The sequence below is a fragment of the Lacerta agilis genome, chromosome 17 (assembly GCF_009819535.1).
Source record: "Lacerta agilis isolate rLacAgi1 chromosome 17, rLacAgi1.pri, whole genome shotgun sequence".
Lineage (NCBI taxonomy): Eukaryota > Metazoa > Chordata > Lepidosauria > Squamata > Lacertidae > Lacerta > Lacerta agilis.
The window spans coordinates 33,824,186-33,895,395 of NC_046328.1; the positions used below are offsets into that span (position 1 = coordinate 33,824,186).

The 71,210-nt window shown below is 45.9% G+C and overlaps 5 protein-coding genes across 5 annotated transcripts; 3 read left to right on the forward strand and 2 right to left on the reverse strand.

Annotated features, from left to right (window-relative positions):
* Nucleotides 1-4,977: 4,977 nt before the first annotated feature.
* LOC117039037 (scale keratin-like) lies at nt 4,978-6,424 on the reverse strand. The gene is made up of 2 exons (XM_033136070.1): nt 6,318-6,424; nt 4,978-5,484 (listed from the first exon to the last, which is right to left on the reverse strand). Exon 2 carries the CDS (start codon nt 5,461-5,463, stop codon nt 4,978-4,980), a length of 486 nt encoding a protein of 161 aa, XP_032991961.1. The 5' UTR covers nt 5,464-5,484; nt 6,318-6,424.
* Nucleotides 6,425-13,202: 6,778 nt separating this feature from the next.
* LOC117039038 (scale keratin-like) lies at nt 13,203-14,270 on the forward strand. Its single transcript, XM_033136071.1, has 2 exons — nt 13,203-13,213; nt 13,767-14,270. Exon 2 carries the CDS (start codon nt 13,788-13,790, stop codon nt 14,268-14,270), a length of 483 nt encoding a protein of 160 aa, XP_032991962.1. The 5' UTR covers nt 13,203-13,213; nt 13,767-13,787.
* Nucleotides 14,271-20,698: 6,428 nt separating this feature from the next.
* Nucleotides 20,699-22,756, reverse strand: LOC117039041 (claw keratin-like). The gene is made up of 2 exons (XM_033136073.1): nt 22,705-22,756; nt 20,699-21,320 (listed from the first exon to the last, which is right to left on the reverse strand). Exon 2 carries the CDS (start codon nt 21,297-21,299, stop codon nt 20,823-20,825), a length of 477 nt encoding a protein of 158 aa, XP_032991964.1. The 5' UTR covers nt 21,300-21,320; nt 22,705-22,756; the 3' UTR covers nt 20,699-20,822.
* A 5,859-nt stretch (nt 22,757-28,615) lies between these two features.
* On the forward strand, nt 28,616-30,711 carry LOC117039039 (claw keratin-like). The gene is made up of 2 exons (XM_033136072.1): nt 28,616-28,681; nt 30,020-30,711. The coding sequence occupies exon 2, from the start codon at nt 30,041-30,043 to the stop codon at nt 30,515-30,517; it is 477 nt and encodes a 158-aa protein (XP_032991963.1). The 5' UTR covers nt 28,616-28,681; nt 30,020-30,040; the 3' UTR covers nt 30,518-30,711.
* Nucleotides 30,712-41,993: 11,282 nt separating this feature from the next.
* On the forward strand, nt 41,994-42,603 carry LOC117039036 (shematrin-like protein 2). The gene has a single exon (XM_033136069.1). It carries the CDS (start codon nt 41,994-41,996, stop codon nt 42,525-42,527), a length of 534 nt encoding a protein of 177 aa, XP_032991960.1. The 3' UTR covers nt 42,528-42,603.
* Nucleotides 42,604-71,210: the final 28,607 nt, after the last annotated feature.

A 71,210-nucleotide genomic window follows, 5' to 3' on the forward strand; every position in this document is an offset into this window, starting at 1 on the left:
GACCCCATGACAGGAAGTTGCAAGGTCAAATGCAGAGGCCAAAATAAAGGGAGGGAGGGTGGGTGATCCAAAGCACACAGCCAAGAGGAGGATCTCCCTGCATGTAGGGCAATATAAAGGACGCTGGGCTGTCCATCACAACATTGATACATTCAGTTCTACTCAGCAACTCGCAGGGACCTATAGGAGCTGTGGCCAGCTAGCCAGCCCGCCCAGCGACCAGGGAGGTGTCTTGCTAGCCCCCACCGCAACACGTGCTCTCACAAGTGAGAACCCGATCCCCCCCCCCCAAAAAATTGAAAACTGCATTATCAACATTTTCCTTTATCTGATCAAACAATTCTCCTTTAAATTCTAAAAACAAATCATATAATCCAAATCTTATGTTCTCTTGTGTTACACCCTTGCTGGTTTGTTTTAACATTGGCATTTTCTTCTTCTGCCATTTCTAATCTGGTATGAGGGGGGCCAATTCTCTCCCTGTTTCCCAGCTTCCTCTACATGGTTAAATTTCAAAATAAAGAGTCCTTTCCCACCAAGGAATGTGTTATTTTTAACTTTATCAGTACTCTGTCAATATCATTTCACTAGACTCAGTAGAGAAAACCAGTACTTCTTAACCTCTTCCCTCCCCTCCGCCCACATTGCTCACAGACACAAATTTTAACAATTATTTATTCATATCTTAACATCCATTCACACCAAAGAAATTTTTAGTATCCAATATAAATAAAACCATAATACTGATTTTCATTTTAAATCTGATTTAGTCCAATATTAGCTATGGATATTATAGTCCCCTTCTTTCAATCTTGATTTTTAACCAGCTGATGCCTTTTAATAAAATAAGCCAACAATTCTAACTCCATTAAGTTTGGTATCTTCAACACTCTGAAAAGTCCAGAAACACTTTCCCAAAGGTCAAAAGAAATTCAAAGAGCCAGTCCTGTCTTTCCTCCAGAGAAGAAAATTATAGTATTGTTCCATTAAATAACATTGTAATCCTTCTCTGGTTTAACCTCCATTTTCAGTCAAGTTCATTAGTGCCATAAGATAAGCTCAAGTTCAAACTGAATTCAAGACAAGTTTTTTTAAAATATATATATATATATATATATTGCGATTGGTATAAACGAAAGCTGTGTAAAACCTTTTAGTCGTTATTGTTCATTAGTTAACTTGTCTCCCAAAGTAAACTCCATCAGCACTTCACTTGTATGGATTTCGTGCTCAAAAACCCCCAAAGGGGAGGAGACTTCCTTTTCCCCCTCCAGCTTTGCTGAATTAAATTAGTCAAATTAAACTGATCCTCCTCCTCACCTTTCAATCTGCTCAATGTACTGGAAAGGTAACTGCTTGTGGCGGGATCAAAGGCTTTCCTCTATGGAGCTGTGCGACGAACCTCCCTGCCAACTTCCCCTATGTTACTAAGTGTATTATTTCTGAGGCGTTCCGGGTCACTTTTTCTATTCACCCCACCTCAATCCTTGAGGTCCGTCTGTGTGGACAATCCCCTTTTACAATAACTAGGGATAACTTAGTAACGGGGTTCCCTTGTCCAGCTTCCATGGCCTGTTATATATATATATATATATATATATATATATATATATATATATATATATATATATATATATATATATATATATATATATATATATATATATATATATATATTGATTGCTCTGGGCCCCTGGGTTAAGAATACTTCTCAGCTCTATCAGTTCCGGGTCTCTCTCTCATTAGATCCCCCATTGCGTCAGTTAGCTAAACCCTTTTAGCCACTGTGTAGCCTTACCAAGGTTTCTGCCCTTTTTCCCCTCCTGAGGGAAACTCCAAGACACAAACTATCACCCTGCATTTCAGTTTTGCCTTTTCCCTGAGTTCACCTCCTCATGAGCATCCATATATCGCTGGACCAAATAAATGCCTCTTTTCTCTTGGCTCAACAAAAACAAGTCTTTATTTATTTCAGAACATCATGTTTCAAGTACTTCAATAGTTCGTCAGCATCTAAAGTATAAACTCTTTCAGTATAACCGACTGATCTTCATCCTATCCTAGCCTAACCACCACTATCCTGGCCCCACACCCCTCTTCCTCCTTGTCTCCACACACACCCTCCCTCTTCTCAACTGTCAAAACGGCCGGCCGTTCCCTCCTTTTAAACCGGGGACCATCCCGCCCCCAAAGGATGAACTGTCTGTCAAGATGAAGGTGGATTAACTCCTTCTGAGCAGGGATGTAATAACTCATCCCCCCTAGGGCCAATCCATCACATGCTGCATTGGTGCCTAGCTCACCAGAGCGCTTGGCTCCCCCCCCCCCACTTTCTGCGCCTTTTGGTACAGAGGCAGGGACCGGCAATGCCAAGGTGCCGTCAGCGAGCAGCAGGACCCTGAGCGAGACATCGCAATGCTCCTCTTGGGGTTTTGGGGGGAGGCGCGTCGCTCTTGCTCTCTTCTACTCTTCTACAAATTAAGCAATAATTTAATATACAATGGTACCTTGTATATTGTCTCCCTGCTTATTTAACTTATATGCAGAATTCATCATGCAAAAGTCTGGACTGGATGAATCCCATGCCGGAATTAAGATTGCCTGAAGAAATATCAACAACCTCAGATATGCTGATGACACAACCTTGATGGCAGGAAGTGAGGAGGAAATAAAGAACCTTTTAATGAGGGTGAAAGAGGAGAGCGCAAAATATGGTCAGAAGCTCAACATCAAAAAAAACTAAGATCATGGCCACTGGTCCCATCACCTCCTGGCAAATAGAAGGGGAAGAAATGGAGGCAGTGAGAGATTTTACTTTCTTGGGTTCCAGGATCACTGCAGATGGGGACAGCAGTCACGAAATTAGAAGACGCCTGCTTCTTGAGAGGAAAGCAATGACAAACCTAGACAGCATCTTAAAAAGCGGAGACATCACCACCTTGCCGACAAAAGTCCGTATAGTTAAAGCTATGGTTTTCCCAGTAGTAATGTATGGAAATGAGAGCTGGACCATAAAGAAGGCTGATCGCCAAAGAATTGATGCTTTTGAATTACGGTGCTGGAGGAGACTCTTGAGAGTCCCATGGACTGCAAGAAGATCAAATTTATCCATCCTTAAAGAAATAAGCCCTGAGTGCTCACTGGAAGGGTAGATCCTGAAGTTGAGGCTCCAGTACTTTGGCCACCTCATGAGAAGAGAAGACTCCTTAGAAAAGACCCAGATGTTGGGAAAGATGGAGGGCACAAGGAGAAGGGGACGTCAGAGGATGAGATGGTTGGACAGTGTTCTCAAAGCGACTAGCATGAGTTTGGACAAACTGCGTACTGGGAACGGCGCGCTGCTGGTGGGCGAGCCCTGGATGGGCTTGCTTGGGGCTTGCCCGCCTGCATCGTGCCGCTATGGAGCGCTGTGTGCCACCGGCGGCCCCTGAGCAAGCCGCGGAGCGAGGCCACCCCAGCCAGGGCTCGCCCGCTGGCAGCGCACCACTCCCAGCACACATGCGCAGCGTGCATCCGACGCATGCATCGTACGCACACTGCGCAAGCATGCTGGAAGCGGAACCATGCCCCCGGGTGTTTCCGGGTTCCTCCACCCCTGAACCAAGGTACCACTTATCAGATAGGTTTGCAGATGTGCATAGCTCTGTAAGACAGCCTAGATGAGCCACTAGCGAGAACCAGTGGGGTTCTTCTCACATTAAGCAATAATTTAATATATCAGATAGATTTACAGATGTGCATAGCTCTAGCAAACTATGTGCAAAGCAGTTAAATGCTACAGACTCGCACTGATGTTCTATACGACTAAACACCATATTTTTGGTGGAAAGGTACAATAGGAGTTTAGGTGACTGATGCTGTGGAAAAGAGTGCTGGGGAGGACTAGTACAATGTTATGCCAATCTAGAAAGACAATTCCTAGGCTCCAAAAAGACTCATATATCGGCCCATATATTGTTGTGTATTTATTCACCATTGACTGTATTTGATTTCTGATACCTCATGTTGCATTTCATGCTCCCAAGCTACCCCAGGCAGCAGCTGGTGGTTCTACAGCAGCAGTCCAGCTGACCATTTGTGGGTCATACACCCAACTAATTTAAACTCAGAGTATACCCATTTAAAGCTCTGGCCACAAAACTGCCATACGCCATCATTCTCATGGGCTTGAATAATATTGGAGTCAACTCTAGGGGAGGTGTTCATGTATCATGTGTTTTTGACCATTCTTTGAGCAAAAACATTTCTACTTGCTCCCTGGAATGGTTCCGCACTCTCCACCAACCTCCACATGGTATTATGGGGGGTTCTCCTGACCCTCTAGAGAAGATATGAAGGATGTGCTCTTTATGAGTGGGCACAGGAGAGGGAGAAAGCCCTGTTGCATTAGTGGGAGTCCCAGTGCTGATTTCTGCTGTAATGCTGGGTAGTTTGAATCCAGTCCTATGATCTTAAAAGAAAACCAAAAAACCAGTGCTATGATGCAGTGTGAATTTTATTAAGAATGAAGAATACAGCATTTCAGTGAACAACAAGCAGGTTTGAACAGGGCAAAATGGAAAAAGCTCATGTGATTGAACAGCTTATTTTTTTTTCTGAGAGAGGCGATGTATTTAAAGAACAGTATTGCTCCTCTCCTTTACAGAAGGTCCACAGTTAAAGTGAGTATGCTAATTTAATCAACAGAGAGAATAACTCCTGTGCTCTTTACTCTGCCACAGGAACATATGCCTTGAAGAGCTCTAGGCATATAAATAAATAAACACCAGAGAGGAACAAAATAGTGGGACACAGTGGAGCAAGTTTAGATAGCAAAGAGATGCATGGAAAATTTAGCTGGGCCTGATTCCCAGGGATGCTGTACATTCCCCCAGCTCTCACTGGGACGGACTGGGATTGGGGTGCTCATCATAGCTACACTCAGGTGTAGCTATTTAAATGGGTCTGTCTTCTTGCTAGTTGATAGTCCATGTGAACTTAGCAGGGGGTGTAACAGATGCTTCCTCTCCTTCCAACATATCCATATCGACTCCCAAGGCCAAAACGAGATCCTCCAAGAGCACCAGCTCCGAGAGCACCGGCTCCAAGAGAACCGGCTCCAAGGAACCCACTGCCCAAACCACCAGGGGAGCATGGAGCGTTTCCTCCCACGGCCACGGGCTCACAGCTAGCAGAGAGGATGGGTCCTGGGATGGTCACGACGCAGGCAGGTGGCTGGATCACGACCTCTGCTGGTGGGATCTGGTTGATGCATGAAGGGGCGACACCAGAAAGAATTCCAAGACTAGCAGAAGGGATGCCGGATCCAACCAGGGCGCCAGAGCCATAGCCGTAGGTGTTGCCAAGGCCAAGGCCACCAAGGCCACCAAGGCCACCAAAGCCTCCAAGACCAGCCGATCCAAAACCGACAACTGGGGTGGAAGCGCAAGATGGGACAGCACAGGATGGTCCACAGTTTGCCATGGCTGAGTGATGGAGGTGAGTCTGCAAAGACACAGGAAGGAGCAGAAACATTATTATAGGTAAGAAGTGCTATAATGCATTAAAGCCTAAGTTAGTTTACCCAATAGCCCATCTAGTCCAGCATTATCTTCTCACTGGGGTCTTCCTGATGTGGCAATGGGAGCCTTGTAAGTAGAACACAAGCACAAGAGCACCCATCTCCCTCCATTATTCAGAAGCATTACTACATTTCGCCATGGAGGTGTCATGCCTGGTAGCTATTGAAGGTCTCCTGGAAGCAATGTCCACAGTCATGGAAACGATGTCCATACAACCCGTAGGAACAATTTAACATAAGCTATGCTGGATAAAACCAAATTCTCATTTGGTGCAGTTTCTTGCTTTCATGTTGGCCAAACAGATGCAAGGAATGCAAGGATTGGAGGAGTGGCAGGAATGGCAGGAATGGATGTGGGGAGAGACAGCCTGACCATGAGTGTCTGCCTGGTTACTGTATACCAGGGATAAGGAACTGCATCCATCTATTCTAGATGTTCCCGGACAACAGCTCCATCATCCGTGACCATCATGCCTGCTGAGTGGGGCTGACAGGAGTTGCCGCCTAATAATATATGGAGGGCCACAGCCTCAACCAAAGAGTAAGGCTGCAGCTGACAAATATCTTCATGTCTGAATTCAACTTCCATTTGGCAAGAAACACCCATTCTGTGGATTGAACTAGCTCCATTGAACTAGCTCCATGCCATGCATATTTTTTAAAAGCAAAACAGAGAGGAAGAGATGGATGGAGACAGATACATCTTATAAAAGTGACAAATGGTATTGCAAACCCTTTCCGGAGTCAGCCCTCTTACCTGCTTTTCCAAGCAACAGAAAGCTGAGAGATGTCGGAAGCTCTGGTGGAACTGATGGAAAAGCTCTCCAAGCCATGGGCTTATATACTCTCAGCCTCACAGGTCTGTGGTTTCAGGACACAGCGGGTTCCCCGCCCCCCTGCTGCCCAAAGTCCTAATTAGATGCTGACAAATTGCCTCATCAGCATGACACACAAGATTACTTTAATAATAGCCATGAAGAGTTGGAGCAATTTGTCTTTAATGAAGCTGTTGTTGGATTCTCACAGTCACTGCACCGCACATTCCAACATGTTGATCTTCATTCTCCCCTCACTGGGATAATGTTCCACAGCTTCATTTCAGATCAAATAAAGCAGGGAAGCTTTGCAAAGAGGCCATGTGGAGACATCACTGAACACAAGCCACTCATCATCCTTACCCAGGAAGAGCCTGGCTGGATTAGGCCATAAACCAAAGGCCCACCTAGCCCCACATCCAGCTCTCATCCCTGCCAGCCAGATGCTTTCAACTGGCACAATGGCTTTGTTATCCCTCTACTGTGGGAGGCACTATACACCTGAGTACCAGTTGCGTGTGGAGGTCCCCAACGCCACCCCCAAAATAACTCAGACATGTGACATAATTTTTGTTTGGGTTTTTGGCAGAATTTAGGCCACAACTTTATTAAAATACAAGTCAATGTGAGTGGTTGCGTAGGCATTGGTCCAGACTAGCTGTCCGACAGGACAGAGCTGACCGCATGTCAGCAGTGGGAAATCCCATCTGGGGAGAGATCTGGGGGTTGGTACGCAGAACCCTCCTTCTTCCCAGTGGTTCCCAGGGGCTCTCACGTGGCCCTGACCCCTACTAGGGTTTCGGACAAAAGCATATGAGCCCCTGGATTCCTTGAACGGAATTCCCAGCACACCACCACCATTTGGAGGGACTACTGCCCCTCCAATCACACATAATGACCAATGCCTAACCGCCAACCTTACAAGTTGTGACTAATTGCTACATAGTAGGCAAAAACCAGATGGCAACAGTCAATCAGCCAACTGGCAAAATTCCTACCAGGCCCCTGCCCCAAAAGCAGACGACCCCATGACAGGCATAGCAAAGTCAGCGCAGAGGCCTAAACACAGGGAGGGAGGGAGGGTGATCCGCAGTAAACAGCCAAGAGGGAGGTCACTCAATGAGCTGACCCATATATAGGCTGCTGGCTGTCCTTCACAAATTGATACATATGAATCTCCCTAACAACACTCCCAAGCCCAATTGGAGCTGTGGCCATCCATACCATTCTGCCCACACAATGGAGGTGGCTTGCTGGCCCCCACCGCAACACGTGCTCTCTATGAGGGAGAACCCTCTTTGTTGGTAATTACAAATGAGGAGAGTGCTGTTGCACTCAGGTCCTGCTCAAAAGGCATCTGGTTCAGCCACTGAGGTCCACCTTCGAGGGCCTTTTGTCGGTTCCCTCACAGCGAGAAGTGAGGTTACAGGGAACCAAGCAGAGGGCTTTCCCGGCAGTGGCCGCCGCCCTGTGGAATGCCCTCCCATCAGATGTCAAGGAAATAAACATCTATCTGACTCTTAGAAGACACCTGAAGGCAGTCCTGTTACTCCTTTGACTTCCCCTATTTCCCTAGGCTAGGAAAATAGGGGGAGTCAAAGGAGTGACAGAACAGGCAATAGAAAGAGATTGGGAAGCATTTAAAAACTATATAGGAAATATAGTAGAAAGAGCCAATCTTCTAACAACTGTATAAGTGGGCTCAAAACAAACTTTAATAAGGAGTAAAGACAAAATTAGGTATACAAAGAGATATAGTTACATTAACTTCAATAACTAAATGGCTGGAAGTGAACACGTACTGTATATATTTTTTTTCTGTTAGGTATGTTTGTGACATAATTTTCTTACTTCTTTTCTTTTTTCCTTGTTGTGTTGGATATGTATTCTGTTTTAAAAGAATTTAAATATTCTGTTTAAAAGAAGAAGAGGAGGAGGAGGAGGAGGAGGAGGAAGAAGAAGAAGAAGAAGAAGAAGAAGAAGAAGAAGAAGAAGAAGAAGAAGAAGAAGAAGAAGAAGAAGAAGAAGAGGAAGAAAAAGAAGGCAGTCCTGTTTAGGGAATCTTTTTAATGTTTGACCAGAGTGACTGGGGAAGCCCAGCCAGATGGGTGGGGTATAAATAATAAAAATCATTATCATTATCTGGAGGGCCAAGTTTGAGGAAGCCTGGACTAGATGGACCACTGGCCTGATCCAGCAGAGACCACTTACTAAATACTAATTCAAACAAGGGGTCCCCAAAGGGTGCCAGGGTGCCTCCCAGCAGGTCTGGAGAGTTCCTTATGGATCTGCTGCACCCTTATATCCCAGCTTGATCACTACAAGAGCATTGCTGGTGCTCCCCAACTCCTGAGTCAGCAAGGCTCATTTGAACAAGAAACCAAGCCTTTTTGTGTCATTGGCTCAGTTCTGTGGAATGCTCTGCCAAAAGAGATTCAACCAGTGCCTTCTCTTTCAATCTTTAAACATCTACTGAAAATCTTGCTATGCCAACCCAACTTAGGCTGCCCATCAAAAAAATGTCCTCCTGCAAAATTTACCGCATTTTATGCCCCATAAGACGCACGTTTTCCCTCCTAAAAAGGAAGGGAAAATCCCTGTGCGCCTTATGGAGTGAAGGCTTCGCTCCCGCGGCCTCCCCCCATCGTCCACCGCATTTGGCGGGAGGTGGGAGGAGGCAGCAACGATGTTGCTGGATCGTGCCAGTACCTCTGTTCGCTGAAATAAGCTTCTTTTGGCGAACGGAGGTGCTGGGCATGATCCAGCAACATCTCCGCTGCCTCCCCCCCACCTCCCGCTAAACGCAGTGGGGGATGGGGAAGGCAGCGGGAAGCGAAGGGGATGTTTCTGGGTCATGCCAGGTACTGGCATTATCCAGCAACATCCCCTTCGCTTCCCGCTGCCTCCCCCCATCCCCTGCCGCGTTCAGCGGGAGGTGGGGGGAGGGAGCTGCGATGCCTGCTTTTGGGATCGGTGGGCGGCAGGGAGGTTGGTGGAAGATTTCCTCCACCACCCCATGCACTGCGCGCCGTTCCCAAAAGCAGGCTATTGGGATTGGTGCAAGGCGTGGGGTGGTGGAGAAAACAGCGGGGATGCTGCTGCTTTCTCCACCACCCTGCACCCCGCGCTGCGATGCCGAAAGCAGGCTCACCCCCGCTTGCTTTAAAGGGACATGGGGATGAGGGGAGAAACGGAGCGTTCTCCCCTCGTCCCCATGTCCCTTTAAAGCAAGCGGGGATGAGCCGCTGTGAAGGGAGAAGGGGCTCCCCCTCCAGTGCCCCCTCCCTGCCTTTTAGAGGAGGAAAACGAGGAAAATATTTTTAGAGGAGGAAAACCAGGAAAATATTTTTTCCTGGTTTTCCCCCTTTGAAAAACAGGTGCGTCTTGTGGTCCAGAGCGCCTTATGGACCGAAAAATACGGTAGTTGATTTCTGATTTGAATTTTTGCGTGGTTCTTGTTGAATGGTGCCATGTGTGATTGTTGAAAAGTGTGCTGATATCTTTTTTTATGAATAACATATCCAAAAACATCCCTGCAAAGATCCCCAATGAACTGTTGTTCTTCATGCTAAGTTCCACATTGCACTGTATTGGGTCTCTTACACAGTCGTGCCTTGGTTTTCGAACACCTTGGTACTTGTACGTTTTGGCTCCCGGACGCCGCAAACCCAGAAGTGAATGCTCCAGTTTGCAAACATTTTTCAGAAGCTGAATGTCCGACGCATCTTCCACTTGACCACAGGAAGCTCCTGCAGCCAGTCGGAAGCCATGCCTTGGTTCTTGAACGGTTTCGGGAGTCAAACGGACTCCCGGAATTGATTAAGTTTGAGAACCAAGGTAGGACTGTACATTGAACAGCCCCCTTAAAGGTACTGTCAGTTCCATGGTTGCGTGTCGAGGTCCCCAAACCACCCCTCAAATGAAACACACTTCACACAGAAACTTAGTGTTTGCTGAACCCTGCTTTCAAGTTAAACACGGTTTTATTAATTCCCATATTTATAACTGACAGAGACTGAAACTGAGAATGATTCAACATGCCGCTGCATCTTGCATGGCTAAGCATCCCCTACCTTTCTTTGAGGTTTCCTAGAACAACAAATCAAACAAACAAACACAGGATATTTGCTTCCTCAGAAGCTTGGCATTTTCTCGGAGCCATTTTCCAAGATCAAAGTGCCCATCAAAGCAAGCTTCTCATAGGCTGTTGATGCCGAGAACTAAATGCCAGGCTGAGATTTAATAAGAACATGGCTGCAAGCCTAAGCTCCTGTTATGGAGTCCCAACACTCCACCATCTTTTCTAGTGATGGGTCGGATATTACATATTACACAATAAAGGCCTAATCTCTCAGAAGTGTCCATGTAGCAAATTAGTGGAGTTTAATGAATACTTCTGCCTAGCTTCCCATAACAATATGGCCCATTTAGTCCAGCAGCCTGTTCTCACAGATGTCCCTTTTGAGAAACTCTCCCTCTCCTTCTAAAGGAATAGATATATTCACAATTCTTTTTGAATATCACAAAAAGTATATTGTTGAGCTGGGGAAAAGGGGGCAAGCAAAATGATCGGGGGCTGGAACAACTTTCCTAATGCCGATAGTTACATTGCTTGCCACTTTTAAGTTTAAAACAGGCATAGGCAAACTTGGCCCTCCAGATGTTTTGGGACTACAACTCCCATCATCCCTAGCTAACAGGACCAGTGGTCAGGAATGGTGGGAGTTGTAGTCCCAAAACATCTGGAGGGCCAAGTCTGCCTATACCTGGTTTAGAACAAGTAACAGTGAATGAAATAATTTGGTGGAGTGATGACAGAGTGGACACACTCACAGCACTATGATACCACATAGTCATTGCTCCCCCCAAAGAATTCTGGGAGCTGTAGTTTCCCAGGGGTGCTGAGACTTGCTAGGAGATCCCCTATTCCACTTCCAGAGCTCAAATTACCAATGTTCCATGAGGAGAGGGATTTTTTTTAAAAAATCAATTTTGTTAAACATTTTCAACTTATATTACAAAAAGAACCAAACAAAGGTAATATCTAAAGAGAGCAAAAGAAGAAAAAGAAAAAGAAGGAGGAGGAGAGGGGGGAAAGAAACACACCTACACAAACACAAAATTTTATATTTTATCTGTCTTAATCTTCAATTCACAGAGATCCACGTCTCCCCAGCTCCCACATGGGACAGCTCCCCTCTTTCTCAGCCTCACACCCTGAGAAAAACCACTCCATTCTGTCTGTCCCACAGATCAGAAGAGGGATTGATTGTTACAACACCCTGAAAAGTGTAGCTTTGAATTAAGTAAAAGATGATTGAAATAGGAATATAGGAAGCTGCATTATGCTGAGTCAGACCTTTGGTCCATCCAGTTCAGTGTTGTTTACACTGACTGGCAATGCCTCTCCAGGTCTTCAGACAGGAAGTCTTTCCGAGCCCTACCTGGAGATGCCAAGAATTGGGACCTCATGAATGCAAGACAGATGCTCAACCATCCTTGAGACAGAGGGTGGTTGAGACAATGTGCCTTAAGGGACCTACAGGGCTCCAGTCCCAGATTACCAAACAGGTGGGCATTGGTTGATGGTCAAAGTTGCATGACATTCAACAAACTTGGGTCTGATCCGTCTAGTCTAAAAATGCCCTTAATCTCAAATGACAGTGCTAGCTTGAGGTCTCACATGCTAGTACATTACAATTCTCCAGAATAATTGATATGCTGTAGCTCCTCCATTTTCAAGAACAGTTTTACGAGCTATTCCTAGTACAGACTTCGTTGTTGCTGTTTTTTTTACTGGAACTAGCTAGTACACTGCTCTTGAAAATAGAGGAACTATATAGATTATTCTGGAGAATTATTGCTACCGTGCCCTACTCAGAAGATTCATAGAAGGATTTCAATGTCCAAAACTAGTCAGAGTTTATGTTTCATCAATAGGGCTCTTATTGTATTCTTATATGTGGTGCTACAGAAACTGCAGCCAGTAGGTTAATATTAGACCTGATCTATACAAAATGAGGCCCAAATGTGTGTGAGGGGGTGACCAGTGCCTCCCCCAAATGTCATTGGATGCTGAGTGTGGGTGGGTTAACTGTATATGTCGGTGGGTGGTCGACTGTGGGTGCTTGAGTGAAGGTTGACTGTGAGTTGACTGTGGAAGTGGACAGTAGGTGGACACTGAATCTTTTGGAGGGATGAAGGCCAAGGTGAGAAATAAGAACACATAGGGAACTGTTTCCGTTAAAACAGGGGCAAGGAATCTATGGGGCTCACCTGGTGTTGTTGCACTCTAACTCCTATCAGCCCTAGCCACCAATTATTGGGAATGATGGGAGTTTTAGTTTCAGTTCCTTTCTTTCTTTCATTTTATTTAGATTAGCTTGGTTTTTGTTGTATTATGTTGAAAAGTTTAAATAAAAATCCTTTAAAAAACACACACAAAATCAACAGCTCAAAATCCTATGCATGTTTTCTCACAAATAAGTCCCACTAAGACCAACAGTCGTAAATGTGGGGCATCAAGTCACTAGGCATGATGCTAAAATATTAATGAAAATTCCCAGAGGGAAGACGGAGAAAACATGAAAAGACAATCTGAGTAATTTATTGTAATAAGCTGAGGACAGCATAGTCCTTGGCCCTGACACCACTGGAATTATTAAAGTAATTTTGCACATGATGAAACCAGCAGATTTTGAGGGCGGATCTTGAGAGCAAAGAGATGTGATTGAGCAGGGATGCCACAGAAACAGTATAAAAAGCCCTCACCTGTCCAGAGTTCTCCAACAGCTTCACTGATCAGCTTCTCTTGCCTTCTCATTCCTCAAAGGAACAGGTAAGCTTCACTTGTCCAGGTCATCTTGGTAGCTTTGACCACCTTGAATTACAGGAGCTAAGATTTGGGTAGAATGTAAAGCAGCTCAGCAATGCAACCAATGAACCAGGTCATGTTGGCTGTGTTCTTTGGTTATGTTACATGTGGCCAAGGCAGTGGTGCTTGTGAATAATACAGGAGTGGCAGGAAACTTCAGGAAGAGAGCTTGCTGTTGCATTCAGGTCCTGCTTGAGAGTTTCCCAGAGTCATCTGGCTGGCCACCGTGATGACAGGGTGAAGGACTAGATGGGCCATCAATATCTGAAGGACCACATCTTCTCCATACATTATTTACAGGAACTCTCACCTCTCTACATGGAAGGGTTGCCATCTCTGCTTTTAAAAAAGTATTGATGTGTTTCTTCTTTTAGGATTATAAATACTCATTTTGATGACATTTAAACAAATTTTCTATATTGTGATGGTGGTGGAGCTACATATCTACCCAAACTCCTGAACTTTGTAGCACTTCTTACCAATAATAATGTTTCTGCTCCCTCCTGTGTCCTTGCAGACTCACCTCCATCACTCAGCCATGGCATTGTGTGGACCATCCTGTGCTGTCCCATCTTGCGCTTCCACCCCAGTCGTCGGTTTTGGATCGGCTGGTCTTGGAGGCTTTGGTGGCCTGGGTGGCCTTGGTGGCCTTGGCCTTGGCAACACCTATGGCTATGGCTCCGGTGCCCTGGTTGGATCCGGCATCCCTTCTGCTAGTCTTGGAATTCTTTCTGGTGTCGCCCCTTCATGCATCAACCAGATCCCACCAGCAGAGGTCTTGATCCAGCCACCTCCCGTTGCTGTGACCATCCCAGGACCCATCCTCTCTGCTAGCTGTGAGCCCGTGGCTGTGGGAGGACATGCTCCATGCTCCCCTGGTGGTTTGGGCAGTGGGTTCCTTGGAGCCGGTTCTCTTGGAGCTGGTGCTACCGGAGCTGGTCTTGGAGGATCTCGTTTTGGAGTTGGGAGGCGATATGGATACGTTGGAAGGAGAGGAAGCATCTGTTACACCCCCTGCTAAGTTCACATGGACTATCAACTAGCAAGAAGACAGACCCAGTTAAATAGCTACACCTGAGTGTAGCTATGATGAGCACCCCAATCCCAGTCTGTCCCAGTGGGAGCTGGGGGAATGTACAGCATCCCTGGGAATCAGGCCCAGCTACATTTTCCATGCATCTCTTTGCTATCTAAACTTGTTCCACTGTGTCCCACTATTTTGTTCCTCTCTAGTGTTTATTTATTTATACGCCTAGAGCTCTTCAAGGCATATGTTCCTGTGGCAGAGTAAAGAGCACAGGAATTATTCTCTCTGTCGATGAAATTAGCACACTCACTTGCACCAGAACCTCCGGGTAACTGGGGACCTTCTGTAAAGGAGAGGAGCAATACTGTTCTTTAAATACATCACCTCTCTCAGAAAAAGAAGCTGTTCAATCACATGAGCTTTTTCCATTTTGCCCTGTTCAAACCTGCTTGTTGTTCACCGAAATGCTGTCTTCTTCATTCTTAATAAAATTCACACTGCATCATAGCACTGGTTTTTGGGTTTTCTTTTAAGATCATAGGACTGGATTCAAACTACCCAGCATTACAGCAGAAATCAGCACTGGGACTCCCACTAGTGCAACAGGGCTTTCTCCCTCTCCTGTGCCCACTCATAAAGAGCACATCCTTCATATCGTCTCTGGAAGGTCAGGAGAATGCCCATAATACCATGTGGAGGTTGGTGGAGAGTGCGGAACCATTCCAGGGAGCAAGTAGAAATGTTTTTGCTCAAAGAATGGTCAAAAACACATGATACATGAACACCTCCCCTAGAGTTGACTCCAATATTATTCAAGCCCATGAGAATGATGGCGTATGGCAGTTTTATGGCCAGAGCTTTAAATGGGTATACTCTGCGTTTAAATCAGTTGGGTGTATGACCCACAAATTGTCAGCTGGACTGCTGCTGTAGAACTACCAGCTGCTGCCTGGGGTAGGTTGGGAGCATGAAATGCAACATGAGGTATCAGAAATCAAATACAGTCAATGGTAAATAAATACACAACGATATATGGGCCGATATATGAGTCTTTTTGGAGCCTAGGAATTGTCTTTCTAGATTGGCATAACATTGTACTAGTCCTCCCCAGCACTCTTTTCCACAGCATCAGTTACCTAAACTCCTATTGCACCTTTCCAGAAAACATATGGTATTTAGTCGTATAGAACATCAGTGCGAGTCTGTAGCTTTTAACTGCTTTGTTCATAGTTTGCTAGAGCTATGCACATCTGTAAATCTTTCTGATATATTAAATTATTGCTTAATGTGAGAAGAACCCCACTGGTTCTGGCTAGTGGCTCATCTAGGCTGTCCTACAGATATAACAGTTTCCGATCAGATGTTCCCCCAGAAGTTCACAGTTGGGGAAGGGACTCAGCTCAATGGTTGCTTTTGCTCCTAAGGTCTTTACATTTGTAGAGACATTAACAGAGAACCTTATGATGGGGGTGGAATACTCTACATTTTTAGCACCTTCTCTTAAAAATTATGCTTGAGAAAATAATACTGGGGGGAAATTATAAAACCAATCACGTTCGTTAAAAATCACTGTGTTTTGGATTTTGCCAAGTGTTTAAAAAACATAAACGGCAGATGGTAAAAAATACAGAAGTCTTATAAGTTTTTTCTTTGACTGCTTCCAAACTTTTCCATGCTCGTAAACAATTTCATTCTAAAATTATTTCAAGTCAGTCTTTACAGTGATTAATGTATGACTACAGGAATTGGCGGAGGAACCTTCTCTGGCACCCAGAGCGGGACGTCGAAGGGCGGGGCAAACCGCCCAGTGGCGAACGCGCGACGTCCGTATGGAGGGCACATGTGCGGCATCCTGTACAGAGTGTGCACATGTGGCAGCCTGTACGGTTGCCATGTGAGAGGCAGATCGTATGAATGCCCGTATGAATGGTGTGTGAGAGTGGCAGCCCGTATGGACGCCCGTATGAATGGTCTGTGTGAGCGGCAGCCTGTATGGACGTCCGTATGGACGGTGCACCAGAGCGGAAGCCCATATCGTCACCAGGCGAGAGGCAGCCCATACGGACGCCCGTATGGACGGTGCATGAGAGCGGCAGTAGTTCAAGTGGGAGATAACTAGAGCATGCACCACTCTGGCGAGACAGTCCGTGGTCAAATAGGGTCTCAGCCTGCATACCAGATGGAGCTGGTAGACAGCCGCCCTGGACACAGAATTGACCTGTGCCTCCATGGACAGCTGTGAGTCCAAAATGACTCCCAGGCTGTGCACCTGGTCCTTCAGGGGCACAGTTACCCCATTCAGGACCAGGGAGAGTCCTCCACACCTGCCCGCCTCCTGTCTCCCCAAAACTGTACTTCTATCTTGGCAGGATTCAACCTCAATCCGTTAGCCGCCACACATCCTCCAACCGCCTCCAGACACTCACACAGGACTTTCACTGCCTTCACTGGTTCTGATTTGAAAGAGAGGTAGGGGTGGTGCTCTTGCCCCCCCTTTCAAAATATAGTCCAGCCCCCAACAAGTGCTCTTGGCCCCCCCCCTTTCAAAATATAGTCCAGCCCCCAACAAGGTCTGAGGGACAGTGGACCGGCCCCCTGCTGAAAACGTTTGCTGACCCCTGCTCTAGTAAGACTGAAGCATGTGGCTGGTTTGTTTGCAGATTTTGTTTTGTTTCTAGGTGCTGAAAGCCTAAATCCCTGCAGGAAGTGATCTGACCATGAGAAATTACTGAGGTCAATAGCCCCTGCTTTCAGATCACCCTCTTTCAGATCTTACAGGTATTTACTTTTTGTTTTGTTTTGTTTTGTTCATATACTGCCCTATACCCAGAGATATCTTGGCAGTTCACAGAACAAAACTGAAATATAAAACCACAATGTATAGAATCAAAATAAAAACAACAACCCAATAACACCCCTCCCAAAAAGAGTCGTCAACAGGTTTTCCACACCTATCAGCTGATCACCCATTCCCACCCCCCTTCTGAGTAATACCCCTCCCCACTCCCTCACTATATTTAAGGATCTGGTGACTTCTGTTTCAGTGTATCTGGAGAAGTGTGCATGCACACGAAAGCTCATACCAAGAACAAACTTAGTTGGTCTCTAAGGTGCTACTGAAAAGAATTTTCTATTTTGTTTCTCCCAAAAAGAGACACATTTTAAAAGGGCATAGGATGTTCATCAAATCAACCAAAGGCCTGGTTAAAAAGGAATTGTTTTGCGTGGCCTCTAAAGGTGCACAATGAAGGCGCCAGGCGAATTTTCCCAGGGGAGAGCATTCCACAGATGGGGTGCCATTGCGGAGAAAGCCCATTCTTGTGTTGTCACCCTCTGGACCTCTCAAGGAGGAGGCACACAAAGGAGGGCCTCAGAAGATGATCTCAGGGTCTAGGTAGGTTCATAAAGAAAGAGGTGGTCCTTGGGGTATTGCGGTCCTGAGCCATTTAAGGCTTTATAAGTCAAAAACAGCACTTTGAATTGGGTCCGGAAACTAATGGGTAGCCAGTGAAGTTGGACAAGGATTGGTGTAATATGCTCAAACTGTCTTGCTCCGGTGAGCAACCTATTTGCTGAATTCTGCACTAGGTGAAGTTTCCGAACTATCTTCAGAGGCAGCCCTACATGTAACACATTGCAGTAATCTAACTTTGAGGTTACCAGATCATAGACAACAGTAGTTAGGCTATCCCTGTCCAGATAGGGGCGAAGCTGGGCCACAAGCCGAAGCTGATGGAAAGCACTGAGACCACCTGAGCCTCAAGCAACAGCAAAGGATCCAGAAGTACCCCTAAGCTATGAACCTGCTCCTTCAGAGGAAGTGTAACCCCATCAAGAGTGGGCAATCTCCCACCCATCTGGTCTAGGGAACCACCCACTAACAGTGCCTCAGTCTTATCTGGATTGAGGTTCAGTTTGTTGGCTCTCTTCCAGTCCATTACTGGAGCAAGACACTGGTCCAGCACTTCCACTGCCTCCCCTGCAGATGTAAAGGAGAAATACAGCTGAGTGTCTTCAGCATACTGCTGACAGCGTACTCTGAACCTCCAGATAACCCCACCCAGTGGTTTCATGTAGATGTTAGACAACATGGGGGATAGGATTGAGCCCTGCAGAACCCCACATTGAAGGTTCCATGGGGCAGAAAAACATTCCCCAAGTAACACCCTCTGGGAATGACCATCCAAGTAGGCCTGGAACCAGTCCAAAGCAGTGTCACCCACCCCTAGTTTGGAGAGTCACTCCCGAAGGTTACCATGACTGATGGTATTGAAAGCTGCTGAGAGGTCGAGAAGTACTAACAGAGACATGTTTCCCTTCTCTCTCTCTCTCTTTTCTCTTCCTGCCCAGTTGAGAAAACAGGGTCCAAATGCGTTGGGCCTGTGACATGTTGGGGCAGAACCATGGTTGTCATTGCAGCCATGAAGTCCTGAGCCACGCCAACCTGGGCATGGTTGTTGAAGTAACCCAGAACCAGCAAACTAGGCCTCTTCAACACTGCTCCGAAACCAGCTCTATCAGCTCAGGCAGGGAGACTGCTAGTCGGTGAGGTGGGCAGTAAATCAGCAGAATCCCTAATCTGTCTTGATTGCCCAATGCTAGGGACACAGGCTCTAGATACTACCCAAACTGAACAGAGAGCTGGGAGGGAGAGAATAAGGGAGGAAGAGAAACTCTATAGACCAGAGCAGCAACTCCCCCTCTTTGAGCGCCATGCCTGCCATGATGCTACGCCGAATACCCACGTGGGCACAACTGGGTGAGACCAGATGCACCCTGCTCACCCACGTCTTAGTGAAACAGACCAGATTGGCTTCCTCATCCACAATCCAGCCATAGATAAGGGTGGTTTTACTGTGAGCTGACCTGGTATTCAGCAGCAGCAGCAGCAGCAGCAGCTACAGACCCCAAGGGCTGGCTGATAGGACAACCACAGTTCCCCAGGTTGGAGGAAGGATTGGCACATGGCATGGGCAGTAACTTACTCACCCTGTGCCTTCTCCCACACCATACTTCCCCCTACACTGAACCACTGTAAATAACTTTTTCTCTCTTTAACAACGGGATCTCTATGTGTGTACTTTTATATTCTTTTTAACCAATGCTTGTGAAGTCCGATTGAGACTGAACAGGTGGTGGAGGGAACTGGCTCAATCCAACTTCCCACTGTTAATTCTACTCTCAACCACAGATCAACCAACTTTATTTATTAAATTGCAAAGGAAAGAGTGTCAAGTCTTCCAACTCCCGCCTCAAGAGCTGTGCACTTTTCCAGGAAGGAAATAGAACTGCCCTGACCACCTTAGGAGACAGTGAATGGGAACCTCAGAAGCAGGGGCGTCTTACCCATAAAGGCTTCTGGCGTGGGGCACCAGGGCGCCAAGTTCTGGGGGGCACCAGGGAAGAGGTGGAGGCTGGACGCGGCACCTCCTGGTATCAGCTCACCGCCCTCGCCCATCTCCGCCATGCTGCGCCAAAGCAGCGCCATGCCCAGAGCCTCTGTCTGCCATGGCCACCGTGGCACGAAGCAGCCAGCTGAACTGGGAGGCGCACATACAGCCTCCGCCTCTTCCCCGCTGGAGGAGCTGCCTTCCAGCTGCTGCCCGCCTCCTCCAGCCCCACTGGTAGTGCCATCCTCCCTAAAAAAACTCTGGGAAAGTGGGGCAGGCGCCAGAGGGAGCTTTGCACCACGGCGCCGGATATGCTTAAGACGGCCCTGCAAAGCTACGTTGGAGCCAGGAAAGTCCTTGAGGGTGCCCTTCCACTGAGAAATGTTGGGGACCCCCTCTGTAATGTACCCCACCTATGCCGTGTCATGTAAGAATTCTAGAAACTCCCTAAAATGTGCCCCAATCCTGCCAAGAATGCCCCAGAGATTGAAGGCCTTGACTGGAATCCGATCATCAACTGATACTCTTCACAGTAATCCATCTTAAAGGAAGAAAAGAGTATAAATGCTAAAGCAGAACAGGAAACCAGAGCTATGATGCAGGGTAAGTTTTATTAGGAATGTGTGTGGGGGCGGGGAGATACATAATTGAACAAATTCTCAAGAAATTGGTTATTTTTTGAAAAAGACAAATCTGAAGAAATATACATAAATTGTTTCTGTATTGCAAATCTTGTCCCAGAATGAGATCAGTTCTATTTGTGGGATTTATAAAACTTTCCTCACTGCTACCATTTTCACAGATGTACCAAAGTTACTGGGCATAAATTACAAGGGCCAAGTCCATAGGGTTTGTTTGTTTGTTTGCTTGCTTGTTTTTTGCTCTTTATTCTGTTGGAAGAGTGCAGAATAGCTGTACAGATAATAAATAAAAGCCAGAGGAGGTCAAAGCACATAAACAGTGGGATTGAGGGGGATTATGTTAAGGTGAGAAATGGATGCATGAAAGATAGCCGTGGGTCGGATGCGCAGGCTTGCTGGGTGCTCCCAGTGCACAGTGAATTCAACTGGCATTGAGGATGCTCAGCATATCTTAAACCCAGGCCTGAACATTTTGCAGTGGATACTCTTTCCCCTAATAAACCTTCCATGTTAACTTAGCAGGGGGAGTAACAGATGCTTCCTCTCCTTCCAACGTATCCATATCGCCTCCCAACTCCAAAACGAGATCCTCCAAGAGCACCAGCTCCAAGAGCACCGGCTCCAAGAGAACCGGCTCCAAGGAACCCACTGCCCAAACCACCAGGGGAGCATGGAGCGTTTCCTCCCACGGCCACGGGCTCACAGCTAGCAGAGAGGATGGGTCCTGGGATGGTCACGATGCAGGCAGGTGGCCGGATCACGACCTCTGCTGGTGGGATCTGGTTGATGCATGAAGGGGCGACACCAGAAAGAATTCCAAGGCTAGCAGAAGGGATGCCGGATCCAACCAGGGCGCCGGAGCCATAGCCGTAGGTGTCGCCAAGGCCAAGGCCACCAAGGCCACCAAGGCCTCCAAGACCAGCCGATCCAAAACCGACGACTGGGGTGGAAGCACAAGATGGGACAGCACAGGATGGTCCACACAATGCCATGGCTGAGTGATGGAGGTGAGTCTGAAAGGACACAGGAGGGAGGAGAAAGATAGACAAGTGTTGCAGTCTTCCGGGGGCAATGGGAGATATTTAGTCTCACCTTTACAATGCAAGAAATCTGTTTAATTTTTATCATGATGTGTATTCATAATGCTAAAAGAAGTTATACATTTTATTGTGCCTTAGAGCAGGCATGGGGACCTTCCTATGTACAAATATCCAAGTACCTCTAATTCAAGTTTGGAGAACCTGTGGTCCTCCATGTTTTGAACTACTCCTCCCCATCTTCCCTGATCACTGTTCATACCAGAACAGTGCTGGTATGACTGGTGAGACCTGGAGGCTGATGGGTATCTGGTGTCAGGCAAGTGCCAGCAACTCCCACGGCCAGTTGCCCAGGAAAATTCAAAGACAAGGAATGTTTCTTACCATCCGCTTTTTATTCAATATTCACAGAGAGTCTTTGGAACCCAGCCTCTTGGATAATGGTGATGCCCCGAGTGAATCTCCATCCCTCCCCCGTCTCTCCCACTTGCTCGTTCTTCACAGAGCTCATTGCTCTCTTACACACAAGGCTTGCTGGGTTCTAGGAGAGGGTTGGTCTGGAATGCTTTCTAAATACACTGTGTCCATCAGCTTCCTCTTCCCCCATTATTTCCCAGCTTTTCCTCTCATCTGTCTCTGAGCTGCGACCTCCCTCAAACCCCTGTCTGAACTGTCTTCCTCTTCTCTGGAAGGGTCAGGCTGGGGAGGCAGTCTCCACCATTCTTCCTCTGCCCAGTCCCTGACATCTGGAGAGTCACAGGTTTTGTGTCCCTAGATGCTGTGCTATGGTGCAGAGCAGGCAATTCCCACAGCTTGCAGAAGAACAACATAAGAAAAGCCCTGCTGGATGAGACTAAAGGCCCATTTCATCCAGCATCTTGTTCTCATGGTGGCAGACACATATCTCTGGAGTCCAAGGAAAGCCAGACTGGACAACTGACAGTGATGGGTGTGTGGAGAAAGTGCCTGATCAGGAGTGTCAGCCTGGTGATATTATACTAAGGATGAGGAAGTTGTGGTCATCCAGAGATTCCTAGACTACAGCTCCCATCAGCCCTTTCCCTCAGCCCTGCTTACTGGGGCTGATGGGAGTTTCAGTCCAACAACATCTGGGTGGCCATTGTGTCCCCTTCCACAGCTCATCTAAGCATCCAGCCAACAGCTAATAAACCTCTTAAACATTTAGATTCGCCTTCCCTTTCGTGAGGGACACACATTCTGTGGCTTGAATCGGCTCTAAGATTCACCATGCTATCCATATTTTAAAGAAAAATCACAGAGGAAATGAAACTGGAAGGCAAATATACATTGAAAAGTCAAGTAATGTTATTGCAAACCCTTCTGGAGTCAGCCCTCTTACCTGCTTTTCCAAGCAACAGGAAGCTGAGAGATGTTGGAAGCTCTGGTGGAACTGATGGAAAAGCTCTCCATGCCATGGACTTATATACTCTAAGCCTCACAGGCCTGTGGTTTCAGGACACAGGATCTTTCCCCTCCTGCCCAAAGTCTTAATTAGCTGCCAGCAAATTGCCTCATCAGCATCACACACCAAATTACTTTAATAATAGCCGTAAAGAGTATGAGCAAATTGCATTTAATGAAGCTGTTGCTGGATTCTCACAATAACTGCACTGCACATTCCAACATGCTGATCTTCCTTCTCCCCCACTGGGATAATGTTCCACCAACTTCATTTTACATCAAAGGCGAAAAGGGAATCTTTGCAAAGAGCCCTCACGAGGAGGCATCACTTGATACATGCCATTGATCATCATAACCCAAGAGCCCTGGGACAAAGACACATAATCAATCCTTCATCCAGGTCTCACACTGGCCAACGGATTAACAACATAGGTCACTTCCAGGTTCATATGGAGAAGGCTCCTAGAACACAATGTACATCAGGAGACTTACTGTAGTTTGGTCAGAATCGAGGATACACTTCTAGAGCTAACACAAAATACATTACATTAAGCAAATCCGGCGCCGTGGTGTAAAGCTCCCTCTGGTGCCTTCCCCCTGTTTCCCAGAGTTTTTTTTAGGGAGGACAGTGCTGCCGGCGGGGCTGGAGGAGGAAGGTAGTGGCTGGAGGGCAGCTCCTCCAGCGGGGAAGAGGCAGAGGCTGGACGCTTTGTGTCGCGGTGGCCATGGCAGACGGAGGCTCCGGGCATGGTGCTGCTTCGGCATGGCATGGCGGAGGCAGGCGAGCTGATCCCGGGAGGCACCGCGTCCATCCTCTGCCTCTTCCCTGGCACCCTCCAGAACTTGGCACCCCATGCCACTAGCCTCTATGGGTAAGACACCCCTGCCTCTGGTAAATGAGCCACCACAGTCGCTAGAGGACTGTGAAACTTTCTGTCCCGGGCTTTTTAGACTCATTTACTCATGTACTATCTGAAACCAAAGGTCACCAGAAGTGTCCCCCCCCCAGCTCTCCTACCCCATTAAATGACCCATCTAGTACAGCACCCTGTTCTCACATTGGCCAACCAGATGCCTGGGAGAAACCTGAAAGCAGGGTCATTTTCTAGTCGTGTCATTGTTTTCTGCTTTTTTGGATGTGACAGCTATTTTGCGTTGAGGCAAAAAAAAAAACCTGGGATGCCATCTTTCGGAGCCATGCTCTAATGCAGGTCACGTGACCTGCACAAGATTGCAGCCCGGGGGGGGGGGGAGGAAGTGCTTTTTGCGAGGTGAGATGGTGGTGATAGATCACAAAATATCACAGTGCCCAAAATAGCATGTTGACATCTGCAAGCAGAAGGTCCCAGGTTCAGTCATTGAAGGTAGGGCTTGGGAGAGAAATCCTGGAGAGCTGTGGTCGGTCTGTGTAGACAATACAGAGCTAGATGGAACAATAGATGGTGGCTCCAGTCCAACTTGGAAGGTCGTTTCCAAAAGGTGTTGCTTGGGGAGTGCTTCTCAGCCCATGGAACCTTCAATGTGGGGTTCCGCAGGGCTCAATCCTTTCCCCAATATTATCTAACATCTACATGAAACCACTGGGGGGGATTATCCGGAGGTTTGGAGTACGCTGTCAGCAGTATGCTGATGACACTCAGCTCTATTTCTCCTTTACATCAGCAGGTGAGGCAGTGGAAATACTGGACCAGTGTCTTGCTTCAGTAATGGACTGGAAGGGAGCTAACAAACAGAAACTAAATTCAGATAAGCCTGAGGCACTCTTGGTGGGTGGTTCCCTAGACCAGATGGGTGGGAGATCGCCCACTCTTGATGGGGTTACACTGTTTCTTTAGGAATAGGTTTGTAGCTCGGGGTTACTCCTGGATCTTTTCTGTCTCTTGAGACTCAGGTGGCTTCAGTGGCCCCGAGTGCCTTCCATCAGCTTTGGCTGGTGGCCCAGCTGTGCCCCTATCTGGACAGGGATAGTCTAACTACTGTTGTCTATGCTCTGGTAACCTCAAAGTTAGATTACTGCAATGCGTTATATGTAGGGCTGCCTCTGAAGATAGTTCGGAAACTTCACCTAGTGCAGAATTCAGCAAATAGGTTGCTCCCCGGAGCAAGATGGCTTGAGCATATTACACCAATCCTTGTCCGACTACACTGGCTACCAATTAGTTTCCAGGCCCAATTCAAAGTGCTGGTTTTGACCTATAAAGCCTTAAACGGCTCAGGGACCTCAAGGACCGCCTCTTTACTCATGAGCCTACCCAGACCCTGAGATCATCTTCTGAGGCCCTCCTTCGTGTGCCTCCTCCTTGAGAGGTCTGGAGGGTGGGAACAGGAGGACAGGGCCTTCTCTGCAATGGCTCCCCATCTGTGAAATGCTCTCCCCAGGGAAGTTTGCCTGACACCTTCATTATATACCTTTAGGCACCAGGCAAAAACGTTCCTGTTTGTTTGTTTGTTTGTTTAAATTTTAAAGTTTATTTATATACTGACAGACAAACATAGAACAACACATAGGCATACAATATGTTACACAAACATATAAAAATAAAAATAGAAAAAGAGCTCAGGACTGCAATACCTCAAGGACCACCTCTTTCCATTTGAACCTTCCCAGACCGTGAGATCATCTGAGGACCTTCTTTCTGTGCCTCCTCCTCAAGAGGTCCAGAGGTTGGCAAGAAGAGAATAGGGCCTTCTCTGCAGTGGCTCCCCACCTATGTAATGCTCTCCCCAGGGAAGCTCACCTGGCACCTTCATTATACACCTTTAGGCACCAGGAAAAATATTCCTTTTTAACCAGGCCTTTAGTTGACCTGATCAGCATCCTATACCCTTTTAAAATGTGGCTCTTATTGGGGGGGGGGTGTTATTGGGTTGTTGTTTTATTTTGATATAGGGCAGTATATAAATTCAGTGGTGGTGAAGAAGAAGAAGAAGAAGAAGAAGAAGAAGAAGAAGAAGAAGAAGAAGAAGAAGAAGAAGAAGAAGAAGTGGAGGAGGAGGAGGAGGATGGTTGGGTAAAAGGCAGTTTCTAAGGCTCAGAATGCTTGTTAAACCCTTTTTTTTAAAAAGCAGGCATTTCTAGCAGGTCTTTTTAAGACCAGTGGTCTTTTTAAGGCCCACTTTTATAACTGATGGGAACTGGGAATGATCCAGCTATTTCTGCATCTGGCTAAGCATCCTTTACCCTTTTTAGGGGGTTTCCCAAAAACAACAAATCAAATCAAATCAAACAAACAAACACAGGATATTTGTTGCCTCAGAAGCTTGGCATTTTTCGGAGCTGTTTTCCAAGATCAAAGTGCCCATCAAAGCAGACGTCTTCTGGGATGTTCATGCCAAGAACTAAATGCCAGGCTGGAATTTAATAATAAAATGTCTGCCAGTCTAAGCTCATGTTATGGACTCCCAGGCTGACACTTCCACCAGCCTTTCTGGTGACAGGACAGATATTAACATATTATATAGATTTACTTTAACAAACCACAAAATAAAGGCCTAATTTCCTGGAAGAGTCCTCGTAGCATATTTGTAGAGTTTAATTAACACTTGGATTAGTGACTTCAGCCAATGACTTATTCCCCCCCCCCTTTGAAGAAAGCGATGTATTCATTTGTCTGCAGCTCTGTTTGAAAAAAAGAAGAATAAAATATTATTATAAAAATGAAAGAAAATCTCAAAAAAAAAAAAAAACCAACCGAAATTGTTGAACTGGGGAAAAGTGCAGGAAGCATCAACTCCCTTACTGGGAACATTTGTTTGCTTGCTACATTTTAGTTTAGAAAAACTAAAAGTGAGTGAAAGCAGAGGGGGCAGATGGGGCATGAGTGAAATAACACATGGTGTTGAGAGATTGCATTGCGAGACATTTTTCTCCCTGGCCAAATTAAAGCCATGTATTTAAAGCTCTAAAGGGGTGCGGATGGTGCTGTGGGTTAAACCACAGAGCCTAGGGCTTGCCGATCGGAAGGTCGGCGGTTTGAATCCCCGCGACGGGGTGAGCTCCCGTTGCTCAGTCCCTGCTCCTGCCAACCTAGCAGTTCGAAAGCACGTCAAAGTGCAAGTAGATAAATAGGTACCCCTCCGGCGGGAAGGTAAATGGCCTTTCCATGCACTGCTCTGGTTCGCCAGAAGCGGCTTAGTCATGCAGGCCACATGACCCGGAAGCTGCTAGCTGTCCCCCCCCTTCTGTTTCTCTTTCCACTATCTCATAACTAGGCAACCTCTGTCAAAGCTGCTCAGTGTCTGTGTCTCTCTTTGCTCCTGAACCGCTGGAAACGGGGCGGGAGGGGGGAGCGTGAATCTTCTCCCTCCCCCTCCTCTTCAGAGAGAAGCTGATCTGCCTGAGAATGCATTCCCCAGTCCTCTGTTTCAGACCATTTCCCAACAGTGGGCAAGGAAGGGGAGAGGCTGCCGTCACTGAAGCCCAGATTCATGTGATGCACCATCTCTGAGGCGCAGGCAGAGGGCACATGAAAAGAGTGCAAGGAGACTTGATTAAAAAGAAAAGAAAAAAAAACAACTTTGTGCATCCGTATCTAATCTTGCCCCTTTCTAAAACTTTTTTATTGCTGTGTGTTTCTCTTTGGTAAATCTACCAAAGAATAAAATAAAATCAGGATTGGGATGGTGGAAGATGTTTGTGCTGTGTCCTGTTGGTGCCACTTGCCCTTCTTCTGATAGGAAAGACTGCGAGTGGACAACAAAAAAATGGTGGGTTGAGGAAGGTCAGTTGTCAGGGGAGTGAGAAATGCCCTTATGTTCATGGAGGGTATGCAGGCTTCATGATACACACAGCACTGTTCACTCCCTGCCATTCAACATCTACTGCTTCTTGCCACTGCCCAATGGTAGGACCAGCCCAGTGCAACTGAGATGGTCCTGTCTCTTGTTGCCAAGGTGTTCAGCACAGAGCCTCTAAGTATGATCTTTATTGGTCTGGTGGGCTGATTTAGGACATGTCAATTCTTCAGCACGGTTAACTTAATTAAGTGCAAAATTTGTTAACCTTCAGCCCTCCGGTTGCTTCTGAACTGCATCTCTCTTTAGTCCACAGGCAGCAGAGCCAATGATGGGCACCATTTCAGCTACCCATCTGGTTTAGGGGCTGCCACATAGAATGCCATAGAATTCCAGAAATGGTTTCAAGGGTTCTGGAAACTAAGCCTTATGAAGAACGGTTGAAGGAGCTGGGTATGTTTAGCCTGGGAAAGAAGAGACTGAGATATATGATAGCAATCTTCAAATATCTCAAGGGCTGTCACATGGAAGAGGGAACAAACTTGTTTTCTCCTGCTCCGGAGGGTCCAATGGCCTCAAGTTACAAGAAAGGAGATTCCGACTAAACATATGGAAAATCTTTCTGACAGCAAGAGCTGTTCGAAAGTGGAACTGGTCTCCCTCGGGAGGTGGCGGGCTCTCCTTCCTTGGAGGTTTTTAAGCAGAGGTTGGATGGCCATCTGTCATGGATGCTTTAGCTGAGAGTCCTGCATTTCAGGAGGTTGGACTAGATGACTCTTGGGGATCCCTTCCAACTCTATGATTCTAAGACCTGGAGTTCAGCCACATTCTGGAGGGCCATACCGGTTTCCCATTTGGGGGATAACAGAAGTAAGGGGGTTCTGCAAATTTAATGAAAATTCTCGCAGAGCAAAATAGAGAACATGAAAATGCAAACTGGGTGATTCATTGTAATAAGCTGAGGAGAGCATAATACCTGGTCCTGACACCACTGGAATTATTAAAGTAATTTTGCACATGATGGAATCAGCAGTTCTTGAGGGTGGAACTTGAGAACAAAGTGATGTCACTGGGCTGTCAAGGATGCCACTGACACAGTATAAAAAGCCCTCATCCATCCACAGTCTTCCAACATCTTCACTGATCAGCTTCTCTTGCCTTTCCATTCCTCAAAGGAACAGGTAAGCTTGGCTTGCCCAAGTCATCTTGGTAGCTTTAAAGGTAAAGGTAAAGGGACCCGTGACCATTAGGTCCAGTCGCGTCCGACTCTGGGGTTGCGGTGCTCATCTCATGTTATGGGCCGAGGGAGCCGGCGTACAGCTTCCGGGTCATGTGGCCAGCATGACTAAGCCACTTCTGGCGAACCAGAGCAGCGCATGGAAATGCTGTTTACCTTCCCACCAGAGCAGTACCCATTTATCTACTTGCACTTTGACGTGCTTTCGAACTGCTAGGTGGGCAAGAGCTGGGACCAAGCAACGGGAGCTCACCCCACCGCAGGGATTCGAACCGCCGACCTTCTGATCAGCAAGCCCTAGGCTCTGTGGTTTTACCCACAGCGCCACCTGGGTCCCTCTTGATAGCTTTAACCACCTTAAATTCCAGGAGCTTAATTTGGGTAGAGTGTGAAGCAGTTTAGCAATGCAACCAATGAGCCAGGCCATGTTGACCATGTTCATTGGTTATGTTCTACCTCCGCTGTTAGAGAAGTGGTGCTTCCAAATGCCAATGACCAGAAGCAACGAGAGGGAAGTGTTGCGGGTGCACTCAGACCCTGCTTGAAGGTGTCTGAAAGGCATCTGGTTCAACACTCTGATAACAGGGCGAAGGACTGATTCAGCTGACATTTGTTATGTTCATATGTGGACTGCAGCTTCCATCAGCCCTGACCATTGGCCATTATGGGTGTGGATGATAGAGGTTGGGGTTCACAAAGTCTATTGAACTGTAGCTTGCATCATCCCTGACCAATGGCCATGCAGGCAGGAATCCGGCAAACTCTGGAGGGGACAACATTGAATTTGGGGGTGTGCCTTAGTCTTTCTTGTCCTGGAAGCCTTAGCCGGGAGAATGCAGACAATTGATTATGATGACTTCACTCCCAGTGATGTAAAATATATTAGGGCATTTTTGTAATAGCTAGGACAGCCTTGGTGAACCTGAAACTCTCCAAATTATAATACTTAGAGCAGGCAAAGGAGAGCTGTGGGCTTCCAGATACCCATCAGCCTCCAGCTCTCAAGCTCATATTTTCTATCAGGCTCCAGCTCTCACCAGCACCACTCAGCATGGCCAGTAAAAAGGGATGAATGCAAGCAGCAGTTCAGCAACAGGTCAAATTAGGGGCATACTCAATTCCGTAAAGGTGCCAACCCCCATTTTATGGCACTATAAAACACATGATTTTTTACACTGTAATGGTGGTGGGGGAGGTGAGGCTAAATATCTTCTGTCGCCCTGGAACACTGCAGCTCTTCTTGCCTTCAACATTGTTTCTGCTACTTCCTGTGTCCTTTCAGACTCACCTCCATCACTCAGCCATGGCATTGTGTGGACCATCCTGTGCTGTCCCATCTTGCGCTTCCACCCCAGTCGTCGGTTTTGGATCGGCTGGTCTTGGAGGCTTTGGTGGCCTTGGTGGCCTTGGCCTTGGCGACACCTACGGCTATGGCTCTGGCGCCCTGGTTGGATCCGGCATCCCTTCTGCTAGCCTTGGAATTCTTTCCGGTGTCGCCCCTTCATGCATCAACCAGATCCCACCAGCAGAGGTCGTGATCCAGCCACCTGCCTGCATCGTGACCATCCCAGGACCCATCCTCTCTGCTAGCTGTGAGCCCGTGGCCGTGGGAGGAAACGCTCCATGCTCCCCTGGTGGTTTGGGCAGTGGGCTCCTTGGAGCCGGTTCTCTTGGAGCCGGTGCTCTCGGAGCTGGTGCTCTTGGAGGATCTCGTTTTGGAGTTGGGAGGCGATATGGATACGTTGGAAGGAGAGGAAGCATCTGTTACTCCCCCTGTTAAGTTAACATGGAAGGTTTATTAGGGGAAAGAATATCCACTGCAAAATGTTCATGCCTGGGTTTAAGATATGCTGAGCATCCTCAATGCCAGTTGAATTCACTGTGCACTGGGAGCACCCAGCAAGCCTGCACATCAGACCCACGGCTATCTTTCATGCATCCATTTCTCACCTTAACATAATCCCCCTCAATCCCACTGTTTATGTGCTTTAACCTCCCCTGGCTTTTATTTATTATCTGTACAGCTCTTTTGCTCCCCTCCAGCATAGTGAAGAACAGAAACACTATGGACTAGGAACTTGGCCCCTGGAATTTATGCCCAGTCAGTTTGGTACATCTGTGAAAATGGCGGCAGCGGGGGGGGGGGGAATTTTTTAATAAATGCCAACAATATAACTAATCTCTTTCTGGGAGGGGATTTGTAATATAGAAACGATTCGTGTATATTTCTTTAGATTTGTCCTTTTCAAAAATATCTAACTTCTTGAGCATTTGTATTTGTTCACTCAAATATCTTTCCCCCATTCCTAATACAACTTACTCTGCATCATAACTCTGGTCTCCTGTTCTTATTTAGCATTTAGACTATTTTCTTCGCTTAAACATGAGTTACTGTGGAGGGTACCCTTTGATGAACGGTGACCTGTATTGGTAGCCATCTAAATCAGTGGGAACAATGCACCCATGATAATTTCATTGGCACCCATAAAGTTTGTATAATTTTCTTCACTTCCCCCTTGTGGTGGTTTGTGTTGTTACGCCTTTCTCCCTGGAAAAGTAAATATAGCTGAAGGAAGAAGTTGGAAGTTGGAAGAGTGAGCTCCCCCCCCCCATCCTTTTCCAGCTTCATGTGCTTCACAAGACTGTGAAGTTGGGACTCGATTTATCCAGATCTCATAGAAGCATGAAGTGTTGACTCCCTTCCCCCCTCTCTTCTTTTTTTGGGGGGAATGATTTAGGGGAAAGTAACCAGATTTAGTGGCACACACAGCACTTATACAAAAATCAAAATGTGCCCACCAGCATAAAATAGTTGGCAGTCCCTGCAAAGTGGCATACATTTTGAGAAAATCCAACACCAAAACAAAACAAAAACAAAAACTCAGCGTTTCCATACTTCCTTCTGTTGGCACCAATGGTAGGTTGCTGCCTCCTGGTACAAATAGCAGTTGTGCCCTGTGATTTTCACCAGGGCTGCAGCATGAGCAAAGGGCTAAGCCACCAGGTACTAGACCCTATAGGGATGTGGGTGGCGCTGTGGTCTAAAACACAGAGCCTAGGGCTTGCCTATCGGAAGGTTAGGAGTTCAAATCCCCGCGACAGGGTGAGATCCCATTGCTCGGTCCCAGCTCCTGCCAACCTAGCAGTTCGAAAGCACGTCAAAGTGCAAGTAGATAAATAGGTACCGCTCTGGCGGGAAGGTAGACAGCGTTTTTCCGTGCGCTGCTCTGGTTCACCAGAAGCGGCTTAGTCATGCTGGCCACATGACCCAGAAGCTGTACTTCGGCTCCCTCGGCCAGTAAAGCGAGATGAGCGCCACAACCCCAGAGTCGTCTGCGACTGGTCCTAATGGTCAGAGGTCCCTTTATCTTTACCATTACTAGACCCCATCAAAGCACAGTGCTTTGCAAAGAGCCTCCCAGATGCTTGAGAAGTGTTGTGCAAGGGTTTTGCAAGTATTACTAATTGCCAGTGCTTGCAAATACCCTTTCAGCCAAGCCCTGTCCACACTTGCTCCACATATATGATGTCAAGTTTAAGACAGGTCTGCATAGCTTGGCTGAAACAGGCTTGCAGACCAAATTTGGCGTTCAAGCTGGTGCTTCCCTAATCTTGCTCTTTGTGGGCATTGGGTTCTGCATTCATCCGAATGTTATCGAAAGCTGATCATATTCAGAGTGCCTGTATACCAATTGAAGGCACGGGGCAGGGCCAACTCAGGTTTATTCACTTTGTTAGGTCTGTTCTAAATAGAACCGGCATTGGATGCAGCCTTCTCTCCAACACAGAGACAGAGCAAGAAAGAGAAATAAATGGGAAGGAGACACCTAGGAACTTGCTGGGGCATTTGACTAGTAGAGAGAACATGTGGAGAACATCTGGGGGTATGCCCACCAAAAGCATTTATATTGCCAGTGAAAGGTATTCACTAAAGGAAGCAGGGGCATGGAGCAGCTAATCAGGGAATGACAGGTCCAGAGGATGGATAGATAAATGATAGAAGAAAGAAAGAAAGAAAGAAAGAAAGAAAGAAAGAAAGAAAGAAAGAAAGAAAGAAAGAAAGAAAGAAAGAAAGAAAGAGAAAGAAAGATGATAGATAGATAGATGATAGATAGATAGATAGATAGATAGATAGATAGATAGATAGAGATAAAGATGATAGATAGATGATAGATAGATGATAGATAGATAGATAGATAGATAGATAGATAGATAGATAGATAGATATAGATGGATAGATAGATAAACAAACAAACAAATAGATATAGGTATTGCTAGGTGCTGCCAACCTTGGTTGCTTGCATACCCCAGCTACCCACCAACCTTTTTGGTAATGCCCCCCCGGCAAACCCCTCACCTTGACAACTAGTCCACTCCCACACCTATCCCCTGACAGCTCACCCAATCCGCACCTTAGGTGTTGAGAAAGGGGATAGCTAAAAGTTTTCCTCCTCTCTCATGATGCTAGAACTTGTGTACTTCCAATGAAGATGAAGGCCAGAAGATTCAGGACAGGCAAAACAAAGTACTTCGTCATGCAGCCAGAAGTTAATCTGTGATGGTCCACCGACTTGGGTGGCTTTAACAGAAGATTAGACCAATGCAAGGGGACAAAGGCTATCGATGACTACCAGCACTGAAAGCTATGTCCTACCTTCACTATACCATTTACTGGTAAACACAAGGTCATCTGGTTGGCCACTGTGAGATACTGCACTAGGTCCATTCTTATCTTGTCCAGACCGCTGGTTCAGTTGGCTCTTACCTTGTGCAGACCATTCTCCCCTGGAATGTGGTGATGTTCATACAGGAGCATTCAATGGCAGGTCCATTTATATTGCTCCTTCAGCTGCCTAATGTATAATCTGGGACAGGGATACCCAATGTGATGCCCTCTAGATGTTGTTAAACTACATCTCCCCACCCATCCCTTATCATTGGCTATGCTGATGGGAGTTGCAGCCCAAAAAATATCTGGAGTACAAGACGTCAGCTGTCTTGATCTAAGAGATGGCCCGCAACTCATTTGCTGCTCATTACACTTCTCTGTCATCCTCTACTATATAATTTGGAATGACAGATCCTCTGAGCGATTAGTAGCCGGCTCCAGATTGCCTCAAGTCAGCTCCTGTTGTTATTCTGCTGACTTCACTGGTATTACAACAAGAAGAACTTTTGCCTCCACTTTCATTTCATGAGGATGAATGAAATATGTGCCACACAATTACACTTCTAGAGCAGATGTGGTCCCTTCTTATATCCACCCATGGTCCACCCATGACCGAGGGTGGACTTTAACATTCACCCAGGTAAGGACTGTCTCCACGAATTGATCAGTCGATCTGTTCTCCCCCCTCCGCTATCTATATAAGACGGCAAATAAAATGGGTGGGCCATACACCGGCTATTATAGAATAACAGAATGCAACAAACAACCCAACAAACGAATGAATAAACTTGGATTTTTTTTATAAAAGAACAATAATTTGCCTTTGGCATTATTTTAAACAAATGTTTACAAATCACATGTATTATGGAAAACTGTTCAGCACAGCAGATCAACGCATGTTGTATTTCTTCTGTGTACATTCCATGCTGGAGCATAGAAATGTCAAAAGGTTTTAATAGCATGGCATCTAAGCTACAGGCGGCCAAGGCAAAATTACTAGATAGAGCAGCGTCATTATTATTTTCCCCCATGTGCTTTGAAGTCTAATGTTCTCTCCCTCTGGCCATTCACCATTCCCAGGAAGTCAGACTTGGCAACCCTGGAAGTTGAATGCAACCTAACTGCTCTAGCACTCCCCTTTGAGGTTTGCGCCTCCAACCTTGCCAAAGATTAGGAACCAGTAATTCAGGAGATTAATTTTATATATATATATATATATATATATATATATATATATATATATATATATATATATATATATATATCCAGAGAAGTAAATTAGTTTCATGGCTTTGGCAGTTTTACGTGGAAAGGTATTCCCCACAGTACACAACAACCTGTGTCTGTGCTTTCTGAATGGGAACAGGATGGACTGAGGAAATTAGGGAGCTGCTCTTTACAGAGACAGACTCCCTTATCACTCAATATTGCCTACACTGACTGGCAGCAGCTCCCTAGAGAGATTTTAGAATAGGGTCTTTCCTAGTCATACCTGAAGGTGCTTGAGGTTGAACCTGGAGCATTGAATGAATGCTGAATTAAATGCTGAATTAAAGTAAGGATCTAGCCCTCATGGTTATGGATAAAGCGATGGTTTAGACAGGAACATGGGGCTTTGTATTATACTGAGTCAGAACCTGCTGATTCATCTAGTTTGGTATTGTCTACACTAACTGGGACTGGCTCTGCAGGGCTTCAGACTGGTCTCTCTCCCAGCCTCATCTGGAGATGCTGGGGACTGAACCAGGGACGTAGTTTTGGAGGTCAGGGGGGCCATGGCCACAGGCACTCAATTTTGAGGGGGCACAAACCAGGTGCTCCTTGCTTGGTGCACTCCTCAGATGGTGAGTGGTCATGGAGAGAGGGAGGGAGGCAAGGGCTGACCCCAGGGTGGCCTTGCCCGGAGCTCCTCTCCATGGGCATCGGGGGGGGGGGATTTGCTGGCCATGTCAGCCTGCCAGTCTCCCCCCTGCGCAGGCAGGCAGGTGGTGCAGTGTGGCCACGCTTGGCTCTGGTTGGAGGCCACCCCAGCAGCAGCAGCAGCAGCAGTGAGAGCTGGGTTGGTATGGCAGGCTCCCTTAACACTCCACACCTCACCCCTGCTCAGTGCCTGTGTGCCAACCCAGCACCCGTGCCCCGGGCACCAGCAAAACACACTACGCCACTGGATTGAACCTGTGACCACCTGCATAATTGCAACACTTTTTTCATTGGTTTCCATAGATGCAACTGAATGCAGCTATACCTCCAGGCACTGGCGGAGGAAGAGGAGTGTGGGGGGGAACGCACGACCCCCGTCAGCGCAATCCCGGTGGGGATTTTCTGTAGATGTCCCACTCTCTTAAGAAGTGTGCATGCACACAAAAGCTCATACCAAGAACAAACTTAGTTGGTCTCTAAGGTGCTACTGGAAGGAATTTTTTATTTTATTTTGTTTTTTCTCTAAGAAAAGTTTGTTTTGTATTGTCTCTGATTCTTCCCGTCATTCTTGCTAGTTCTGTATATTCCAATAGTTTCGCTTGTCAGTCCAATTTAGTCGGACTATCTTCTTCTTTCCATACCCATTATAGCTAAAATGGATTAGATAGATGTTTGTTGTGATCCACCAGGGGATGTTTAAATGTTTATAATTTATTTGTAAATATTTGATAACCCATTTCCATTCTCATATATAAAAAATTTGTTATTTTGGGCAAGTAACATTCTTGCTGCTGTAGTTGCATACATGAATAAGTTTCAATACATTTTAGGTAGTTCTGTCCCTTTAATTCCCGAAAGAAAAGCTTCTGGTTGTTTTTCTGTTTTTAAACAAAGGATATTTTAAACATCCTTTTCATTTCACTGTATATCATTTCACAGTAAGCTTTAACCGTACTACAAGACCACCACATATGATAAAAAGAACCTACTTTCTGTTTACATTTCCAACACTTATTTGATTTAAACAGTTTTGCCAATGTGCTTGGTGTTAGATACCATCGACATATCGTTTTCATATAATTTTCTCTTAGACCATAACATGCTGAAAAATTTATATCCATATTCCACAATCGTTCCCATGCTTCCATATCTATAGGGGTGTGTGTGTGTGTGTGTGTGTGAGAGAGAGAGAGAGAGAGAGAGAGAGAGAGAGAGAGAGAGAGATATTTCAGACTCTCCAAGTGTCTCTATTTCCCAGGGACAATCCCGGATTTACAGAAGCCATCCCTGTTTTTTATTTGACCCTGGAATGTCCTGCTTTGCCTAAGCAGTCTCTATATTCATCAGAAAAATGTTGGAGGGTATGAAGTTATGTAACCCCCTGAGCCAATGGGATAAGTGACTATACAACCTTTAGAAGGCATCTGAAGGCAGCCCTGTATAGGAAAGTTTAAAAAAAAAAAAGTTTAATGTTTTATTATGTTTTAATATATGTTGGAAGCCACCCATACTGGCTGGGACAACCCAGTCAGATGGATGGGATGTAAATAATAAATTTATTATTATTATTATTATTATGGAATAGGACGTTCCTATTTTCATTGGAGAAATTTCGGAGGGTATGTGATTTGTTGAAATTTTGCCAGATGTGAAAAGGAGCAGTCCTTAATGTTTGTTGTGTTCTGACTGAGACAGGACTGTTTTGTGCTTGGTCATCAGAAATGATTCCTGAATCACCCTGTTCAGAAGTCAAAGCGCTGTGCTTAGAAACTAGATAGGCCTGGATATAGATGTATATTTTAACTGCCTCTCGGCAAGTCATTTATGCGTTATTAAAGCCTTCTTCACTTGTCCCTGAACTATAATCATTTCAATCTAGAAACACCAAAGTTATTCAAAGGAAACCCATCCCAGGTTTACCCCAAGAGGAATCTATTTGTTATTATTATTTTTTAAAAAAAGGCTCAAGGGGGTGACTCCACTGTAACCAAAATATTAAGAATATGAAAAGTAGGTTGTCATTGGCAAAACTGAAACCAACCAACATAAGGCAAGGCCTCATTCCTCCCTATACTGTAGTCCCTCGTCTTACGAATTTAATCCGTTCCGAATGCACATTCGTAGGTCGAAAAGTTCGTAAGTCGAAAAAGGTGATTTCCCATAGGAATGCATTGGAAACGGAAATATTCGGAAAAATCCGTAAGTTGAGGAAACTGCATCTAAAATTCGTAAGTCGAGGAAACCGCATCTAAAACCGCCAACGGATTTCCTTTGGATGTCGAAAAATTCATAGGCGTGCGGCCACTTTTTTCGTTTGTAAATTGAAAAATTCGGATGTCGAGTATTTCGTAAGTCGAGGGACCACTGTATTGACTTCTCAATTAAGATACACGGCATTCAGCCATCTTTTGTCATTCGGAAGTGTGAGATTTGCAAGGTATTTTCGACCTTTTTATTTTTTATTTGGAAATATACATATATCGATTTATTTAGCATTCCACACACACGCACCCGGAGACAAGAGTTGAGATTGACTTTCGTTTCTCAGAATCATCTTCTGCAAACTGGAATGCAGCCATGAAGACTTTTGGGGACACTAGGGGGTCTCTTTAACCTGGAAGAAGCAAAGTGATATTTCCCTGACGCAGCTTCTTATATATTTCTCATTACACAGGGAAAGGAAAATCTGTCAATGTCAGTTTCTCATTTCTCCACATTTTGACATCAGTTTTCATTTTTAAAAACAGTCTTCCTGCACAGTGCTCAGCACTGAAGCTTGAATTTCATGTTTGTGCATGTGCATATTCCCGCTAATAAACACATTTTTTGCATGCAGTTTCCCCTAATGCAATGCATTTTTATATTATCTTCATGAATATATGCACTTTATGCACACATGCCCCCCCCCCCCGCTGTATGCATTTTTTTGTACAAATTACTTGGCTGTAGAAATGCATGGCAACTTTCAGAGAAGTGTGAAAGTCGGAGAATGGCTGTGTTTTGGTTCATTTATTGTTCCAGGCGAAGCAAACTGAACCCAGTCTCACCTCCATCCCTATTGCGTGTTGAGGTCCCCAAGACACCCCCCCCCCAAGAACTCAGACTAGATACATAATATTTGTTTGGGTTTTAGGCAATAATTTAGGCCACAACTTTATTAAAATACAAATTATGTGAGTGGTTGCGTAGGCATTGGTTCAGACTAGCTGTCCGTCCGGGACAGAGCTGACATTCGGTCAGCGTTGGGAGAATGCCACCTGGGGAGTGTTAAGGAGGCCGGGAGCAGGGCCCTCCCTCTCCCCAGGGGTCCCAGGGGCTCTTGCGTCGCCCTGTCCCCCTACTGGGGGTTCGGACAAAAGCATATCGAACCCCTGGATTCCTTTAATGGAATTCCCTGCACCATCATCATTCCAGTAACCAACACAAGAACCAATGCCTAACCGTCAACCTTACAAGTTGTGACTAGTTGCTACTGCAGTAGGCAAAAACCAAATGGCAACAGCCAATCAGCCAGATGGACAAAATTCCTACTGGGCCCTGCCCCAAAAGCAGACGACCCCATGACAGGCAGTTCCAAGGTCAAATGCAGAGGCCTAAATAAAGGGAAGGAGGGTGGGTGATCCGAAGCACGCAGCCAAGAGGAGGATCTCCCTGCATGCAGGGCAATATAAAGGACGCTGGGCTGTCCATCACAACATTGATACATTCAGTTCTACTCAGCAACTCGCAGGGACCTATAAGAGCTGTGGCCAGCTAGCCAGCCCGCCCAGCGACCAGGGAGGTGTCTTGCTAGCCCCCACCGCAACACGGGCTCTCCCAGGTGCGAACCTGATTTACCATTACATTTATATCTTGCCTTTTGCCCCTTTCTCATTTCACCCTACCAATGATAACCCTCTAAGGTAGATTAAGCTGAGAAATAGAATAGGAACACACAGTGAGTTTCATGACTGAATGGAGATTTGAATCCTTGTCCTTTGATTGTATGATTCTATGCCCTTCCACAAATTTCTCCTACCCTCTTCTAAAGCCCTCCAAGATGGTGGCCACCCCTGCCTTCTGCGGGAAGGAGTTCCATCATTTTAACTGTGTGCTTCATGAAGAAGTCCTCCGTCTTCCAACCTACGGCTCGGAGGCCATGATAGTCTTCCCTTTGAAGAATGCAAACTGCGTTTACTAAGACGGGAGGAGGGAACCAAGGCAGAACGGGTGTGGGTGAAACTGGAAAAAAAAATAACTAAGAGCCTCCAATCAAAATAAAATGTTATGGTCTAGATTTCATAATCTTGATGGAGCTTCTCTAAAATTACATATATTTGGATCCTTGGGGCAGCCAGAGCCGTATAATTTCCAGATCTTCTGAAGTCAGGTGTGATTTGAGGATTTGGGCATTGGAATCCCTGCCTTTGCACCATCTGGGGCTGATTATATGTTCTGATTTGGACTCCATTCATTTGTTCTTATTAAAATAATTTTAGCTGTCCGAGCCACAAGTTGTTGTTGCCTGTTAAATTAAAATGACCCCAGGCTCAGACACCTCCCCCCCTCTCTCACACACACATGAACCAATAACCCAGCGGGTGTTGCCTATCCTTCCCAAATGGTATAAAAAGCTCACCAGAGACCAGGATCTCCCATGTTGCTCTGCTTGCCTGCCTCTATTTTCTCCTCTCACCTTCTGCTCCTCAGAAAAGCAGGTAAGTAGGTGTACCAGGGCCTTTTAGACTTGCTGAAATGTCACCTCCTTGAGATGAAATTTTATGTCCATGTCTTTCTATGGTTGGGCATGATCCTTGCTAAAAAGTGATGGGCTGGTGATGATCATTGGCATCATATTGACTTAGTTATTAAATCACTTATTGTATTATTGTTGGTGTAGGTATTAGTAGTAATAGCTATCAATGGCTACTAACATTAATGATGATGTTTACTTACTTTTCTGCATTCATATCTCACCTTTTCTCCAAAGAACTCGAGGTGGCATGCAGAGTTCTCTTCGTCCTCATTTAATCCTGACAAGTAGTTTAGGCTGAGAAGCAGTGACTAGACCAAGGTCACCCAATGAGCTGTGCAGGGATTTAGGACCCTGGTCTCTCCCACGTCTCTGCTCAACACTCCAAACAAATTGGTTCTGCTTCCAATCTCAGGGGCTCTTGTGGGCACTGTGTGGTGTAGTGGTTAAGAGTGGTAGACTCGTAATCTGGGGAACCGGGTTCGCTTCCCTGCTCCTCCACATGCAGCTGCTAGGTGACCTTGGGCTAGTCACACTTCTTTGAAGTCTCTCAGCCCCACTCACCTCACAGAGTGTTTGTTGTGGGGGAGGAAGGGAAAGGAGAATGTTAGCCGCTTTGAGACTCCTTTGGGTAGTGATAAAGCGGGATATCAAATCCAAACTTTTCTTCTCTTCTCTTCTTCTCAGTCTAAGCTGCGTCATTGGGTTCTTGTGAGGATAAAGAAGGGAGAAGGTAACCATGTACACCACCTTGTGCTCTTTGCTGGGAAAAGTGGTATATAAATGAAAACAGACAAAGAACCAAAAGATTCCCCAGCCCTAAATCTGAATCTTCGGAAACTCACTAAATCCAGACATCAAGAGTATGGTCAAGAAGGACCAATGATCTGACTCATTATCAGACAGCTTCATCTGAACAGATGTCAGGAACTGGCTGGATGAGGAGGGGTGACCATGAGCCCCCCCCCCCAGGGAAAGCACAGAGGGAGAGGATTGGGATCCTGGCTCCTGGTGGCAGGAAATTGGTCACACCCCAGAGGAGGGGAAGAGCTTGGAAGTACTGGAGGCTGGCAGCTTGGAGGATAATGAAGAGGAGGAAACAGGCAGGAATCAGATTTAGCAGCTGCGCCATAGAGCCACCCTGACAGCTTCTCTGCTGACAGCCTGCAAGCTCTCCCCAACACTCACTCCCAGAACAAAGCGTCTGGTGAATATCGCAGAGCGGAGAGCCAGGCAGGTGCAGAGAGGGTCCATTGAGGCTCAACTTAGACAGAGTTAGGGGTCTGACACAGAGGGCTAGGGAGTGAAGGGGAAGTTACAAGCCAGTCTGGACAACTGCTTTATCTAGAAAAATTTAACCATGTAATGATTTGTGCTTTAAATTGAAAAATCTTACAAATTTTTAATAATAATAAAAAAGACATTCTCTGATCTGTGAATGTCCTCTTTTCCTTGTTGGCTCCCTGACAGTGCTGGATTTACGTATAAGCTAAACAAGCTATAGCTTAGGGCCCCACTCTCTTGCCCCCCCCCCCAAAAAAATAAAGGAAAATAAAGGTGTTTGCGTTATTAAGTTTGGTAGTATTTTTATTTTTATTTTTATTTTTTTAAAAAAAAAATAAGTTAGAGCTTAATAATTATTTCACTATTAATATATTTCTTCTTAATTGCACTTCAGTTCAACAATTACTTTGATAAAATACATATTTTGTTATGTGCAAATGGCTTTAGATACCTATTGGGTCCATAAATTACCATATAGCATACTGTATATTCAACACAAAAACAGCGACAATTTGTAGTTGACAAAGGACAGTTGGACATATAAAGGGCCTCATTACCTTCAGTAGCTTCATCAAACCTAAATCTGGCCCTGATCCCTGACATCATGTAATTTTTGTGCTTTCACATTCTTTTTCAGACCCACACAATACTATGGTGTATTGCGGTCCGTCGTGCACCATCCCATCATTTGCCTCTAGACCCGTGGTTGGGTTTGGCTCAGGTTATGGCCTTGGTTGTGGCTATGGTGGCTACAGTGGCTATGGCGGCTACGGCGGCTACGGCAGCTACGGCGGCTATGGCGGCTACGGCGGTTACGGCTATGGTGCTGAACATGCAGCAAACCTTGGCATTCTCCCTGGGGTCCAGCAATCATGTATCAGCCAGCTCCCACAGTCAGAAATTGTGCTCCAGCCACCTCCCATCAACGTTACCATCCCTGGAGCTGTCCTCTCTGCTTCCTGTGAGCCAATTGCAGTGGGAGGAAACACAGCATGTGCTGTAGGCTCATATGGGTATGGAGGTCTGGGTGGATATGGACTGGGTGGGTATGGATATGGACTGGGTGGATATGGATATGGACTGGGCAGATATGGGCAGGGATATGGAAGAGGACTCTACGGTTACGGGTCACTTGGCCGTAGGTCTTTACTGTCAGGTAGCCGGATCTATGGATGCTATTGCTGAGGACAGATGCAAAGAACAACAACATGGAAATGGAAGCAACAGAGAAGACCCATGGGTGAGGTTATAGGGCTATTTGCATGCAGCGTCCCTTAACAATCAGACCTAATGTGTGTCACCCGTTGACCCAAATTTCTCCAGACCACCTTACTCTGCTCCATAGTTCTACTAGGCTGGTTTCTCGAGGGTTTGCTCCAATTTTGCTAAGATCCTGAAACACACTGTGTATGGTAACCCAAACTTGTGTGCGTGCAATCTGCACTGGCGCTGAAGCAAGGCGGGAGGAGCTCCCGAATTAATACCCTTCTTGCCTTTTGTCTTCTGGAAGTGGTGTAAAAAAAGAAGAATGCATTGAAGCTTGTGTGAAACCAAATTCAGTTGTGACCTTTGCACTTTGCTGTGCAAGAATTTGAGCTGTGGAGGAGCCTTTTTATTCCACTCTGCATGTCTAATATCTTGCTTTGTCCCATTCTCTCCCCCCCCACTTCCATTAAAGCTTTATGCGCATTGCATCACATGACTCTTCATTATTTTGTCACCAAACACAGAGATTGGGAAATATTAACGGATTTCTAGATTTCCCTTGATAAAAGCCACTTAAGAACAAATGAAGCTGCTTTCTATTTTTTTTTATTTATTCATAAAAAATCTGTATAGAGTGCTATTTCATATTTATTTATTAAAAAATCAGTTTACAATGAAAATGCATAAACCCATGCAGGGAAAAAAAAAACATTTGAAGAAGAAGAAGAAGAAGAAGAAGAAGAAGAAGAAGAAGAAGAAGAAGAAGAAGAAGAAGAAGAAACCAGATGTCAATTCACCATTTTTAATTGTCTGCATAAGTGCATAAGCCTGATGGAATAGAAGAGTTTCCAGCAGGTGTTAAAACAGAAGGCAGCTGCTGAAATTGGCAGAGTAATTCACAATACTGGGCTAATGACACTCATTAGCTAGGAATCTTGGCAGCAATGAGGGTGGAGCGATCACAGTGTGAGAGCCCCTGTGTGGCTCTACAGTCACTGAAGAAGACCCAGAATTTTTGGGGTCTTGAGCCCTGCTGAATTAGACCCCTAAAGGCACATCCTGGGTTGAAATAACAGAAATAATAGGTTATTATTTATACCCCGCCCATCTGCCTGGGTTTCCCGAGCCACTCTGGGTGGCTTCCAACAAAATATTAAAATACAGTAGTCCATCAAACATTAAAAGCTTCCCTAAACAGGGCTGCCTTCAGATGTCTTCTCAAAGTCAGATAGTTATTTATTTCCTTGACATCTGATAGGAGGGTATTCCACAGGGTGGGTGCCACTACTGTACCGAGAAGGCCCTCTGCTTGGTTCCCTGTAAATTGGCTTCTCACAGTGAGGGAACCTCCAGAAGGCCCTCGGCGCTGGACCTCAGTATCCGGGCAGAACGATGGGGGTGGAGACGCTCCTTCAGGGATACTGGGCCGAGGCCATTCAGGGCTTTAAAGGTCAGCACCAATGTAGGTCTTTCAGGATTGATGTTATGTGGTCTCGGCGGCCACTCCCAGTCACCAGTCTAGCTGCCACATTCTGGGTTAGTTGTAGTTTCTGGGTCACCTTCAAAGGTAGCCCCACATAGAGTGCATTGCAGTAGTCCAAGCGGGAGATAAAGAGAGCATGCACCACAGAACAGTCCATGGGCAGGTGGGGTCTCAGCCTGCATACCAGACTGTGCACCTGGTCCTTCAGAGGCACAGTTACCCCATTCAGGACCAGGGAGTCCTCCACACCTACACACTCCCCTGTCCCTCAAAATCAGTACTTCTGTCTTGTCAGAATTCAACCTCAATCTGTTAGCTGTCATCCATCTTCCAACCGCCTCCAGACACTGACACAGGACCTTCACCACCTTCACTCGTTCTGATTTGGAAGAGAGGTAGAACTGGGTTTCATCCGCATATTGATGGACACCCAGCCCAACCCCCCTGATGATCTCTCCTCTAACAATTTTGTGCCTGGGGCAGCCACCCCTGCTCTTTCCCCATGCTATGCCACTGTGTCCAGGGAAGAAGTATTATGGTTAAAAACGTCAGAAGAACACAGCTGGATTAGGCTAGTGGCCCATCTAGTTCAGCATCCTGTTCTAACAGCGGCAAATAAGATTTATCCAGGAAACCCACAGGCAGTGCATGAAGGCAAATGCCCTCTGTTGATGTTAGCCATAAGAAGAGTCTTCTAGATCAGACCCATGGCCCAACCCCTCCATCAGTGGCTTCCAGGTTGCCTCAGTGGGAAGCTGGTCTGCTGGATCTCAGCACAATAACAATTCTCCCTCTTCTGGTAACTTTTGGTATATGTTTATTTTATATACAACATTGAAAAGCTCTAGATCCACTTTGCAGATTCTTCTGAATTATGGGAATAACGATGCGAGATCCCCTGTGTGGCTCTGCAGTCACTCAAGAAGACCCAGATTTTTGGGGGGGAAATAGTCACAAGGTAAACAGCGAAAAGTCACTAAAAAAATGCATGTAGGGACTTGAACCCTGGTGAATTAGACCCCTAAAGGCACATCCTGGGTTAAAATAATAGAAATCATAGAATTGTAGAGTTGGACGAGACCACAAGGGTTATCTAGTCTAACCCCCAGCATTGCAGGAATCGTTCACCCAACATGGAGCTCGAACTCACGACCCTGGAATTAAGAGTCTTGTGCTCTACCAACTGAGTTATCCCAGCTGCCACGAATGGGCAACCAGGCACCTGTGTGGAGCCCACAAGAGGACATTAGTGCAATAGCCTTCTCCCCACTTGTGATTCCCAATGAGTGGTATTCAGAAGTGTGCTGGCTCCAACATGGAGTTGGCAAATACTGTATAGTGTAAGAAATGTTTTTTGGGTCATTGCATTTTGTCAGGAATGTTCCCACCAAAGCCGAAGTCTAAAAGTTAGCTGGGCTGATGCAAAATGTGAAATGCAAAGGCAAGATGTACAACAACCGCTACTGCAGAGACTGGTTCCTCTGTTATTAAATAGAATATGCATTGTAGGTAGGAACGGGGTGGCATAGTGGTTAGAGTGTTGGACTAAGACTCAGGAGACATGGGCTCAGATCCCTCCACTTGGCCACATGAAGCTCATCTGGTGACCTTGGGCCAGTCTCTGCCTCTCAGCCTAACCTACCTCACAGGGTTACCATGGGGATTAAATGTGGAAGAGCAGTAACATGTACAACAGGGGCAGCCAACTCCCAAGAGACTGCAATCTACTCACAGAGTTAGAGACTGGCAGTGATCTACCCCCTTTTGGGGGGTTCAGCTCAAAGCTGTTGAGCTTTTTTTAGGGGAGCCAAACTTCTTGAGCTTATTTGGGGGGGGGGAGCCGGTGATCTACCGGTGACCTACCATGGACGTCCAGTGATCTGCTGGTAGATCATGACCTACCTGTTGGTACCACCACAAGCTCCTTGGGGAGAAGGTGGGATAGAAATGCAATCAGTCACAATCACAATCATTCTTTATTACGGTCAGCGACCAGCACAACAAATAAAGGCATTACATCATCGGGATAAATTTTTAAAATATAAACTAAAATAAATTACCTAAAAAAAGATTAGCCGTCATTTAGCCATTAGGAGCTATATAATAAATTATTTACTAAGTCATGTGAATTAAAACCAAAATCTCTTCAAGCTCGGATCAAGAGCTACTTTGGGCACCTCCTATATGTGCGGACCGGATTTTAATAGCATTGGCGCAGAATTTTGCCACCATTTCGGTGACATTTGGGTTGGAGACTGAAAGGAGCCATTTTGTATAGAATTCTTCGGCTCATCCAGGGAGCTCATCAAGTATCTTTGAAATAAGTTCGTTTCGTAGGTCCCCGTAAAAGCAACAACGGGAGAATACATGATCAGTAGTCTCAACTTCTCCAGAGTTGCATGGGCAAAGTCTGTCATGTAAGGGGACCCATCTGAACTTCCCATATAATACAGCTGATGGGCAATCAGTCAATTCTGTACTTTTCTGTGTATAAGATGAGGGTTTTTTATTTTTTAAAAAACAGATAAAAATTGGGGGTTGTCTTATACACGGATAGTGTGAAGGGGGGACGTTTGATTGGTTGTCAGCGGCTATTGTGAGTGTGATTGGTGACTGTTGTTGATTTGTTCTCTCTGTGGCAATTGGTCGGGCGATTGGTGGCTTCTGCCAAAAATGGCACAGCGGAAGTTTGATTTTGTGATGTGTGCGCAGGTCAGGCGGGTGAGCGATTTTTGGCAAATCCCCCTAAAAAACAAAGCTCAACAACTCTGGATCACCCCCCCCCCCAAAAAAAAAGCTCAGCAACTCTGGGCAGTCTCCCCCCATTTTCTTAATTTGGAGTCTCCCAAAATAGGGGGTGTCTTATACATGGGGGCGTGTTATACATGGAAAAATACAGTACATCAATTTTTGTTTCTCTTATTGTCTCATTCTACCAATCTAAAGTTCAGTTCTGCACACTTCCACATCAATTTGCGATTAATCAAGTTACTTACTTTAAAAAAACTATTCCTGAAAAATCCATCAACATCTGCTTGCACATTTCCCTCAATTTTCCTCATAATTTCCCCTATTTCCCCCATATTAGGCAGTTTTGCCTAATTTGGACATCTTTACCAAGCAATTTTCCATCAATATATTTTATTTTTGCATGCTATTTTCACCGATGGATACATTTTTTTAAATGCATGCCTGACCACATTGTATGCATTTCTTGAACCCCTTATTTGGTTGTAGGGCTGCATTGCAAAATCCAGAGAATTTTGGAGGATCGATATAAAGGTAAAGGGACCCCTGACCATTAGGTCCAGTTGCAGCGCTCATCTCGCTTTACTGACCGAGGGAGCTGGCGTACAGCTTCCGGGTCATGTGGCCAGCATAACTAAGCCGCTTCTGGCGAATCAGAGCAGCTCATGGAAACACCGTTTGCCTTCCCGCCAGAATGGTACCTATTTATCTACTTGCACTTTGATGTGCTTTCGAACTGCTAGGCTGGCAGGAGCTGGGACCGAGCAACGGGAGGTCCCTCTGTCGCAGGGATTCGAACCACTGACCTTCTGATCAACAAGCCCTAGGCTCTATTGTTTCAGCAAGTATGAATCTGATAGGTCCATATTTAAATGCAAAACAAATCAGATTTCTACCACATCCCTAATTGCACAGGTCCTACAGTTAAAAGGGGTGTCCGATTCATGGCTGGCTAAAGTTTCATTTTGTTTGCAAAATGAGGACGACAATGCAATGTAAAATCAAAATCCAGCAGCCAGATGTTTTGAATGCAACAAAATGTTTAATTCAAGGGAAAAGAAAGAAAGAGGAGAAGCAATTTGGACATTTTTCCTTCCAAGCAAGACAAGATGCAGAATACAAACATGAACAAATGGAATTCAATTCATTCAGAGATTTAAAATAGGTTTATGAAATTGAGTTGAAATCTGTTTTAATGGGAAGGGGGGCCTTAAGATGTGCAAAATCATCTAGAAGTCTCTTTCCCCGGGGAATTCTGGGAAATGTGTTTTGATGAAAGGTGGCTTGAGGTATGGATCCTTAAGAGAGAATCACCAGAGTGCCCACCAAACTACAATTTCCAGGATATTATAGAGGGTGAAGGGGAAGTGATGTCATCAGTATAAAATAGATGCATGTTTGTCCTTTTTCAAAAATATGGCCTTAGCCTAAATGGGGATGTTGGAAGAATTAGTGCAGAAGCATCAAATTTTGAGCTAAAAGAAAGAATATCAAACACCACTATAGGCAGGATTCCTAGCATAGCTGAACTTCTCTTATTCCTGTTTAATTCAGAAGGACACCTCAGCTTTTGGGAGAAATGGAAAGTTATGCCAGTAATTCCATGGGTCTTGCATCTGTAAATTCCTGGGTCATACGGCAAGTTCCTCTCAATTTAACAGGGGTATCCACAGGTGCTAGCACGACGCCCAAGGAGACCTTTATTCTTCAGGTAGCTCCGTCTTCCCAGGCCATAGCCCCAGCCAGCATAACCGCACTGGTCAACTGCACACGGTGTGTTGCCTCCCACATAAAGAGGCTCACAGCTTGCTGACAGAATTGGCCCTGGGATGGTCAACACAGTTGGGGGTGGCTGAATCACAACTTCGGCTGGTGGGATCTGGCTGATACAGGAAGGCCTGACCCCAGCCAGAGTGCCAAGGCTGCCAGATGATTCAACAGCACCGTAGCCACGACCTCCATAGCCCCAGCCGAGACCTCCGTGTCCCCAGCCGCCGTAGCCAAGACCTCCGTATCCCCAGCCTCCACAGCCAAGACCTCCTGCTGATCCAAAGCCAACGGTGGGGGTGGAGGCACAGGATGGGACAGCACAGGATGGACCACAGTCAACCATGGTGGAGTTACGAAGGTGAAACTGGAAGAAAAGATATGATTGACAATGATGAGCTTGCATAAAATTACTCACATCGTACTAGAGGAGGGATGGTCATTTTCTTCCTTGAGATGTCTTAAGAACAGTTTCTTTCCTAGAGCAATTTTGGCCTTAAATGGAAACCCTGGACTCTGAAGTCATCTTATTTTATTTGTTATATTGTCCTGCATTGTATTGTGTACATCAGTATTTTTTTTAATTACGTGTAGTGCCTTATTTGAGTTCATATAGTAACCGAGGAATTTCGATGTTTCCCGCAAGGGGACAATGACAATAAAGATCTATTCTATTCTATTCTATTCTATTCTATTCTATTCTATTCTATTCTATTCTATTCTTCTTGGGACCATTTCCCAGGGCAACGGAGAGCAGATAAAGGCTGGGAGCAAAACAAACAGCCACGAGACTGTTCCACCGAGCTTGTAATTTCTCACAGATTTTTGAGCAGACCACATCAAAAGGCTTATAAGAACTGGTTTGGTAAACACTGACTGCCTGGGTTGAGAAATAAAGGCTTGGGATTCCTGCCAAAGAGAGCCACAGAAATACTTTGCCCACAGGCTCTAAATCTAATCAGCATTCCAAATGATTTATAGAGTTTCTTGAATTGAACTTGAGTCATCTCCTTCCATTCTCCACTTACAGGGATGGGGAAGCAGACTCTCGCTCCAGGCCAAATCTCTTACCCTCTGGACCCTCCAGGACTTCTTTTACCTGGCTGGGAACTCTCACCATACTTCTCACCTGCCCAGGTAGAGTGCAGAGAGGGCTGTGTGTCTGTGTAGAAAACTTTCACACGTGGAATGTAGCTGGAATGAGGCCTACTGTGAACAGGTAAGAGTCCACATCTGTTGCTCCGCCCACTATTGCCTCTGGACCCAATCACGTCCCTTCCCACCACTAGCATGTACCTCACCCTCAAAGGGATGTCTGTAATGGAATACAACTGCTTTCAAATAATGCTTTGAAGACATTTCCTCTGCTTTCATTAACTTCATATTCAGTGACATACCTCATCAGTTTCATGAATTGATCTGCACTTCTTACTTGGTAATAACCCCCCTATCCCCCCCCCCCAATGAGATGAGGACAAAGGGAGCTGCCTTGAGTTACATCATTGTCCCATCTACCTTTTTTGTCCCTACACCGACTGTCAGTGGTACTCAAGGCCTGGAAACGATGCCTTATGAGGAACGGCTTAGGGAGCTGGGTATGTTTAGCTTGGAGAAGAGAAGGTTAAGGGTTGATATGATAGCCATGTTCAAATATATAAAAGGATGTCATATAGAGGAGGGAGAAAGGTTGTTTTCTGCTGCTCCAGAGAAGCGGACACGGGGCAATGGATTCAAACTACAAGAAAGAAGATTCCACCTAAACATTAGGAAGAACTTCCTGACAGTAAGAGCTGTTGGACAGTGGAATTTGCTGCCAAGGAGTGTGGTGGAGTCTCCTTCTTTGGAGGTCTTTAAGCGGAGGCTTGACAGCCATCTGTCAGGAATGCTTTGATGGTGTTTCCTGCTTGGCAGGGGGTTGGACTGGATGGCCCTTGTGGTCTCTTCCAACTCTATGATTCTATGATTCTATGACACTCTCCATCCTACCTAGTGATGCTGGGGGTTTGACTGGGGACCCTTTTGCATGCAAAGCAATGTGCCTTAAAAATAACAAGATTCCAGCCCTCATGGTTCTGAATGAAGAAACGACAGCACCACCCTGCAGATGGGACCCAGATGAATGGACCCAATAGCTTCCTGAATAATAATGCCTTTTCTTTCTTCTCTGTTTCTGCTTATTTGGATATTGAATTTGATGGTTTCAGTGATCATTCCTGAGAAAGTGCTAGAGCATTGCAGGGGGTTGGACTAGATCAGGCATCCCCAAACAATTCCCATGACCCCTAGCTAACAGGACCAGTGGTCAGGGATGATGGGAATTGTAGTCCAAAACATCTGGAGGGCTAAAGTTTGGGGATACCTGGACTACATAACCTTCATGGTTCCTTCCAATGCTACAGTTCTTTGATTCTATGATTCTCTGTTCAATCCCCAACCTCTCTTGTTAGGGTTTGGAGAGACTCCTGCCTAAATGCTTGGAGGGTTCTTGCAATAATGAGTAACCAAGGTTGGGACTGACTAAATACTGAGGCTGACTAAATGTATGGCAGCTTGATAATAATAATAATAATAATAATAATAATAATAATAATAATAATAATAATAATAACAACAACAACAACAACAACAACAACAACAACAACAACAATTGCATCAGCATTATTGTTAAGGACAGATTGATCCAGCTAAGCTTAAAGATTTAAAAAGGGAAATGACCCCAACAAAGAACTTATTTCAATAACCAAAAGTATAAAATACACTTGAAGACAGAGTTGTATGCCGTTTCCCCGCAAAGTGCCTCCATAAATTTTGATTCTCTGTCACTCTCTCAGTCTTGACCTCATCCACTAATATCTCATTTTCTAGGGGGTTGCAATTCAAAGAATCATGTAACATTCACACACCCTATAAATAAATAAATAAATAAATAAATAAAGGAACCCGCTTTGAAAAAAATTACAAGGGATATGGGGAGTTACGTTGTCCCCACATCTGGTGGCCCTCCAGATGTTGTTGGACTCTAGTACCATCAGCCCCTGCTAGTACAGCCAGGAGTCGACAATAAAAAGAGTTATAGAGCAACAACATCTGGGGAGACACAGAATTCCCTATCCCTCGCATTGTCTTTTGTTGAAACTCTTCTGTAAGTGAACCCTCTCCACCCAGAATTACAGATCTTTCTCAAGGTTGACTTACCCAGTTCTCCGGAGAGCAGAAGACTGTTGCAATGTCAAGTTGTGCTTTTGGTGGACTTCTGAACATTTTTATACCGTTCTTGTCACCCATCCCAGTTGGTAAAGAACCTCCTTGTAGCGCCGCAGGGTTTAATTACCTACCCCAACTCAAGAAGCAGGAAACAATTGAACCCCCAAATTATTTTAATAAACTTAACATGCTAAAACAAAGACTTCCTGTATCATGTTCACCACTTGAAAATAACCACGGCAGCCCAGCCCTTTAATGCTCCAGAACAGCAACTTGTCTAATGGGCGCTCCTTTTGCTCTGAAATGGCAACCTGCTGTCCAGGAATATGTTGCTGATCTTAGCTGGAAAATCTGGAGAAATTCAGCTTTGTTTGCATTTTGGTGAGAAACTACCCAATTCACACTTTCCAGAATTGAGTTCCTGCCTTTGGCCCAGGGGAAAGAGACTCAAATTGGTCTCTTTGTCAAGAAGGGGTCCCCAAGCCACATGGGGCTTTAATTCTCCCCCGATAAATATGAAAAGCATAACAGCAAACGCAACATGCATAACAAAAATCCCTAGTGCTACTTGTTCATGCACAGAGGGAAAAGGTGGGGGGAAGGTGAAGCAACAGGAGGACACAAAACTAGAAAGAGAAATCTGGAGGACTTCTGGGACGCGGGTGGCACTGTGAGTTAAACCACTGAGCCTAGGGCTTGCCGATCAGAAGGTCGGCAGTTCGAATCCCCACGATGGGGTGAGCTCCCATTGCTTGGTCCCAGCTCCTGCCCACCTAGCAGTTCAAAAGCACGTCAAAAGCATGACTAAGCCGCTTCTGGCGAACCAGAGCAGCACACGGAAACGCCATTTACCTTCCCGCTGGAGCGGTACCTATTTATCTACTTGCACTTTGCCGTGCTTTCGAACTGCTAGGTTGGCAGGAGCAGGGACCGAACAACGGGTGCTCACCCCGTCGCGGGGAATCGAACTGCCGATCTTCTGATCAGCAAGCCCTAGGTTCCATGGTTTAACCCACAGCGCCACCCACGTCCCACAATAAAAACAGTGGATATATTTAAAACAAAGCTAAAACCATACAAAATAAACACTCATGGCAAAGACCCATTTATCCAGGTGGGAAAGTCTGTCAGAATTGGAATACAGTGGCACTTTGGTTCTTAAAGGCCTTGGTACTCAAAGAACTTGGAACCCAAACACTGCAAACCCAGAAGTAAGTGTTCTGGTTTGTGAACTTTTTCCGGAAGCCAAACATGCTGAGTTATGAGTGTTACGCTTCCGTTTCAAGTGTATTGAGATGACAACTGATTAACACCTTGAAACTTGTTTGTTCCAACACCTTGCGAAGGACATTAGATGCTCTCTTAATATATAGATTAGTCAACTCTTTTGACCTGTGGCTATTGTTTCCCATAAGGAAGCAGGAAACGTTGGTGAATTAAGAAGCTTTCGAAACCTAAAATGCTCCCATTTGCACATTTGCAGACTTTGCACAGATGACATCTTCTGAGAATATGTAGCTTTAATAAACTCATCCCCACCCCTGTAAATGTTTTTCTGTGATGCTCACATGTGATTTGACGTCCTTAAATGTTCTAATTGCACCGGAGTTTCACATTGCTCAATAACCTTAAGAATAGCATGCCTTCAAAATGGCCCCCAAAATGTAAACCTTAAAAAAAAAGAATATTGGCTTTTATCCACCAACCAAACTAACTGTGACCCTATTTGGTCTTCCTTCAAGATTCCCCCACCAAAAGAAGGGAGCCACGCACACACACCAACAAGAGTGACAATGGCTCTCTTTTTACGCAAGGGGTGTTAATTGGGGCTCCAGCTCCCATCCTCTCCGGCAAGCATGACCAACAGTTAGAGATGGATTTTATTGTATGATTGTTTAGATCAGGCTTCCTCAAACTCGCCCTCCAGATGTTTTGAGACTTCAATTCCCATCATCCCTGACCACTGGTCCTGCTAGCTAGGGAATATGGGAGTTGTAGGCCAAAAACATCTGGAGGGCCGAGTTTGAGGAAGCCTGGCTTAGATGGTCAGGCTAAATTTGTGGGGTATAAACCTGATCCAGACTTCACGGCAGATCTTGCAACGGCCAGATCTAATCTCCAGGTTCATAGGCAGTATACCACTCCTCAAGGTAAAGGTAAAGGACCCCTGGATGATTAAGTCCAGTCAAAGGCGACTATGGGGTTGCGGCGCTCATCTCACGTCCAGGCCAAGGAGCCAGCATTCATCCACAGACAGCTTTCCAGGTCATGTGGCCAGCATGACTAAACCACTTCTGATTGGCAAGATCGGCGGTTTGAATCCCTGCGATGGGGTGGTCTCCTGTAAAGCATAACTATAAAGCTATGCTGGAAGCTGCCAAGAATGGCTTGGACAACCCAGTCAGATGGGCGGGATACAAATAATTTTCATTTTTTTTATATCCAAAGGATCTGTATCATTCAGAGGTCCACATTTTCCTCCACTCTCAGGATCCACATAAATGAATCAAAGGGCTTCGTTTGGATTGTGTGTGAAAATTCTTTGGATTCAGTGAATTCAGTGAAACAAACAAACAAACAAACAAACAAACAAACAAATAAAATAGATGCGTACAAGGCATTAAAACCTCCAGCTGGAACTCCAGCTGTGTCCTCTGCTCAGGGTGTTTATTGGGGTCCAGGGATTGTGCCTGTGCTTGGCCTGAGGGTAATCCAAGAAGCGAGGTCCAGGTCTGGTCCGGAGTTCGAAGAGTCAGCGAGGAGTCAGTCCAAAAGAGTCGGGGCAGGAAACGGGGCAGGAAACCCGGCAAGGTCAAGTACAGGAACACAGGCAGGATCTGGCAAACAGCAATGTTGCTCCCACAACCTGGGGTGGGGTCCGACAGCCTTTTATCTCTGACGAGGTAATGGCCAGTCCCGATCCCCCGACGACTCACCACCCTGCCTCGCCCGAAGGCGAGCACTCCTCCTGCGAGTACTCAGGTCTCCTTCTCTCAGACCTGAGTCTCTGCAGCTTGGGAGACGCAAGTGGGTTACTAGACCCAGGGGCCGCCTCAGCCTCCCCTGACCCAGCCGGTAGTGGAACAGCTGTCAGTGATGATCCAGGTGACGGCAACAAGGTATTCCCAACCGCACAAAAATCGTAACCGGCTGATAAAGTAGTCTCAATTTTGCATCATTTTTACATTGTTGTTGTTGTTCAGTCGTTCAGTCGTGTCCGACTCTTCGTGACCCAATGGACCAGAGCACGCCAGGCACGCCTATCCTTCACTGCCTCTCGCAGTTTGGCCAAACTCATGCCAGTAGCTTCGAGAACACTGTCCAACCATCTCGTCCTCTGTCGTCCCCTTCTCCTTGTGCCCTCCACCTTTCCCAACATCAGGGTCTTTTCTAGGGAGTCTTCTCTTCTCATGAGGTGGCCAAAGTACTGGAGCCTCAACTTCAGGATCTGCCCTTCCAGTGAGCACTCAGGGCTGATTTCTTTAAGAATGGATAGGTTTGATCTTCTTGCAGTCCATGGGACTCTCAAGAGTCTCCTCCAGCACCATAATTCAAAAGCATCAATTCTTCGGCAATCAGCCTTCTTTATGGTTCAGCTCTCACTTCCGTACGTTACTACTGGGAAAACCATAGCTTTAACTATACGGACCTTTGTCGGCAAGCTGATTTTTACATATAAACAGATATAATATAGAACTAGAACATAATTATGCACGGGTACAGCTATTCAACTGAAAATATGTCACATCAAATGTCAATACATACCACGAGATCCACATAATACAGATAAAGGCCCTAAGGCACACAAAAGTCAAGCGTAAATGTGATTAATATAGTCTTGCCAGTCTGCAACATGAGAGTTGCCACAGGGGGGTTTTGATAGATGTTGTGGAGCATGACAAATGTTGTAGAGGCTGGCAATGGCACTGTAGTCTCGCCACTCCAAAAGATACAGGTGAAGTTGCCATGAATAACCAACTCAAACCAAAGAAGGACAAGGTTACCCGGATTACAGTCCTTGTTTCACCAAATTGGCTTCATCAGCAACGAGTATGCACTCGAAGAGAATGTACAAACACAGACCATCAGGAGTATAGAGGGTAGAGAGCGTTGTTCGTGACCTTGGTTCTTTTGGGTGTTATTCTCCAACGAGGTATTCCCTGCACCTGGAGCCAGGACAGGCTCAGGCCCATAACTGTCAACTTTTCCCTTTTCTTGCGAGAAATCCTATTCGGAATAAGGGAATTTCCCTTTAAAAAAAGGGGAAAGTTGACAGCTATGCTCAGGCCCCTGACGCGGCCCAGCTGGTGTTTGTTGCAGGGGAACCTGTGCAGACTGGGCCTCTTCGGGATCAGGCCCCAGACTTGGTTCAGATGATGTCTGAGGCAGAGGATCCAGTGCAGACTGAGACTCCTCTGGTTCTGAGTCCGAGCCTGAGTCCCAGGCCATCACAGTGCCCTCATGGGAGTCATACTGGTAGATGGCTGATGGAGGGAGGCTGGGTGGGAGGAAGGGAAATCTTGGTCTTCCAGGGTGAGAGGTTGGGAGGAGAAAGCAAAGATCTCAGGTGAGAGCTGGGAAGGGTACTACCTTCTGTGGGTGGTAAAGAGTTAAGAACTACCTTTTAAAGAGGACTCCGTATTCTTTCTTTTTTTAACTCTCAGTGACTGTTTTTGTTCTTTTTTTGTTCACATTAGTTTTCTATATATTATTGTATTATGAAAAAAGACTTTAATAAAAATATTAAACCTAAAAATACCCTCCACTTTCTTTGTGCTTATTAAAAAATTGGACTTATTAAAGCAAAGCTACATTAAAAACAAAACAAAACAAAAAACAAATATGGCAGACCAACACGGCTACCTACCTGTAATTAAAAACAAAGGAAGACTGGTATCTAAATTAAAAATCAAGAAGGGGAGGCTCTAAACCACTGATGATGCCATCCGAACTGTATAAAAGTTCAAGACACACTGGGATCTTCACTCGATTCCTTACTTTTCCATTGACTTCTGCTTCTCAGAGAGCCAGGTAAGCCCAGCTTTCATGAATGCACTGTATTTACAATGGGTTGTACGTGATATTAGTCAGTGTAGATGCATGCTGACATCTTCACTTGATCCCTTACCTTTCCATTGCCTTCTGTACCTCAGAGAACCAGGTAAGTCCAACTTTGGGGAATGTATATGATGGTAGCAATACTCAAAGTAGACCCTTTGACATTAATGGAAATGAGAAACTTGAATCAATCCACTTCACCAGGCCTACTCTGAGTAGCACATTACACTGGTACCTAGGGTTAAGAACTTAATTCGTTCCAGAGGTCCGTTCTTAACCTGAAACTGTTCTTAACCTGAAGCACCACTTTAGCTAATGGGGCCTCCCGCTGCCACTCCACCGCCAGAGCACAATTTCTGTTCTTATCCTGAAGCAAAGTTCTTAACCTGAAGCGTTATTTCTGGGTTAGCGGAGCCTGTTACCTGAAGCGTCTGTAACCTGAGGTACCACTGTATTAGACAGAAGCCAACTGGAGCGGTAACTCTTTTATCTGAGGTTGAAAGATCAGAGGCAGCGTGTGTCCGACTGAACACCACTGGAGAGGAGAGGACTTTTGGTAAGAGTTGTCCTTTCAGAATGATAGCACATAATCTGTGTTGGCCTCCCAAGGTCAGAACCAGCCCCTTGAGCTGGTCCTCAAGATAGAGTGGAGGTGTGCTCGGGTCATACTTGTGGGCTTCCCAAGGTTTGCTACTGGGGGGGGGGGAGCTAGTAGACTAGATATGTCTTTGGAGGATACATCAAAGCCTTCCTTACGCTCTTTTCTCCTGGAAACTAACATGTGGGTAGAATCAGGGGTGGAGGAAGCCTCCTCGGTATCCGGGGTGGTGACCGGAGGCACCCCTGGGGGCGGGGCATCATGACGTCACGACACAACGTCACTGTGGCTCCACCCCAGCAGCGGGGGAAAAGCCCTTTAAAAAAAAGCAAAGCAAAGGCAAGCAACCTGCTTGCCTTGGCTTTTCTTTTTTTTAAAGGGCTTTTCTCCCCGCTGCCAGGCGGAGGGGCGGGGTGGGCCAGCAAGGATGGGGTGTCACCCTTGTGACAAGCGTGACACCCCTCCTCCTTGCTGGCCGCCCCGGCAGCGGGGAGAAAAGCCCTTTAATTTTTTTAAAAAAAGGAAAGCAGGCACAGGCGGCTGGCTAAGCCTGCAAGCAAGCCAGCCACCGCGCGCCGAGCAATGCTTTCGGTGCTGCCGATCACGGGGGGCGCTGCCCCCCCAAGTTTCACCCCCACCCCAGGGCACTGCCTGGGGCGGCACGCCTCCCCCCACACCCCTCGCTACGCCCCTGGGTAGAATATATATGCAGGGGTGCCCCGCTAGATGAAAATAATTCGTTCTACGAATTTTTTCATAGAGCAAATTATTCGTCTAGCGAAGCGGCAATGGAGCGTGGAGGTTTTCGCGCTAAAAATAAAATAAAAATGATCTTGCGAAGCAGCCCCATTGACTTTTTCGTCTTGCGGGGCAGCTTCCACTAGACGAATGCCATTTGTCTAGCGAGTTTTTTGTCTAGCGAGGCATTCGTCTAGCGGGGCACCACTGTATTTAGGACTGGTTTCTTGTGGTCTTAGTATCTTGCACAATCTAAAATTCTCATGACTCCATATTAAACCAGTTAACACCCCCAAGCGATTTTGAATGGCAGCCAGATTGCAGTCGTTACTGATGCTGTTTCCATGAAGATCTTCACATTGGGCAGGGGTGGGGAACTGGTTGCCCTGCAGATGTGTTTCTACTGCAGCTGCCATCCTCACAGACCACCAACATCTGAGGTGCAACAGGATTCTCACCCCTGATGATTGTGGGCTTCCCATGGGGGCATAGGACTGGCCACCGACAGACAGAGTGCTGGACTAGATGAAGTTGACGACTGTTCATTAAATTTGTACACCAGCCTTCATCCAAAGATCCTAGGGCTGTTCACAACAAGAAAATGCAAACTGAGGATACAAAATACAAAATGAAACAAAAATAAACCAATACCCCCCCAACCCACATTTTAATAGAATGTTAGTCAGCCAAACGCCTGGTTGAAGAGAAACGTTTTAGCCTGGTACATAAAAATATGCAAATGATACCAGCTTCCCTGGGGAGAGCATTCCACAAACAGAAAAGGCCCGTTCTCTGGACCTCTTGTGGAGTAGGCACATGAAGAAGTCCCTCAGATGATGATCACAGGCTCTGCTTGGTTTATATGAGGAGAGAAGGTCTTTGATGTATTGCAATCCTGAGCCATTTAGGGTTTTAAATGTCAAAAACAGCACTTGGAATTGGGCCTGGAAATTAATTGGCAGTTGGATCAGGATCAGTGCAATATACTCAAATTGTCTTGCTCCAGTGAGCAACTGGGCTGTCTAAATTTGCTGAAGTTTCTGAACCATCTTCAGAAGCAGTCCTATGTATTACTTGTTGCAGGACTCCAACCTAGAGGTTACCAGGGTATAAACAACAGGAGTTAGGCTATTCCTGCACAACTGGGTCAGCAGCTCAAGCTGATGGAAGGCACTTGTGACCACTGAGACCACCTGAGCCTCAAGCAACAGCAAAGGATCCAGGAGTACCCCCCCAAGCTGTGAACCTGCTCCTTCAGAGGGAGAGTAACCCCATCAAGAGCAGACAACTTCCCATTCATCCAGTCCAGGGAACCTCCCACTAACTGCCTCATTTCTATCTGGAATGAGCTTCAGTTTGTTGACTCTCATCCAGTACATTACCGAGCCAAAACACCGGTCCAGCACATCCACTTTCATACCTGCAGATGATGTGTGCCATCAGCAAACTGCTGACACCCTTCTCCTCTCGGCAGTTTCATGTAGATGCTAAACGACATAGGGGATAGACTTGAACCCTGAAGAGTCCCACATTGAATCCCCAAGCATCACCCTCTGGAAATGACCATCCAAGTAGGATTGTAACCACCTCAAAGCAATGCAATCCACCCCTGACTTGGAGAGCCGATCTAGAAGGACAACATGGTCAATGGCATTGAAAGCCACTGAGAGGTCAATGAGAATTAACAGGCACACATTTCTGCTGTCTGTCTTCTGACAGAGGTCATGATCCTGTCCCCAAACAGCTCTTCTTATGTTCTTATGGGTAACAGTGAGGGAGGGCTTTTGTACACTATAAATAGCTAATGTGGTTTCCTCCAAATGATCTGGACTACAGCTCCCATCATTCCTGAGCATGTGGTCTGGTTGATGGATTTTGTATTCCAAATCCTTTGGAGAGCAACAGGTTGGTTGCCCCAGGTGTAAATCTTGCATTCCCCATATTGATATTTCTCATTTTGTTTCAGATTAACCTCCAACATGGTTCACTGTGGTCCATCTTGTGCTGTCCCATCCTGTGCCTCCACCCCAGTTGTGGGTTTTGGATCTGCAGTCTACAGAGGTCTTGGCTATGGCCTTGGCTTTGGTCATGGAGGTTTTGGCTGGGGGCGTGGAGGCTCTGTTGAATCCTCTGGATCCCTTGGCACCCTGGGCGGTGTTATCCCTTCATGCGTCAACCAGCTCCCACCAGCAGAGGTCGTGATCCAGCCACCTGCCTCTATCGTGACCCTCCCAGGGCCCATCCTCTCTGCCAGCTGTGAGCCTGTGTCTGTTGGAGGCAACACTCCATGTGCCGTTGGAGGTTATGGCTTTGGGCACGGCAGAGGGCTCTTTGGGGATGGTTATGGTTACCTTGGAAAGAGGTCTTGGTTGGGTGGCCGTTCTGGTATCTGTTCATACCCCTGCTAAACCCAGATGGACGACCCTCTTGAAAACTCAGAATTTGGAATTGTGATATCCTGGCTCATGCCTGAGTTCATGCACTCACATTTCAGAAAGGCGGCGTGTGCACATTGCTACAGGAAAAGAATGCAACTTGTGGATGCTCAGCTCCCTCTGAAAAGCTTATTCTTGCCTTCCTTTTTAAAAATTATGTATATCTCCCTCTCTTTGTCTTCTTATATTTAAAACAGTGCTAGTGTACTCTTTGACACCAAGTCTGTTCTGCATGCCTCCACTCTGTACTATGCAAAACAGTCTGTCGTATGTGAACTTAGAGTTCTTGTTAAAAGCTTTCCCCTTGGGTAGCAGAAGATGCAAGCAATTCCTTGCAAAGACAGTGCTGTGCCTGCTTGGTTTAGCCTGTGTTTAATGTGTGGTATTGAATGTATCTCATGATTTATCTCATGGATGGGAAACCTCTCTCTTGGCCCCGGGTGTTCTTGGACTCTAGCTCCCAACATCCCCAGCCCAAATGGCCAATGGTCAGGGATTATGGGCGTTGTAGTCTAACAACATTTGGCAGGGTCTACTGTAAAAGCAAACTGTCCACTCTGTTTTCATTAAAGCTCATTCTTCAATGTCTTATAAGCTTTCTTGTTTTGTTTTATCTAATCCTGGGGGAAATCTCCAGCAGAACGATTGTTATAAGCCAAGGGTGAGGAATCTTTCTTTAAATATTGCATTTATCTGCTTGTTTTATACATACATACATTCATGCATGCATATGATTTGCACACACCCCACAGTGTTAAGAAAGTCACTTACGTAACTCAAACAGAATCCAAAGTTTTGTCTTTCTTACTTCAGATATTGTACATAACAGGGGGATATTCAAAGATGCCGAAGAAAAACTCACTCAGAACCACACAGCCAATCAGGGCATGTGCTAACTCAGTAAAGACCATCCCATTCAGCAATGCCTCAACCACTGCCTCCTGTTGGTTACCTGATTTTCCAATATCAGAAATAACCCTTAAGTTACAGACTGGGTATGTTTAGCCTGGAGAAGAGAAGGTTAAGGGGTGATATGATAGCCATGTTCAAATATATCAAAGGATGTCATATAGAGGAGGGAGAAAGGTTGTTTTCTGCTGCTCCAGAGAAGCGGACACGGGGCAATGGATTCAAACTACAAGAAAGAAGATTCCACCTAAGCATTAGGAAGAACTTCCTGACAGTGAGAGCTGTTCGGCAGTGGAATTTGCTACAAAGGAGTGTGGTGGAGTCTCCTTCTTTGGAGGTCTTTAAGCAGAGGCTTGACAGCCATCTGTCAGGAATCCTTTGATGGTGTTTCCTGCTTGGCAGGGGGTTGGACTGGATGGCCCTTGGGGTCTCTTCCAACTCTATGATTCTATGATTCTATTCTATGAATGATCCCTGCTGTTGCACTTCAAACACACTGCAGTACACAACTGCTTGCCATTTCCTGAGATGCCCCTTAGCTACAAACAATTTGTTGGGGTGGTGGGGTGTTTGTTCAATTCATAATGCACTGAGCCCTAGGATCAATTCACATTCCAAGCTGAGCAACAGGGCCGGCCCTCTCATGAGGCAATGTGAGGTCACTGTCTCAGGTGGCAGGATCTACAAGGGCAGCAGATTCGGCCTTCAAGAAATGCATTGGATACTGCTGCTGCCACACACTCTTTCGAGGCCATAACTGCATCCTCCTCGGCAGACCCACCCCCCATAAGATCTCTATAGTAGCCTCTTGGCAAATAGGAAGTGCTACTGGTCTAAAGCTAACAGTGGGGACTGCCTTCTGAGGTCTTCTGGGCTCTGCATCCATCTGGCGTGATTCAGAGCAGCCCCACCCCATGATGGCCTTTGATTCCCACTTCAAGCACTGGGTGAGGTTTGTTATGTATTGAAGTTACTATTGAATAAGGTTGATTTGATTCCCCTCCTTGTTCCCAATGCACATCTTCTTTCAACCCCCTTGTTTCCAATGTAGATTTTCACTCCCCACTTGTTCCAGTGTGGTGCAGTGGTTAAGAGCTGTAGACTCGTAATCTGGTGAACCGGGTTCGCGTCTCCGCTCCTCCACATGCAGCTGCTGGGTGACCTTGGGCTAGTCACACTTCTTTGAAGTCTCTCAGCCCCACTCACCTCACAGAGTGTTTGTTGTGGGGGAGGAAGGGAAAGGAGAACGTTAGCCGCTTTGAGACTCCTTTGGGTAGTGATAAAGCGGGATATCAAATCCAAACTCTTCTTCTTCTTCTTCTTCTTCTTCTTCCTGATGTAGCTCTTCATTCACCTCTTCTTCCCAGGCGGAGTGGTTTGCACAATTTTGCAGTTCACCTCAGGTGCCAAAATGTACTGGGCCAGCCTTTCTGGGCAATTATGGACTTTGGCAATGACACTGGTCTCAAATGATACAGCCCAAATAGGGATGGGGAATTTTTTTTGATTCAGTTAGCAGTTAATTGTGAGCCTACCTACCCTGTGCTTTCTGAAACAATACAACAACAAAAACACAGCTATGTTTTGAGCTACAGTGATGGGAGTTCCCTCATTTTCTCAGGGTTCTCTTGAGGACTCTCAGCCCCCTTAATGAACTCCAGCTCCCAGAATTCTTTGAGTGAAGCCATGACTGTTTCAGGTGGTATCATAGTGTTTTAAATACAGGTGAAACTCAAAAAATTAGAATATCGTGGAAAGGTTCATTTCTTTCAGTAATTCAACTTAAAAGGTGAAACTAATACATGAGATAGACGCGTGACATGCAAAGCGAGATACGTCAAGCCTTTATTTGTTATAATTGTGATGATTGTGGCGTACAGCTGGTGAGAACCCCAAATTAACAATCTCAACTTTGGGGTTTTCATCAGCTGAACACATCACAATTATAACAAACAAAGGCTTGATATATCTTGCTTTGCATGTCATGAGTCTATCTCATATATTAAACTCCAGTAACTAATGAAAACAATTGCTTACATAAATGGACTTTTCCATGATATTCTAATTTTTTGAGTTTCACCTGTTTGTTGTTGTTGTTGTTCAGTTGTTCAGTCGTGTCCGACTCTTCATGACCCCATGGACCAGAGCACGCCAAGCACGCCTATCCTTCACTGCCTCTCGCAGTTTGGCCAAACTCATGTTAGTAGCTTCGAGAACACTGTCCAACCATCTCATCCTCTGTCGTCCCCTTCTCCTTGTGCCCTCCATCGAGTTTCACCTGTATATGGTATGAATGTGGACTACCTCTTTGCTTCCCTCAAAATGCCTCAGATTTGACCCCACCCCTGCAAAGCTAAAATCCCTAAATTTATTCAACGTTTATGCTTTGGGCAAAATTCAGTAGTGAGCTAATGAAAGGGTTGTGTGCTTGGTTGCTCACCACAGCTCTCCATGAACAACTGATGCAGCTATTTTGCTTGCAACAACCCATCCAAATCTTGTGTGGGTGATAATGGAGTTGATACATGGAAATTTGTGCAAATGACAGAAGCTGGAGATTGGCCCACTATCATCTTGCTTTGACCGAAAATTACTATTACGATTATTATTTTAAAATGCTTTTTGCTAGGGAAGTGTTGCTGACTCAACTGCCTTTGAAAGCTAAGTGTATGCTTGGCAGTGATGGCGGGGGGGGGGGGAAGAATTGTGAAAAAGTCATTTTAGATAACATCTTAACAAGGTACAGAACCTTATTAATGCAATGCCTCACCTTCATAGGAGCACATAATCTCTCAAAATTGCTGGCATTTCATCCTGCTGGCTATCTTCAGGATAGAAACACACAGTCTTCAAAGAGATTAATTGCCGACAAGATTAGTGCTACCATTCTATAGAGAGAATCTGCGGTTGTTTTCATGCGCTCTGTGCTTCCGATCAGTGGCATGTTTCGGCGTAAGTTTATGAAGCTGAGCGCCCTTTGGATGAGAGAGTAACAGCACTGGTGGCTGGTGCCCATTGAATCAGGCAGGCAAGGAGACCCAACGGCGGGTGGAGCCAGAGCCAGTGGGAGGCAAAAGGAACTCATTCTAGCTTTGTCCCCATCCTCCTCCTCCTCTCTGCTGAGTTCTACAAGGGGAAACATTGAGGACAAGGAGAAGGAAGCTGACAGGCAATTGAACTATCTGGCCTCGTTGTATGAAAGCAGGCAAGTGAAGGCTGTCTGGTTAGTTGGTGGGGCAGTATCCCATTCACCCCAATGAATCTGTCAGGATATTATTACAAGCCGAGCTGCAAAACCTGCAGCAGCGAGGCCAGCATGACTATGTCTCTGTTTTCTCCTGTGAGAAAGCCACTAGTTCTAACAGCTTTCCCACACGTGATGCTTTTGTACTTTACTGCTGTACTTTTTCTTTCGTTTCTGGCTCAGAGATGCTGGACATGCTAATGCACAGCTCTGACTTAATGAGCTGGAAAGCAGAGGCATACTCTGCACTTTATCTACAATAAAGAAGTTTTAGCCTTAATGGCTTGTGTGTGTTGTTCTTCACGCTGGGGAACAATCACATATCAATGTGCCCCTGGACTCGAGTAGCCAGGAGTGCACTCAGGCTTCGTCCCTACCTGGGGTCAGTTTCACAACTTGCCCCCGCGGGACGTTTGCTAACAGAATCATCCCCCAATGAATAACAGGGATTTATAGTCGAAACAAAATAGGAAATTCTTTCCAGTAGCACCTTAGAGACCAACTGAGTTTGTTCTTGGTATGAGCTTTCGTGTGCATGCACACTTCAGATACCTGAAGAATCTGAAGAAGTGTGCATGCACTTCTGAAGAAGTGTCTGAAGAAGTGTGCATGCACACGAAAGCTCATACCAAGAACAAACTCAGTTGGTCTCTAAGGTGCTATTGGAAAGAATTTCCTATTTTGTTTCGACTATGGCAGACCAACACGGCTACCCACCTGTAACAGGGATTTATAGTGCCTTTGCAATATCCCTATCTTTCCCCATTAGTCATGTGTCTAGCCCTGTTGGATGGAGCAGCATAGAGACGAATGACTTCTGATTCAAGTTTTAAGGCTCAGGCGAGAATATATGGGATGGCATGAACAGGTTATCTGCTGAGGTTCAGTGAGATGTTTGAAAAACCACAAATCATTTCTTAAGATAGAGGTTCTGCTGAGCTTTCCTAAGCAATGGAGCCAGTGGCGTATGGAGCCGCTTTGCCACCCGGAGCGGCAAACGCGGGGGCACCACCCGGGGCGGGGTGCTGCTTTGTAGTGTGCGTGCGTCGTGATGTCACAACGCATGCACACTACAGAATGCAGTCCGTGCGGACTGCTGCACATGGGCAGTCCATCCGGGCTGCCAGGCACAAGCAGCCGCCGCATGGAAGTGGTGCTGGGTGGCGGCTTGGGAGTCGCGGGGGTGGTGGCGCCAAGTGCCACCCCCCTCCAGGCTGGAACTGGGGGCGTGCTGCTCTCAACGCCCCTGCCTTGCTCCGCCCCTGAATGGAGCTACCCATTAGTTTATGTAATCCCTAGGAAAAATATATATATAAGAAGAGCATTGGTCTTCACCTGATGAGTTGGGGTCCACTGGTGGGTTGCAGCCTGATCCAAGGTGGATTGCAACAGGAACCCTACCACCATGCAAATACGTGGTAAGAGAGAAGAAATGCAGGTATGGGTCAAAAGTGGGTCCTGGGTCTGAAAAGTGGGTCCTGGGTCCTGCTTTAGACCAGCATCCTGTTTCCACAGTGGCCAATCAGATGCCTCTATGAAGACCACAAGCAGGACACAATGACAATAGCCCATATCTAGAGCTAGCCAACAGGGGGAGGGGCATATATTTGGTGACAGTTTCTCAGCAAACAGCACATAGTTGTTGTTGTTGTTCAGTCGTTCAGTCGTGTCCGACTCTTCGTGACCCCATGGACCAGAGCACGCCAGGCACGCCTATCCTCCACTGCCTCCCGCAGTTTGGCCAAACTCATGCCAGTCGCTTCGAGAACACTGTCCAACCATCTCATCCTCTGTCGTCCCCTTCTCCTTGTGCCCTCCATCTTTCCCAACATCAGAGTCTTTTCTAGGGATTCTTCTCTTCTCATGAGGTGGCCAAAGTACTGGAGCCTCAACTTCAGGATCTGTCCTTCTAGTGAGCACTCAGGGCTGATTTCTTTGAGAATGGATAGGTTTGATCTTCTTGCAGTCCATGGGACTCTCAAGAGTCTCCTCCAGCACCATAATTCAAAAGCATCAATTCTTCGGCGATCAGCCTTCTTGATGGTCCAGCTCTCACTTCCGTACATTACTACTGGGAAAACCATAGCTTTAACTATACGGACCTTTGTCGGCAAGGTGATGTCTTTGCTTTTTAAGATGCTGTCTAGGTTTGTCATTGCTTTTCTCCCAAGAAGCAGGCGTCTTCTAATTTCGTGACTGCTGTCACCATCTGCAGTGATCATGGAACCCAAGAAAGTGAAATCTCTCACTGCCTCCATTTCTTCCCCTTCTATTTGCCAGGAGGTGATGGGACCAGTGGCCATGATCTTAGTTTTTTTGATGTTGAGCTTCAGACCATATTTTGCGCTCTCCTCTTTCACCCTCATTAAAAGGTTCTTTAATTCCTCCTCACTTTCTGCCATCAAGGTAGTATCATCAGCGTATCTGAGGTTGTTGATATTTTTTCCGGCAATCTTAATTCCTGTTTGGGATTCATCCAGTCCAGCCTTTCGCATGATGAATTCTGCATATAAGTTAAATAAGCAGGGAGACAATATACAGCCTTGTCGTACTCCTTTCCCAATTTTGAACCAATCAGTTGTTCCATATCCAGTTCTAACTGTAGCTTCTTGTCCCACATAGAGATTTCTCAGGAGACAAATGAGGTGATCCGGCACTCCCATTTCTTGAAGAACTTGCCATAGTTTGCTGTGGTCGACACAGTCAAATGCTTTGGCATAGTCAATGAAGCAGAAGTAGATGTTTTTCTGGAACTCTCTAGCTTTCTCCATAATCCAGCGCATGTTTGCAATTTGGTCTCTGGTTCCTCTGCCCCTTCGAAATCCAGCTTGCACTTCTGGGAGTTCTCGGTCCACATACTGCTTAAGCCTGCCTTGTAGAATTTTAAGCATAACCTTGCTAGCGTGTGAAATGAGTGCAATTGTGCGGTAGTTGGGGCATTCTTTGGCACTGCCCTTCTTTGGGATTGGGATGTAGACTGATCTTCTCCAATCCTCTGGCCATTGCTGAGTTTTCCAAACTTGCTGGCATATTGAGTGTAGCACCTTAACAGCATCATCTTTTAAAATTTTAAATAGTTCAGCTGGAATATCATCACTTCCACTGGCCTTGTTGTTAGCAAGGCTTTCTAAGGCCCATTTGACTTCACTCTCCAGGATGTCTGGCTCAAGGTCAGCAACCACATTACCTGGGATGTATGAGACCTCCATATCTTTCTGGTATAATTCCTCTGTGTATTCTTGCCACCTCTTCTTGATGTCTTCTGCTTCTGTTAGGTCCTTTCCACTTTTGTCCTTAATTGTGGTAATCTTTGTACGAAATGTTCCTTTCATATCTCCAATTTTCTTGAACAAATCTCTGGTTTTTCCCATTCTGTTATTTTCCTCTATTTCTTTGCATTGCTCGTTTAGAAAGGCCCTCTTGTCTCTCCTTGCTATTCTTTGGAAATCTGCATTCAATTTCCTGTATCTTTCACGATCTCCCTCACATTTTGCTTGCCTTCTCTCCCCCGCTATTTGTAAGGCCTCATTGGACAGCCACTTTGCTTTCTTGCATTTCTTTTTCATTGGGATGGTTTTTGTTGCTGTCTCCTGTATAATGTTACGAGCCTCCATCCACAGTTCTTCAGGCACTCTATCCACCAAATCTAAATCCTTAAACCTGTTCTTCACTTCAACTGTGTATTCATAAGGAATTTGATTTAGATTGTATCTTACTGGCCCAGTGGTTTTTCCTACTTTCTTCAGTTTAAGCTGGAATTTTCCTATAAGAAGCTGATGATCTGAGCCACAGTCAGCTCCAGGTCTTGTTTTTACTGAGTGTATAGAGCTTCTCCATCTTTGGCTGCAGAGAATATAATCAATCTGATTTCGATGTTGCCCATCTGGTGATGTCCACGTGTAGAGTCGTCTCTTGTGTTGTTGGAAAAGAGTGTTTGTGATGACCAGCTTGTTCTCTTGACAGAACTCTATTAGCCTTTGCCCTGCTTCATTTTGAACTCCAAGGCCAAACTTGCCAGTTGTTCCTTTTATCTCTTGACTCCCTACTTTAGCATTCCAATCCCCTATAATGAGAAGAACATCTTTCTTTGGTGTCATTTCTATAAGGTGTTGTAAGTCTTCATAGAATTGATCAATTTCAGTTTCTTCAGCACTGGTAGTTGGCGCATAAACTTGGATTACTGTGATGTTAAAAGGTCTGCCTTGGATTCGTATCGAGATCATTCTATCATTTTTGAAATTGCATCCCAGTACAGCTTTCGCCACTCTTTTGTTGACTATGAGGGCCACTCCATTTCTTTTACGGGATTCCTGCCCACAGCACATAGTACAGTAGGTAAACTCCCACAGGAGGAATAGATGCCCACGAACTTGGATGGATTGGACAAATTCATGGAAGATAAGGCTCTCAGTGGCTACTAGCCGCTATGGCTATACTCTGCTTCTATGGCAGGTGGCAGTAATTCTTCTGAATACAGGTCGCTAGAAACCACAGGAGAGGAGAGTGCGCTTGTGCTCAGGACTTGCTTCTATTGGGGCATCTGGGTGGACACTGTGAGAATAGATGAGCCATTGGCCTGATCCAGCTGGTCTCTTCTTCTCTTATTAAGAAAATGGTTAGCCAGGAAGCCCACAAGGAGGGCAATCTCCTCCCTTTGATGTTTGTCTCCCAGCAATGGGTATGAGGAGAGGTATACTGCCTTTGAACCTGGAGGGTCAGATCTGGCCATCACTAGATCTTCTATGATGGCCAGATCAGGTTTATACCCCTCAATTTTATCCAGCCAGACTACACAATCATGCAAGGAAATCCATCCCCGGTTGAACTCACTTGGACAACTGACTAGACATGTTACCGGATTGGGCCGACTCAGCAGAATATGTTCAAAAGAAGGAAAACAGGGTGTGTAGAATGGTGTGTGCAAATTTTGCACGGAGCTGATGATAGCTTTATTTCCTCCCCACCCCCCACCCCTGTCCTCCTGTCTCATTGGGCTAATTGACGTAAATTGAAGTTAAAAACGCACAGAAATTGTTTTGCCGGTAGCTAATTGAAACTTATGTAACAAAGGGGCGGGGGTTGGTCTCTGGGGCCGGAGGGAGGAGGGCCTGACAAAAAAAAAAATGTATAAAATAAACCCAAAGCCTTGCTAGGTTCATCCAGCACTGACTCTCAGGCTCCTTCCATCTCTTCTCTCCAGATATATTGGTAAGTAGGGCATCTATCAGTGGATTTTCACCAAGGGGTTTAGTCTGTGTCTGGGTTATGTTGCTTCAAACTGTGGAGTTCATATGAATGAACGCTCCTTTGTATGACAAATAAGTTTGTTTTTAAAAAAACTAAAACGAAACCTGCATGGAGACAGCTAGGGTGTTAGGAGCACAGGTGAGATATTTTTTCTTCTTCTAGGTGGATTGAAAATGTCCAGACATAGCCTGACCTCGTTGGGGAAACTTGTTGTATTTATCTCTGTATCTGTCCCAGAACCTTAATCCACCTATCTCCTCTGTCTACCATCTGTCCATCCTTTATGCCTAAGCACCTACCTTAGAAGAGGAGGAGGAGGAGGAGGAGGAGGGGACGACAGAGGATGAGATGGTTGGACAGTGTTCTCGAAGCGACTGGCATGAGTTTGGACAAATTGCGGGAGGCAGTGGAGGATAAGGGTGCCTGGCGTGCTCTGGTCCATGGGGTCACGAAGAGTCAGACACGACTGAACGACTGAACAACAACAACAACCTACCTTATCTCTCTCTCCCTGAACTGCCATCTGGTAAAGGCCATTCTATCATAGCGTCTTGGGGATACTTGACACCACACCCATAAGAAAGCCTCAGGAATCATAATTGGGTGAAAAGATGATATTTATTCAAAATATAAGAGCACAGAGCACTAGTCTTCAACCTATTCAGACACAGGACCCCAATTTTAACTCAAGCTTACATTTAGGGACACACCTAGTAATCTTTTGCTGTATATTGGCATGGTGGTGGTGCTTCTGTTGTGACCCAACCCACCAGTTGAAGACCAGTGACACACACAGATCGGGGGAGTTGAGCCTCAATAGTGGAAGCAGCAAGTCGTCATTTTTATGAAAGCTTACTTCCAACAGGCTCCTCCTACCCCCAAACTGTGCTAAGCTGATCATTATAAGAACAACTGTTTAAGAATTGGTGCCAGAGTTTGACTCCCCCCTTTTCCCTCCCTTTCCTTTCCCCCTTACTTCTCTCTATTTCTCTCTCACCTCCGTGCTCTCTTTAAGATTGTAAGCCTGAATACATTGCCTTTCTTGTTTCCGTGTGTTAGTAATCAATCAATCATATATTCTGTTTCTCTTGCCTGTCTATCTGCTTATCTGTCTGCTGTGGTATAGCGTGGGTTGCCAGCGCCCAGGGACACACACATGGAGAGGGTGGTGGCAGGGAGGGAAATAGACGGAGAATGTGTTTGCATTCAACTGCCTAATGGCATCAGCATC

What these genes read in the sequence shown, in the direction of transcription:
- LOC117039037 (XM_033136070.1), bottom strand. Translation starts at nt 5,463, where the DNA reads ATGGCAAACTGTGGACCATCCTGTGCTGTCCCATCTTGCGCTTCCACC.
- LOC117039038 (XM_033136071.1), top strand. Translation starts at nt 13,788, where the DNA reads ATGGCATTGTGTGGACCATCCTGTGCTGTCCCATCTTGCGCTTCCACC.
- LOC117039041 (XM_033136073.1), bottom strand. Translation starts at nt 21,299, where the DNA reads ATGGCATTGTGTGGACCATCCTGTGCTGTCCCATCTTGTGCTTCCACC.
- LOC117039039 (XM_033136072.1), top strand. Translation starts at nt 30,041, where the DNA reads ATGGCATTGTGTGGACCATCCTGTGCTGTCCCATCTTGCGCTTCCACC.
- LOC117039036 (XM_033136069.1), top strand. Translation starts at nt 41,994, where the DNA reads ATGGTGTATTGCGGTCCGTCGTGCACCATCCCATCATTTGCCTCTAGA.